A 52,585-nucleotide genomic window follows, 5' to 3' on the forward strand; every position below is an offset into this window, starting at 1 on the left:
ACAGTGTAGGAGTATTCCCTCTTCTTCATACCCTCTCTGGCATATACTATTTGTAGACTTTTTAAATGATAGTCATTCTGAACAGTGGGAAGTGATATCTTATTGTAGTTTTGATTTGCATTTCTCTAATAGTTATCAAAGTTGTGCATCTTTTTATATGCTTATTGGCCATTTGTATGTCTTTTTGGAGAAATGTCTATTTAGATCTTCTGCTCATTTTTTGACTGAGAGCAGTCTTCCCCTAAATATACACATATTCCATTCACTCAACTTCTCAAGTGTTTATTTAAGCATCATTCTTACACAAGGCCACCTGACCACTTTAATCAAAATTTAAGCTCCATCCTGGCTATTTCCTCTTTTTCATTTTCATATTCTCAACAACATCAATCACACCATACAGCTCACTTTTCATTCTGCAAATTTTCTGTGTTTTCTCTAAGCCTCATGAAGTATGAGTCTTGGTTATTAAAAAGCCAATGCATGTTTAATCTCTTGAATGAATCATTTATATAATATTTATCAGCCATTTTTTTTGTACTTTTTACTCTGCTAGCACTACAGAAAAACTGTGAATGTACTATACATTATCTGGTTTATAAAAATAAGTGTTTTAAGGAACAGACACATAACAGGTCACACATGAGAACACACAGGAATGGCAGATGAGGGCCTGAAACTAGGCATGGGTGAATATCTGAGCAGGGATTAGTCATCTGTTAATGATATATTTTGTTTCAGAGTAATGAATATTTTTCTTTATTGCTATGCTTCTCACATATCAATTCTTATTCATCCAATGGAGGTAAATTTACAAGGCTTAAACAACACCAATAGTAGTATACATTCACTAATACATTGCCCATTATTAGCATATCCTAGAGTGAATATTAAATAGTATATTTGCACATATTTTCCAGTTTCTAGACAGGGCATTTTTCACCTTTTTGTTCCTCAAACTGTAGATCATTGGATTCAGCATGGGTATTACTAAAGTATAAAATAAAGATGCTATTTTATCATTATCAAAGGAATCACTAGATTTGGGCTGCACTTACATAAAGAAGACAGTACCATAGAATATGACTATCACTGTCAAATAAGATCCACAGGCGGAGAAAGCCTTGTGTCTGCTTTCTGCCGAGTTCATCCTGAAGATGCCGACAAGGATCAGATATAGGACACGAGAGCTATCAGAAGAGATGAAACCAAATTAAAAATTGAAAAGATCAGAACTATCCATTTAATTTCACATGTGTCTGAACAGAGCAAAGATATCAAGGGCAGACTATCACAATAGAAATGCTTAATGACATCATGACCACAAAACGACGAAATAAAAATTTTTATGATGGTCAGCAGAGACAAAAAAGAGGCTATATAGATAGGAAATGGCCACTAGTGTGTGACATAATATTTGTGACATGATGCTTGTGTAGAGACGAGGGTTACAGATGGCCATGTAGCGGTCATAGGCCATAGCAGACAGAATGAAAATTTCACTGGTGATAAGCCTACTGAAGAAAGAGAGTTGGGTAGCACACCAATGATAAGAGATTGTACGTTGCTCAATGGCAAAATTTACTAGCATTTTGGGTCCTACAGCTGTTGAGTAACCAAGATCAGTAAAAGCCAGGTGTATGAGGAAAAAGTACAGGGGTGTGTGTAGCCTGGAGTCTATCATGGTGAGAATGATCAAGCCCAGGTTACCCCCCACTGAGGCCATTACAATGAGGAAGAGTCCAAACAAAGGCACCTGTAGCTCAGGGAGATTGGTGATTCCTACGAGGATGAATTCATTCAGCATCGTCAGATTGTGTTTGTCCAGCCAGGCCATTCGGGAAACATAAACTGGGAATAAATATAAAAATAATGATTAACCTTCATGAGCTATGATGAGATTATCGTTTGCCGGGGTCCAGCCCCGGCTGATCCAGAGTATTCGAATCGGGGACGGCGTCGGCGAGGATCAGGATACAATAGCTTCAATTAGATATTAATTAGAGATGTAAAGAGTAATAGAATGAGGATAGCTCAGTAGGTAAATTCAGTGGAGAAAAGAGGCTGAGTAGCTTGGTTTACGCGGGAGACCAATAAATCTTCAAGACAAGAAGTTTACACCACTTACGTAGGCCGCAGGCGTCCTTCCGTTCTCCCGAAGGAGAGGAGACACTGAGGCCTCCCCGGTCGGATCTTAGAAGCCCAGGCATAATTAGTAAGCAAGGCGGGTTTCACGCTCCAGATGGAGACTCAGCCAGAGTGAGAGAAAGAGCGACATGGGGAGACCAGTCTTTCGAGGAACTGATCCCAATTCTTTATTTTCCATGGTCTACTTTTATACACAGAGATGTTATGCAAAAGTCATGCAGGGTCAGCAGTCCTGACTTTTATCAAAGTCAGGTGCTTCATACAAATGTATACAGAGGTCTTAGGAGTGTTACATCATCTTCTGGCCAGGGGGCCTGCTGACAGTTTATGACCCTCTCCTTGTGACAGCGGTCAGTCAACCAAAACACTAATTTCTCCAGGGGTGATTATTCTTAAAACAGACACCACCCAAATAAAGTTACATTCCTATAGGGTGAGGGTGTAGTGGGTTTTAGTTAAGAAAAGAATTTACTTAGCCTAAGGTCTAATGTGATTAATATCAAAGGTTAATACTTATTTCTTCTATATATTCATTAATGTGTGTAAGGGCAGGGGATATGGAGACTTAGCAACAAACATTGGCTCAACAAATGAAAAACCCTTCACCAATACAATTTCTAATCAGCCCATTATACTAAGAGTTTTCTAACTTTTCTAAGGAACCTGTTTTTAGAAGGTTTAAAGCATCTCGTGCCTCTCATGGTTGGGAGGCTGTGAGCAATCACATGTGGCCGGACAAGCCTGTCAGGCAGGCTAGAGAACCTTCAGAGGAGTTTGTAGGTTAAAACACTCTTGTCACGCCCAGGAGTTTTTATTAACTGGAGCTCTAGGTTAACTCCTTCTCCGAAAGAGGTGGTGGGGGACAGCCCCCCGTAAAGTCAGAGGTGTAGGTGAGAGCACAAAGTAGTAAAGTAGGCAGGCTCTGGTTATGGGGGTAGATGCTCGAGGATTTCCAGGGGGACTCCTGAGGCTCGATTCCGCCTTTGCATATGTCAAGCCTCCTTCCTCATGACCTTTGCCACGGGTGGAGTGCCTCACTCTGGCCCCCAACAATCATTGTAATAAGTTGTTAAAATCTTAAATCTTCTGTTTATGGTTTGTTAATTTAATTTGCAGCTCAGTTTTCTCTCACCCAAGTCACTTTAGCTCTTGACAGGTTTCTTAGACATGACACATAAACAGTACCAAAAAATAAATAAATAAATAAATAATTTGACTTTATCTAAATGAAAATTAAAACAAAGTTTTGTCTGTCAAAGGACATTCTCAAAGTATTAAAAAACGTGACCCTCACAATGGAAAAAGTTGGGAATCATATGTCTGATGTGTCTAATACATTGAATATACAAAACACTTTTATAATTCAACAATAGAAAAAACACCCAAATTAAAAGCAGACAAAGGATGTGAACAGAAATTTCTCACAGGAGATATACAAATGGCCAATAATCACCTGAAAGATGTACAAAGCACCCTGGACAAGGGTGAATATGGACCTTCACTGTGCACACCAAGGACAGAGGTTAGAGAAGCTGAATCATTTCTAGTCCTTCTCCCCCACCCCCTCCGCTGGTGCCACCAACTATACCTTTCAACAGTAAATGCATGACAGTAAATGTAATCTACAAAGAGAGATCAACAATATACATTTAAATGCATATAGTTAAACATCAAAGTAATTTTTTGAGAGAGAATAAAGTGAGTTTTGGAAAGAGCTACTAAATAAATAAAGAATGGAAAATAACCTTAATTTTAAGCAAACTATACATTCCTGCTTCATAATTTTGAAAGGACTGTCCTGTGCATAAATCTGTATCTGTACAGATTTTCTTTTTCATTCCAATCTCCATTAGATGTGCAGTTAGTCATTTAAGGGATGATTTGACAGCCTCAAAGATTTGTAGGTGGGAGGGAGTGAGAGTCCTCTAACCAGAATTAGATATTATAGGGTGATGATGTCACAATGTAGTGAAATGGATGCTTTAATATTTTATTTTGACTTCACCTTAGCAAAAAATAAAAAATGATGACTTTCAAATGGCATTGATCCTTGCAATATATGGATAAATCTGGGAAACTCATATATTAGAAGCAGATAAATTACAAGGACTATAAACACATTGATATAATGCCTTTAATTCAGATATAGTTGGAAAACACTGTGAGAATCTGTCACTATTTGGTGTTAAAATTTTGAAATAAATTCCATTTATATCAAATCTATATCATATTTATATACCATTTTATATCATATGATATCAAATATCATATTTCATATCTTCATTAAGAGTCCAAGTATAATCATGAAAATCTTAAAAGGTGGAGCTTCTTAATAATATTAACTCCCTTTCTAAGGGTTACATTTTTTTTTCACTATTCAAAGAGGACAAGCCTACAGTGTCAAACTAAATGTGTAGCATTCATCTAAAAACATAGTAAAGATATTTGCTGTTGTTCAGTCACCCATTGTGACAGACTCTTTGCAATCCCATGGACTGCAGCACGCCAGGCCTCCCTGTCCTTCACCATCTCCCAAAGTTTACTCAAGATTATGTCCATTGCATAAGTGATGCCATCCAGCCATCTCTCATCTTCCAATACCCTCTTCTTCTGCCCTCAATCTTTTCCAGCATCAGGGACTTTTCCACTGAGTCATCTGTATGCATCAGATGACTGAAATACTGGAGCTTCAGCTTCAGCATCAGTCCTTACAATGAGTATTCAGTTTATTTGCCTTAAAATTGAGCAGCTTGATCTCCTTTCTGTCCAAGGGACTCTTAGGAGTCTTCTCCAGCACCACAGTTCTAAGGCCTCAATTCTTTGGTGTTTTGTCTTCTTTACGATTCAGCTCTTACAACCATACATGAACACTGGGAAGACCATAGCCTTGAATATATGGACCTTTGTTGGCAGAGTTATGTATCTGCTTTTCAACACAATATCTCAGTTTCTCATAGCTTTCCTGCCAAGAAGCAATCATCTTCTGATTTCATGGCTCCCGTCACCATTCACAGTGATCTTAGAGCCCAAGAAGAGGGAATCTTTCACTACATCCACCTTTTTCCCTTCTATTTGCCATGTACAATATTATGGACCTCCGCCCATAGTTCTTCAGGAACATTGTTTACTAGATCCAATGCCTTGAATCTATTAGTTATCTCCCCTGTGTATTTACAGAGGATTTGATTTAAGTCATACCTTAAAAATGAACATTCAGAAAACTAAGATCATGGCATCTGGTCCCATCACTTCATGGCAAATAGATAGGGAAACAATGGAAACAGTGAGAGACTTAATTTTTAGGGGGCTCCAAAATCAATGCAGATGGTGACTATGGCCATGAAATTAAAAGATGCTTGCTCCTTGGAAGAAAAGTTATGGCCAACCTAGACAGCATGTTAAAAAGCAGAGACATCACTTTGCCAACAAAGGTCCATCTAGTCAAAGCTATGGCTTTTCCAGTAGTCATGTATGGATATGAGAGTTGGACTATAAAGAAAGCTGAGCACGGAAGAATTGATGCTTTTGAACTGTGGTGTTGGAGAAGACACTTGAGAGTCTCTTGGACTGCAAGCAGATTTCCTAAAGGAAATCTGTCCTGAATATTCATTGAAAGGACTGATGCTGAAGTTGAAACTCCAATACTTTGGCCACCTGATGCAAAGAAATGACTGACTGGAGAAGACCCTGATTCTGGGAAAGACTGAAGGCATGCGGAGAAGGGGACGACAGAAGATGAAATGGATGGCATCACCGACTTGATGAACTTGAGCTTGAGCAAGCTCCAGGAGTTGGTAATGGACAAGGATCCCTGGCGTGCTGCAATCCATGGGGTTGCAGAGAGTCAGACATGACTTAGGGACTGAACTGAACTGATACCTGGCTGGCCTAGTGGTTTTCCCCACTTTCTTTAGTTTAAGCCTGAATTTTGCTATGAGAGCTGATGATCTGAGTCACAGTCGGTTCCAGGTCTTATTTTTGCTAACTGTAAACAGCTTCTCCATCCTTGGCTCCAAAGAATGTAATCGATTCTAACACCAAAAAAAAAAAAAAAAAAAAAGATGTTCTACTCATCATTGGGGATTAAATGCAAAAACAGTAAGTCAAAAGAACCTGGAGTAACAGGCAAATTTGGCTTCGAAGAATAAAATGAAGCAGGCTACTCTACAAAAATAGTCTACAAAATAACTAATAATTATTTTTGTATGCTGACATTATGGTCATCAACCTGGAAAATTCACTTCTTATTTCTAATATTTTAGCTTGAAATTTATTTTTTGGATTTTTAATTAACACATATCCATTTGAGAATAACTGCCATTTTATTTCTGTTTCTCCAAGCTTAAAAATGTTTGTTTCATAATTTGACAGAAATTTGAGATGGCAGCAACCATAAAGGTGATATGGCTAATGTTTCATTAAGGCAAATATTTTTGATGTATTGCTCATTGCTGTACTCGCCAGCAAAAGAACACTAACTGCCATCTTCTACTTAGCCAGTATGATGGGCACTAGTATTTAAATGTTATGTAATACACACACACACACACACACAAAGAAAAACATTTTATTAAAAGACACAAGAATGTCTTTAAAAAATATTTAATGATGGATGTAGTAAAAAAAAAAAAAAAAGGCTTCCCTTCAATTAAAACATAAACACTTGGCAAAGTGAGAACAGTGATCTGGACTTGAGTCTCTTGGACTGAAACTTGAGGTTAAACCAAAGTTGACACAGAAGAATGATCACAACTTGAACATCTACAGTTGACACCAGAAAAACCATTTCTAGTTTGCATGATTTTCATATATTACTGCTTTTGAGTAATTTGTCACAGAAAATAAACAGTTGTCCATAATCTAATTTATCATGCATGCCTTCTATATTTACTTTTACATAGGAATTTTGCAGAGATTTTTCCACATCCTATGCAGAGCACCTTTTACTTCCTTGTTCCTCAAGCTGTAGATCATAGGGTTCAGCATGGGTATGACCAAAGTGAAAAATACAGAGGCCATTTTGTCAGTATCAAAAGAGTGGCTGGACTTGGGCTGCATATACATGAAGGCTAGACTGGCATATAGTACAGCCACCACTGTCAGATGAGAGCCACAGGTGGAGAAAGCCTTCTGCCTGCCCTGTGCAGTGTTCATTTTTAGGATGGCCTTAAGGATCAGTATGTAAGATACAAGCACTATCAGAAAAGATGAAACCAAATTAAACATGGAACAGATCAGTATGAACAGCTCGATTTCCCATGTGCTTGAGCACAGCAAAGTTAGCAAGGGGAGACTGTCACAGTAGAAATGACTGATGATGTTATAGCCACAGAAGGATGAAATAAATATCTTGATGGTAGTTATTAGAGAAACAGAGGCACTGTAAACATAGGGGACTGTGACCAGCACCCAGCATACTCTCGGTGACATAACTACTGTGTAGAGCAGAGGGTTGCAGATGGCCACGTAACGGTCATAGGCCATTGCCGACAGGATGAAAAGTTCACTGATGATGAACAAGATGAAGAAAGTCAGCTGCGTAGCACACCAGTGATAGGAGATTGTGTTTTGATCAGCTACGAAATTTACCAGCATTTTGGGTCCCACAGATGTGGAATAGCCAAGATCGATGAAAGCCAGGTTTCTGAGAAAGAAGTACATGGGTGTCTGTAGCTTGGAGTCCACCTTGGTGAGAACGATCATGCCCAAGTTTCCCACCGCCGACACTGCATAGATGGTGAGGAACAGCACAAAGAAGGGAGCCTGCAGCTCAGGCCGGTCTGTGATTCCCGTGAGGATGAATTCACCAGGCATTGTTTGATTTTGTTTGTCCATCCAGGCCATCAAGGGAAATAACTGTGGGGAGAGCAGTATGAATAGACATTGGGGTTCAGAAGATACCATCTGATAAAAGTTTAGTATGCAAATCCATTATGTGTAAGATGAATCTAATTATTTTAAATGGAGTGATTTAAAATAAGACTCACCTCCATCATTGAACCTGGAACCAAATTTAGAAACCATTATAAGGTAAGATGGACTTCGCTGGTGGATCAGTGATACAGAATCTGCCTGCAATGCAGGAGAGGTGGTTTGATCCTGGAAGATCCCCTGGAGAAGGAAATGGCAACCCACTCCACTCTCCTTGCCTGGGAAATCCCATGGACAGAGGAGCCTGGCAGACTACAGTCTATGTAGTTGCAAAGAGTCAGACACAACTAAACCACCACCACCACCACCATCATAACCTAACATATATAATAGTCATTTTACTTTTTGTGTCATGTACTGATTCTCATTACAAAATATACACAGTCCCTTTATGGCTCTGTTAACAAACTATCATTATAAACATTTGGCCAGAGTGGGAAACCTGATTTTTTTTTTCAAAAATATTTTTCAGTTGAAATACATATAATTGGTTAAAAAAAAAAAGGATCAAATTTTAGAAACAATCAAAATACAAAGTAACAGTACTTACTTTCTTTCCCTTGGAATTTCAGTCCCAGTCTCTGAAGAAAACTATTACTAACTTATTTAATAGACTTTGATTTACTTCTCTTTAGTGTAACTCCACATATTCAAACATTATTTTCATTCCAATTTCCTTTTTGTAAAAAATTGTACTAAATTGATTATCTCCATAGAAAATGGTGAAATTAAATCTTTAGCTCATCCATATAAAAATCAGTCACAGACTGATCAAGGACTTGGTATTAAAAAAAAATTTTAATCTCATGGTGTTGAAACTGAAGCTCCAATATTTTGGCCACCTGATGCAAAGAGCCAACTCATCAGGAAAGATCCTGATGCTGGGAAGGACTGAAGGCCAAAAGAGAAGGGGGAGCAAAAGATAAGGTGGTTAGATGGCATCACCTACTCAATGTAGGTGAATCTGAGCAAACTACGGGGAACAGTGAAGGACAGAGGAGCCTTGCTACAGTCCTTGGGGCTGCAAAGACTAGAACATGACTTAGGGACTGAGCAACAGCAAGTTAAAAGCTAGAACTTCTGGATGTCACTAAGCAAATAGAAATTTAAAGAAAATCAGAATATAAATTTGCTTAATTTGGAAGATTAAATCTGCCTCATACAATTCATTCTTTCTAAAACTCTATTCACAATATTAACAAATTATTTACAAAAAAGGTAAAAAACAAACATTCATTAGCAGCAACCAAACAAGAAAGAGGGAAAAGTCTAGGGCCTTTAGCTACAAGAGTTATACTCAAGGAAAAGACTTTTTCCCCAGAAGCTTGTGTATTGTGGCAAACCTTTTCATCCAAATTATGTTGTACTTTACAAATCCTTGGAATTCTGCAACTCAACTGAGTTGATTTTTTTTTTTAATTTTAAAATTACCTTTATTAAAGCAGTTTGAGATAAAGTCCTATGGTATTGAAAACAAGACAAGCTTTCCATTCATGGGCATATTTATGACTTGGAGGAGTTTGGCTTCCTAATTGTGAAACTGACACTCAACCTTATGTGTCTGGGTCTTCATGTGATTGATTAAAGAGCAGGATGGTTTATTCATGGTTAGAGGGCTCCTCATGTATAATCAGAGAAATATTCACTTCTCTACGTAACAACAAGCTCTCATCTTATTATTATTATTATATACTTTCATCTGATTCTCCCCACATCATCCCTACCCAAGTGTCATAGCACCAGCTGGAAAAAGAAACAGGAAAATTGAGCAATAAGACTGACTCTTCTCTGATAGAAGCACAAACTTCAGAGTTTCTCCAGGACTTGGCAAATGAATGTATGTAAAACCCATTAATTATTATCTTATGCAAACTCAAACACCCAGTCTTGGCTATGTATTCTAAAACTTTGCAAACAGTCTCAACTGAGATACATGAGTTGGTCAGATTGAGAATATTCTCTTTCAAAGGGCAGACAAAAAAACTAAGGAGGATAAAAAAGAAGAAGAATCTTGAATGGCTCTTAAAGTAGGTCAAGGTCAGCAGTCTTTAGGTGAGTTAACATAGGCAGAAATATTTACACAAATTAATTTAAAAGTATAAAAGAACAACAATACTTTCTCATTCAATACAGCTAATAAGGACAAAAGTCCTTATCTTCCCTTTCCTTATTTTGTAAAGTACATCATATTTTCTCAATCAGGCAGCACTAACTCTGCAATTATGTAGCATTAGTAAAGGGCATAAAATCAGTCAAAATCTTTTCCAATTACTTATTTGGAATTTGACAAATAGTGCACTTGGAAAATCCTCCTTAGCAAACACCAAAATTTTCTAACTTAAGATGCCCAGTATTATCCTCATCAAATGTGGGATTCAGTGCCAATCACTAGACCACTATTATGTGGCTTTTTATAATCCATGAAGATTATTTAAAACTGAACCACTTTGTTATAATGATATCATATGACGCTAGATTCTCAAACATGCAGAAATTCTTTGAACTGAGTAACACAGTTTTTTTACTTGTGCTATATACCTGGGAGCTGTGGAGAGGTGTAGGGAGGCCTTCTGCCCTCTTCTTCTCATCCTTCAAAAAACAATTCCTCCTATTCAATTCCGATGTGTGCAGTTTGTAACACAAAACACAAGAGATCAAGAAGAAAGCTTCTCTTAAGGCATTTAGATAAATGAGAGTGAAAAGGCAATACCCTAGGCTAGATTATGAAGTGTTTAAGGTGTGGCAAATTCACAAATACTAGAACTATAATGCATGCACTAGATTAAGAAATCTTCCAAGGATTGATATTTCTTGACTCTTACTGGTATTGATTTTAGACTCAGTTTTGCTCCACTATATGTATAATGCTTCCAAGCCTTCAGCCTCATTATCTATATAAAATTAAATTTGATACAAAGGTGGTAGGGTCAAAGACATCCTATCATGGTGGTGTGGAGGACATTGTACCCAGAGTCAAAAAGTCTGTTTGGAAACCAGGGAAGAGCAAAAGGCTCCTTCCTGTTGCATAGGTTTGAAAGGGCCAAGTCAGTGTAGCCCACACACTCATGTTAGCAGAATTTACTGACATCTGTGTAAGGAGAGAATACCTGCAAACAGGAAAGAATAAATTAACAGCTTCATCTCTGTATAGGAGCTGTTTTTTCCTGAATGCCTCTAGAGACAAAGAGCAGAAGAGATTGGCCTTTTTGGGATTCTCAAGGTCCTTCTGCCTATGGGTGTGTTGGGAGCCAGTGAAGGAACTGTGACTTTGAAGGCAAATTCTAAAGATGTCGATGTGATTCCTCAGCATAACATTGACGAAGAATGACCCAGAGAAGGAGTGAAAGAGGAACCAATGGCAGCTTCTCAGAAAATGTTTTTAAAAGTTTATTCTGTATTATTTTGCCTTTTCCATCAACTTACTACTGCAAATATCACTGTAGCAGACACAGCTGTCTTCCATGCTTTGTGTTTGAGGTCACCTCTGAATTGACCTGGGCTTCTCTGTTGGCTCAGACTGTAAAGAATCTGCCTGCAATGTGGAAGACTCTGGGTCGATTCCTGGATGGGGAGATGCCCTGGAGAAGGGAATGGCAGTGCACTCCAGTATTCATACCTGGAGAATTCCATGGAGAGAGGAGCCTGGTGAGTTATAATCCATGGGGTCGCAAAGAGTCAGACATGATTGCTTGACTGACACTGTCTTTTTCTTTCTGACTTGACCTACAAGCCAAGATAGATTGTTTTCTGACATGCTGGTTGCTTTCCATCTCTAGTGTTTGACTTCATTTACTGAGGGCAAAGGGATCTTTCTTGGACCCCACCCACAGCAGTTTGTAAGGGCCTAAGATCTAATGTGTTAAGAGACATATTAAACTAATAAGTGACAGGACTCAATGGATAAAAACTCAAGCTTTTCTAGCCTTCTTTAATGCAGGAAGCTAAACTATCTTAAGTAATTGAAATTTAGTTGCATGCAGCAGTACTTTTTCTTTATTGCATATTTTGTTAGCTGTCTCCCTAATCAGGGGAGTCTCACATTCCTTATCTGTCAGGGAACGTTTAATTTTAAGGAATCCTATATGTTGTTTTCTGTTTCTCAAGGGCCTTTTGTTCCTTATCAGTTCCTGGAAAACAGGAATGAGCAGGCCTGCACGCATCTCTCAGGACTTGAGGTCATGAGATGGAACACATATGTGGATTCCTTTCAGTAACATTTTACTTTTCTGCAAAACTACTTAGTCATGTTCCTATTTCCAACACATGGATTGTCTTCTGCCCTGTGACAATTGTTATTCCCCTAGTTACTGTGGTTATGCATTTGGTTTCGGTGCTTTTGCTTAACTTTGTTTTTCTGCCTAAAGCTTCCTTGTATAACAATATATAAGCTCATGCCACCATGATTAAAGCACCTTTGTTCCAGTAGAGACTTGGGTCCCTTGTGTCCTTCTTTTCTTCATCTTCTTTTCATCGACTCCTGTCCCCAGGTTCCGGTCTGTCAAGAAGACCGTAACACTTATCCCTCATTTTTGCTTCCTAAAATCCTCTAAGTAAACATTAAAAGTCCAACTCCTTACCTCAGAGCCTTCTTTTGAAATTTACACTCTGACCAACACCGTCTCTTATGTGATATTATTATTCGTGCTATATAGCACAAATAAAACTCTATGGAGCCATGATAATGATAATAATGTGTTATTGTATAACTGAAAGTTCTGTCAGCAACTGTTACCATCTGAGGCATAGACGGTCCTTTAGTATCAAAAACGCTGGCCTGCAATCAGTATCTTTGCATTAACAGCATTTAACGTGGAGGTTTCAAGAAATACCTACACTCCCTTCAGAATGTTTATGGTTTTAGAATCCCAGTATAGAGTTAATAACAAATAGAAGAAAAGGTTGTTTACTATTTGCAAAGAATACAATAAAAGAGTAGTAAAATACATAATTTCTCCATAAATCAGTTATGACAAGAGAGTATTAATATTCATGACTAATGTATTGGGTCTGGCACAGTGCCTAAAGTCATCCATAATTTTAAACTGAAGACAGAAATCAAGAATTGTCACTGGAGCTAATCTAGTAATCAGCCATCCACTCACCAAAACAAGGAATGCCTTCTTGTTCTGCCATGTGGTTAGTAGTCTGACTGAGTCAGAAGAATTTATGAATGTTCCTCCCCTTTGAGACAGTCTCTTAGGAATCGGAGTGCAATTTCTTGATTATTCCCAAAGCATCTAAGAACATGAAATGAAGCCACTATAGTCTTGGTTAATTATTTTTGATTTCCCTATTGAGAAAACACTCTTTTAAATGCAATTCACATGCTTTTTTAATTATTAATTTTATTGCATTCACTCAAATATCTGGATTTCCATTTATCATTTGTTGGATAAATCCTTTAATCACCCATAAATTACTTCAATATTCAACATTTTCCACCGTGGCTTCTGCCCAAGTTTTATGTCTGAGGATAAAGAAAAAACTCTTTAAATGTGTCTTCAGTTCAGTTCAGTTCAGTCACTCAGTCGTGTCCGACTCTTTGTGACCCCATGAATCACAGCACGCCAGGCCTCCCTGTCCATCACCATCTCCCGGAGTTCACTCAAACTCACGTCCATCGAGTCAGTGATGCCATCTAGCCACCTCACCCTCTGTCGTCCCCTTTTCTTCCTGCCCCCAATCCATCCCAGCATCAGAGTCTTTTCCAATGAGTCAACTCTTCGCATGAGGTGGCCAAAGAACTGCAGTTTCACTTTTAGCATCATTCCTTCCAAAGAACACCCAGGGCTGATCTCCTTCAGATGGACTGGTTGGAACTCTTTGCAGTCCAAGGGACTCTCAAGAGTCTTCTCCAACACCACAGTTCAAAAGCATCAATTCTTCGGTATTCAGCTTTCTTCACAGTCCAACTCTCGTATCCATACATGACCACTGGAAAAACCATAGCCTTGACTAGACGGACTTTTGCTGGCAAAGTAATGTATCTGCTTTTGAATATGCTATCTAGGTTGGTCATAACTTTTCTTCCAAGGAGTAAGCGTCTTTTAATTTCATAGCTGCAGTCACCATCTGAGTGATTTTGGAGCCCAAAAAAATAAAGTCTGACACTGTTTCCACTGTTTCCCCATCTATTTCCCATGAAGTGATGGGACCGGATGCCATGATCTTCATTTTCTGAATGCTGAGCTTTAATCCAACTTTTTCACTCTCCACTTTCACTCTCATCAAGAGGCTTTTTAGTTCCTCTTCACTTTCTGCCATAAGGGTGGTGTCACCTGCGTATCTGAGGTTATTGATATTTCTCCTGGCAATCTTGATCCCAGCTTGTGTTTTTTCCAGTCCAGGGTTTCTCATGATGTACTCTGCATATAAGTTAAATAAGCAGGGTGACAAAATACAGCCTTGACATACTCCTTTTCCTATTTGGAACCAGTCTGTTGTTCCATGTCCAGTTCTAACTGTTGCTTCCTGACCTGCATACAGGTTTCTCAAGAGGCAGGTCTTTCAGAACTTTCCAGTTTATTGTGATCCACACAGTCAAAGGCTTTGACATAGTCAATAAAGCAGAAATAGATGTTTTTCTGATACTCTCTTGCTTTTTTGATGATCCAGCAGATGTTGGCAATTTGATATCTGGTTCCTCTGCCTTTTCTAAAACCAGCTTGAACATCTGGAAGTTCATGGTTCACGTATTGCTAAAACCTGGCTTGCAGAAATTTGAGCATTACTTTATTAGCGTGTGAGATGAGTGCAACTGTGCAGTAGTTTGAGCATTCTTTGGCATTGCCTTTCTTTGGGATTGGAATGAAAACTGATCTTTTCCAGTCCTGTGGCCACTGCTGAGTTTTCCAAATTTGCTGGCATATTGAGTGCAGCACTTTCACAGCATCATCTTTCAAGATTTGGAATAGCTCAACTGGAATTCCATCACCTCCACTAGCTTTGTTCGTAGTGATGCTTTCTAAGGCCCACTTGACTTTACATTCCAGGATGTCTGGCTCTAGGTCAGTGATCACGCCATTGTGATTATCTTGGTCGTGAAGATCTTTTTTGTACCATTCTTCAGGGTATTCTTTCCACCTCTTCTTTGGTTCTAAAGACTCAGAAGGAATATAAATTATGAATATGTATGTAACTCATTTTTCATTTTTAAGGGACTAAATTGAGTTATTCACACTCTAATTCTGTATCCTATAATCCTCTTCAATCCTCATTTCCCATCCCCACCCCAGTTCTCCTTCCTCATACATGCACCTTCTTTATGAGAGCTGCTATATGCTCTTCAAAAGAAATACAGCCGTATAATGTAAATATAGTATACATTTTAATGTGCACTCATGTTATCATTCAGAGAAGGCGATGGCACCCACTCCAGTACTCTTGCCTGGAAAATCCCACGTACAGAGGAGCCTGGTAGGCTGCAGTTCATGGGGTCGTGAAGAGTTGGACATGACTGAGCGACTTCACTTTCACTTTTCACTTTCATGCATTGGAGAAGGAAATGGCAGCCCACACCAGTGTTCTTGCCTGGAGAATCCCAGGGACGGGGGAGCCTGGTGGGCTGCAGTCTATGGGGTCGCACAGAGTTGGACACGACTGAAGCGAATTAGTAGCAGCAGCAGCATCAGCAGCATGTTGTCATTTAACTTGCTTTGATGCCTAAAGTGTCTCATTCAACTCTACATTTTTGAAGCACATTCATTTTACTGTGTGTGTGGCAGAGGGGGTGGGCTCTGTCATGTCCACTCAGTCGTGTCCAGTTCTTTGCAACTCCATAGACTGTAGCCCACCAGGCTCCTCTGTCTGTGGAATTTTCTAGGCAAGATTACTAGAGTGGGCATCCATTCCCTTCTCCAGGGGATTTTCATAATCCAGGGACCGAACCCGGGTCTCCTGCATTGCAGGCAGATTCTTTATCCTCTGAGTCATCAGAGAAGCCCCGTTTAATGAGTGAGTGAAGTCGCTCAGTCATGTCCAGCTCTTTGCGACCACATGGACTGTAGTCTACCAGGCTCCTCCATCCATGGAATTTTCCAGGCAATAGTACTGGAGTGGGTTGCCATTTCCTTCTCCAGGGACCATTTTAGTACAAACACACTATTATTTCTCTCTATTCTGTTTTGTAGAATTACTATAACCTGGGTCTCCTTTAATTTGAAATGTTTGCTTCCATAGTACTGGGATTCAGCTAGTTACCAACTCTGGAATTTTACCTGTGTCACCACAGTTAATGACTTTATGTGTGTGGTCCCCACAGACCCATGAATGAACTTTTCTATGCTATATTGGGTTAGTCAAAAAGTTTGTTTGCTTTTTTCCCATAAAATGACTCTAATAGCATTTATTTATCTTTAATTTCATTTGAAACAATTTAGATAGATTGTATCAAAACAGCTGTCATATCAACATGCATTTAAAAATTATCAAAACTGGTGAATGTTTGTATAGCCATTTTAATATCAAAGATGAAAGCAAAAAGCAACATTTTGGCATATTATGCTTTATTAAGAAAGATAAAAGCACAACTGAAACCCTCAAAAAAGATTTTTGCAGTGTATGGAGAAGGTGCTGTGACTGATCAAATGTGTCAAAAATGATTTGCCAAGTTTTGTGCTAGAGATTTCTTGCTGGACAATGCTCCACCGTTGGGTGGACCAGTTGAAGTTGATAGCGATCAACTCAAGACATTGAGAACAATCAACATTATACCACGTGGGAGATAGCTGACATACTCAAAATATCCAAATCAAGCACTGAACATCTTTTGCACCATCCCAGTTATATTAATCACTTTGATGTTTGGTTTCCACATAAGTTAAGTGAAAAAAGCCTTCATGATCATATTTCCGCAAGCTATTTTCTACTTAAACATAATAAAGACATTTAAAAAAAAATTGTGGTGGGTGATGAAAAATGTATACTGTACACTATTGAGGAATGGAAGAAATCACAGTGCAAGTGAAATGAACCACCATCAACCACACCAAAGGCTGCTCTTCATTCAAAGATGATGTTATGTATATGGTGGGATTAGAAGGGAGTCCTCTATTATGAGTTCTTTCTGGAAAACCAGATGATTAATTCCAACACGTACTGCTCTCAATTATATCATCTAAAAGCAAGACCCAATGAGAACCATCCAGAATTAGTTACAGAAAACATTTAATCTTCCATCAGGATAATGTAAAGCCCCATATTTCTTTGATGACTAGGCAAAAACTGTTACAGCTTGGCTGGGAAATTCTGATTCAACCACTGTATTCACCAGCTATTGTACCTTCAGATTTACATTTATTCTGCTCTTTATAAAATTCTTATAATGGAAAACATTTTCAATTCCATGGCAGACTATAAAAGGCACCTAGAACAGGTCTTTGCTCAAAAAAAAAAAAAAAAAAAAGACAAAAGTTGTTGGGAAGGTGGAAATATGAAGCTACCTAAAAAATGGCAGAAGGTAGTATTGTTCTTGGACAAAATTAAAAGTATTTCTTGTATTTGCATTTAAAAACTGAAGAAACTTTGACCAACTCAATATCTCCTGGAGTTAGTCCCTGATAAGAGAAATACAAGCAAAATTAACTTATTTAAATTAATATGAATTTATGCCAAGATTTATCAGTATACATTCTATCATCACTACACAAAATGTTATACTTTGGACATCCAACATATGAATATATACAATTTGTTCACATGATAAGGGACTGTAAAAAATAATTAAACCAGATTCAAATTTTTAGAGCCAAAATTGCTTTCTTAATACATTATTTTTTTTAAAATAATCATGCAAATGATTTGGAATAGAATGATATACTAAGCACTATCCATGCCAACTGATACAGATAACACATATTTTTTAATAGTTTTAATATTCAAATGTCTATAATAGTGATAAGACTGACAATTTTGAATAATGCTGAAGAAATAATCATTGAAGTGACACAAAATCTGCCACATACATCCTGTAGCAGAAATTGACTGATCATCAAATCGTTTTTGTTTTCATTTTGACCACTTCTACCTATATATCCAATTTTCAGTTCAGCCTACTTATATTTTGAATGATATCTTTGAATGGACTTTTTCATTTCCATAGAAGTGGCTTGTGGAAACAGCCCTTTGGAAAGTAGAGATGCAGGTATGACAATGTAGACAAATGGAATCAATGTTTGTGGACTTCCAGGGTGGGAACAATAGCTGCTCAAACTAAACTTATCCACAATAGCTCATAAAGTATTATTTTTTCAATCATTAGTAACCTCTTCTGACCAAGAGACAAGGAAATCTTCACTGAAAACCTTAAAACTCAAGTTTGCTTTTAAATGGAAAAGAAAAGAAAAAAAAAAGATAAGTGGGACCAGTTTCTATTATCTTTTTGGTTATTGAACTAGAAACATCTTTTAAACTTGAGTGTTTTGAGACATATGTAAAATAATGGAGATACCTGATCACAGTCCTTCAAAACAAAAGGCATTACGAGAAAATGGCAGGGCCTTTTAGTAGGTTTTTGGTTTTAAATTTGTAAAATGGCATTTGCTATTCTGAATTTGGGAAATTTGAATGTCTTTTCTTATTTTCATGATCTTGAAAGGATTTATTTATGACCTCCACCTCCAAGATTAACACACTTGCAGTGTTTTCTGCCTAGGGCATCCTTATATTACAGAGCTGGGCTCAAGTTTTCATACTTACTGTCTCTATTGCAGCTACAGAATGAGAGGTCCTTCTGGTTGCTGTTTCAAGTCTTTCCTAACTTCCAACAGTATTCCCAAACCTTGGGAGATGGAAGGGAGGTTCAGGAGTGAGGGGCCATATGTTCACCTGTGGTCGATTCTGTGACATATGACAGGAACCAACACAATATTTTAAAGCAATTATCCTCCAATGGAAATGTTAAAGCAAAAAAGAGATTTGCCAATGTGATTAAGTAAAGGGCCTTATGTGAGTGAGTCAAAAGTAGTCACAGGGAGAGAAAGATGCAAAAGTAGGAAGCAGAGGAGATGTGTCAGTGAAAGCAGAGGTTAGAATTATGGCTTTATTGGATGGAAGGTGAACGCCAGGCAAAGTATATGGAACCTGCAGGAGCTGGGAGAGGCAAGGAGACAGACTGAACCCTATTTGGGTCCTGAAAGGAATGCAATCTTCTGATACCTTGATTTTAGGTCTGGATGACTCATTGTGAACTTCTGACCTCCAAAATTGTGGGACAAGAAGTTCACATTGTTTCAAGCTTCCAAATTGGAGATGATTTGTTATAGCACTGTTAAGAAGCTAATGCTAGTGACAACATAATTATTTTAGAAAATACATATATGTCGACTAAATTAAGAAGTAGGAAACACAGTTTTCATTCTTAACTTCATTTCAGTTCAGTTGCTCAGTCATGTCCAACACCCTGTGACCCCATGCACTGCAGCACGCCAGGCCTCTCTGTCACCAGCTCCTAGACCTTGCTCAAACTCATATCCATTGAATCAGTGATGTCATCCAACCATCTCATCCTCTGCCATTCCCTTCTCTTCCTGCCTTCAATCTTTCCCAACATCCCTTTTCAGTGAGTCAACTCTGCATTAGGTGGCCAAAGTATTGGAGCTGCAGCTTCAGCCTCAGTTCTTCCAAGAAATATTCAGGACTGATTTCCTTAACTTAAATTCCTAACTTAAATTAATTAAATAGGTTGCAGATAATTGGTAGAAATACAAGTGTGAGTTTAATCCTGTCGCTCTATTTCTGTTGACCTAACCAGACTCAAAGAGAATTGTTTTCTGCTATAAAGTAAACTTCTCTGATTGCAAGTACCTAGGTGGATGAAGATAAATAAAACTGTAATAAAAGAAAACAAACATTCCCTATGGACTTTTATATAATTATAAATAATAAAATATAAAATTCTAAAGGCTAATTGTACCAAGTTATTACTGGCTTTGTCTCTGAAGACCAGAAATATATATTATATACTACAACTTTTCTGTCTTCAAATAATTTACTTATTTGTGAGTAAAGTTGAAAATTAACTCATGAACTTGACTCTCACTAAAAGAAGTATTTGCTGTTATGATTTTATAACAAAAACTTTTTAATATGAGTCTATGTTAGGAAAATAGATGGGGAAACAGTGTCAGACTTTATTTTTCTGGGCTCCAAAATCACTACAGATGGTGACTGCAGCCATGAAATTAAAAGACACTTACTGCTTGGAAGGAAAGTTATGACCAATCTAGATAGCATATTCAAAAGCAGAGACATTACTTTGCCAACAAAGGTTCGTCTAGTCAAGGATATGGTTTTTCCTGTGGTCATGTATGGATGTGAGAGTTGGACTGTGAAGAAGGCTGAGTGCCAAAGAATGGATGCTTTTGAACTGTGGTGTTGGAGAAGACTCTTGAGAGTCCCTTGGACTGCAAGGAGATCCAACCAGTCCATTCTGAAGGAGATCAGCCCTCAGATTTCTTTGGAAGGAATGATGCTAAATCTGAAACTCCAGTACTTTGGCCACCTCATGCGAAGAGTTGACTCAGTGGAAAAGACTCTGATGATGGGAGGGATTGGGGGCAAGAGGAGAAGGGGACGACAGAGGATGAGATGGGTGGATGGCATCACTGACTTGATGGACGTGAGTTTGAGTGAACTCTGGGAGTTGGTGATGGACTGGGAGGCCTGGAGTGCTCTGATTCATGGGGTAGCAAAGAGTCGGACACGACTGAACGACTGATCTGATCTGATGTTAGGAAAAACAATTATATACTTTATATCTGAATGAACATTGATATTTTGCTTTATATATGAAACATAAAGGATGAAAAAATAGAATAAAGTTTCATATGTATTTTAGTCAGTTTTGGCAAATGTCATATTTTCATGTATAAGCATTCTGTATCCAACATTTATTTTTCTGTACAAGCTTACTTTTTTCAAATTTATTTTAAATGCAAATTAACAATTGGTTGAAAAGCTTGATAAGCTGATCGGTAAATACTAGAAAAAATTATGAAACTTTTAGTAGTTGAAGAAATGATATTTGTAACAAGGAAAGTGATCCAACTCATAGTAAACATCCAAAAAAAATTTCCTACAGGCATTCATTTTTATCTTCAATATTTAGAAATTCCGAAAACCTTGTATATACTTATATTTTATTTTTTATTTTTTTTTACTAAAATTTTATTTTTTTTTAATTTAATTTTATTTTTAAACTTTACAATATTGTATTGGTTTTGCCAAATATCTAAATGAATCCGCCACAGGTATACATGTGTTCCCCATCCTGAACCCTCCTCCGTCCTCCCTCCCCATACCATCCCTCTGGGTCATCCCAGTCCTCAGGCTGTAAACGAGGGGGTTCAGCATTGGGATCACCAGGGTATAGAAGACCAAGGCCATCTTATCAGTATCTAATGAGTGGTTGGTCCTTGGCTGCAAATACATGAAGAGAAGAGTACCATAGAACACAGTGACAGCCATCATGTGAGAAGCACAGGTGGAAAACACTTTTTGTCGCCCTTCCGAAGAACGTATCCTCAAAATGGCAAGGATGATGTTGAAGTATGATGTTAGAACAATAATCATAGAGAAAAACAAATTGGTCCCTGAAAAGGTAAACACTGCTGTTTCTGGAATGTAGGTATCAGAACAGGACAATGCTAACAAAGGGACATTATCACAATAAAAATGGTTGATCACATTGGATGAACAGTATGACACAGAAAACACACAGGAAGAGACCGTCAGTGCTGTGGTCAGACTGTAGATGTAAATAAGGGCCACCAGGAGAAGGCAGATCCGTGGAGAAACCACCACCCGGTAGAGCAGGGGGCTGCAAATAGCCACACAGCGGTCACAGGCCATGGCAGCCAGGACGAAAATCTCAGCCACAACAAAAACTATGAATCCACCTAGTTGGGCTGCACATGCATAGTAAGATATGGTTTTCTTTGTAACCAAGAAGTTAACCAACATTTTGGGGGCAATGACAGAAGAATTGCCCAAATTGATGATAGCCAAGTGCTTGAGGAAAAAGTACATGAGGGTTTGAAGCTGAGAGTCCATGCTGGTGAGGATGACGATTCCCAGGTTCCCTGCCAGGGTCAATCTATAGACGATCAGTAACACACAAAAAAAGGGAATCTGGAGTTCTGGAGGATCTGAGACTCCCATTAGAGTGAATTCAGTCACATGAGTGTGATTCCCTGCAGCCATATATTTTGCTGATTTCCTCTTTTAATGGGGAAAATGGAAAGAGAATAACAGAGGATAAAATCATGTTTTTTTCTGTTAGATGTCAGATTGTTAAATGTTTAATTGAAAATCAGTTTACTTCTGTTCAAAAATAGTCAAAAGTCTCAGATCTTCCTTGTTTTCCTCTCTATCTTTTCACAAAATTCAGGTATACTAACTCTGAAGAGAACTGTTTCAGGATGTTATAACTATTTAACCAAAATATTAATGTATTATTCACTGCAGGATATGGTTTATATTGAATATATGCACATTATTGTATTATTCCATTACATATATTAATATTAATATATTAATTATATTACACATATTTAATGAATATTTAATTAATACATACTTAATGCACATACACTTGCCTCTGTGTAGGTATTTCCAGTGATTAACAAAAGGTACCTATAAGATGTTCATAAGCTAGAGAAATATCCAGTTATTTTTCCTTAGCGGCTACAGGTCATCACCTCAGACCAGGCCTTGCCATCATTTATGGGAATTTCCATTTTTCTATGGGGAACACTTTCAGTAACGCAGTTTTATCTTTAATAATCATTACCACTTCTGCTTCAGCTGCCCACAGGCAGTCTTAGATTTCAATATTGTTCCTTAGCATCAGAGAGAAATTCCTCTGAATCTTCTTTCCTTTATGTCATTTCCTTTCTTCTGCCAAATAAAACAAACCAGTCCTTTCTTATGATTCTGACTTCTAATTGCTCACTCTTCCTTATTGTTTTATTCTGATAGCCTTTTTTTTTTTTTTTCCTTTCCAACATATACCCCTTTATCCTTAAATGGTTTAGAGTCCATTTTTATTTTTAAAAAGTGTACTGTGGGCAGTTTTGATTTTGTGAAAATTCGATCCATTTACTTATACAGATAAATGAGTAGAAAGCTTAACATTACTTAGTATGTAGTATACACTTCCCTGGTCTCTCAGATGGTAAAGAGTCTGCCTGCACTGCAGGAGACCCATGTTCAATTCCCTCTGGAGAAGGAAATGGCAATCCAATCCAGTATCCTTGCCTGGAAAATCCCATGGATGGAGAAGCCTGGCAGACAATGGCCCATGGGGTCGCAAATAGTTGGACATAACTGAGTGACTTCACTCTGTTTTCTTTCTTTCTTTCTATATACTGTGCCCAGAACTATGTGAAGTATTTTGAAATAATCATTTCATTAGTTTGCAGGAGCATCCTGGAAGATGGTTATAATTTTTTTTTTTCTTTTGGTCTGATGAGACAATTTAGGCTCATTGAAATTAAGTTACTCAGTGTCTGTATAGGATATCAGTTAATAACATGGTTTTATAATTTTTTATGTATTTTTGTTTGCTTATTTGGTCTATTAGTCTTTTGGTTATTTGTTAGCCCACCAATTATTAGTTGCGTGATTTTTACCAGGTAATTGTGTCTTCATGTTTTATAAATTAAAGGAAGTATTGTACACGTAAACTTAGTTCTCACAAAGTGGAAATAATGAACCTAACATAACTAGTCATGCGGCCTCAGTACTTGTAACATGTGGGCTCAGTGGTTGGAGCTTGCAGGCTCTAGCGCACAGGATCAGTAGTTGTGGTTCATGGGCTTAGTTGCAGCACGGCATGTGGGATCCTCCCAGACCAACAACTGAACCCATGTTCCCAGTATTGAGAAGCAGATTTTTAACCACTGAAACCACCAGGAAAGTCCCTTGAATAACTTTTAAAAATATGATTAATTATTTCAGTCCCAGGAACTCATTTTCCCTTACTGGAAATTTTATAGTTGAGATAAAAATATTAAGTGAATTATAATTGTGTATATTCAAAACACAGGGACAGATGGTATCTAGCTGTACAGTTAAACAAATCCAGATATGCTCTCCTACAACCTGACTCTCTTACATCTGCATTTTTCGTTTCTATTAAGTAAAGATACTCTGCTCCACACATCAAATATACGTCTAATGAGTTGATCTGATGTTGTTGCACAATCTTTGCCTTATTTCTTGCCTTCTACCACTGCATTTAAAATAAATGCATAAGTAAGCAGGCTTCAGCAATATGTGAACCGTGAACTTCCTGATGTTCAAGCTGGTTTTAGAAAAGGCAGAGGAACCAGAGATCAAATTGCCAACATTCGCTGGATCATGGAAAAAGCAAGAGAGTTCCAGAAAAACCTTTGACTGTGTGGATCACAATAAACTGTGGAAAATTCTTCAAGAGATGGGAATACCAGAACACCTGATCTGCCTCTTGAGAAATTTGTGTGCAGGTCAGGAAGCAACAGTTAGAACTGGACATGGAACAACAGACTGGTTCCAAATAGGAAAAGGAGTTCATCAAGGCTGTATATTGTCACCTGTTTATTTAATTTCTATGTAGAGTACATCATGAGAAATGCTGGACATGGAACAACAGACTGGTTCCAAATAGGAAAAGGAGTTCATCAAGGCTGTATATTGTCACCTGTTTATTTAATTTCTATGCAGAGTACATCATGAGAAATGCTGAGAAAAGAAACACAAGCTGGAATCAAGATTGCCAGGAGAAATATCAATAACCTCAGCTATGCATATGACACCACCCTTATGGCAGAAAGTGAAGAGGAACTTAAAATCCTCTTGATGAAAGTGAAAGTGGAGATTGAAAAAGTTGGCTTAAAGCTCAACATTCAGAAAACAAAGATCATGGCATCCGATCCCATCACTTCATGGGAAATAGATGGGGAAACAGTGGAAACACTGTCAGACTTTAGTTTTCTGGGCTCCAAAATCACTACAGATGGTGACTGCAGCCATGAAATTAAAAGACACTTACTCCTTGGAAGGAAAGTTATGACCAACCTAGATAGCATATTCAAAAGCAGAGACATTACTTTGCCAGCAAAAGTCCGTCTAGTCAAGGCTATGGTTTTTTCAGTGGCATGTATGGATACGAGAGTTGGACTGTGAAGAAAGCTGAACACCGAAGAATTGATGGTCTTGAACTTTGGTGTTGGAGAAGACTCTTGAGAGTCCCTTGGACTGCAAGGAGATCAAACCAGTCCATTCTGAAGGAGATCAGCCCTGGGATTTCTTTGGAAGGAATGATGCTAAAGCTGAAACTGCAGTTCTTTGGCCACCTCATGCGAAAAGTTGACTCATTGGAAAAGACTCTGATGCTGGGAGGGATTGGGGGCAAGAGGAGAAGGGGATGACAGAGGATGAGATGGCTGGATGGCATCACTGACTTGATGGACGTGAGTCTGAGTGAACTCCGGGAGTTGGTGATGGACAGGGAGGCCTGGTGTGCTGCGATTCATGGGGTCGCAATGAGTCGGACACGACTGAGGGACTGATCTGGTCTGATCTGAAGCTTTTGATGAGAAACATAGTGGCAACACTCAAAGCAAAATATTCGTTTGCTCCACTTAAAGCAAGTCAGTGCAAGCTTCACTATGAGATAATATATTCAATAAACTCATTCTTAATTTAAGAAGGATAAAAAGAGTGTCAATAACAGAAAATATTGTCTAGTCTCAATTTGTGTGGTTAACTTTTAAAATGGAGGCCATGATATGCATCATGGTCTATTACTGGTTACCACTTATCATAAAATATAAAGGATGCAATGCTTTTTCATTAGGTAAGTACTCGTCACTGAAATAAAGTTTCTGTAAAAGAGCCCCAGTTTTCACCTATGTATTTATAATCTTGTTTGACTTAGAATTTGCTACTGATGGTAACTATTTTAATTCTTGAAAAATAGTTTTCTCAAATTTATTTTCAAAATAAACTATTTTGTAGATTTTCTAAAAACAGATTCTCAGTGAACAAAATTAAAAAAAAATACAAATGTTAATCATTTATCTCAAAATGTGAATGAAAAATAATATTGCAAGTTATTTTTTAAATAGATGCTGATGTGAGTTCAAGAGTATGTTGCATTGGTCTTCTACTATGGAATTTATCCTAAATGGGTTGTGTTAGAAACAAACACTGCATCTCAACATGAGCTCTCAGTGTCCACTAGCAATAGAGAATGACTGCTGACACCAAAAGTCTTTCCATCTGAAGGTTTATCGCACTGGGCAACACAAAAAACAGGAAGGGAAGAAAAACTTGTTTTTATTGGCATTAAGTAAGAATAGATCTTACTTGGAGACATAGAATCTTGAATAGACACAGAGTTTCCTATGTGGTGTAGTGTGTCCTCTAAAACATCCATCAATTCTGCAGAAAACATTTCTTTATAAATTAAGGTAAAATATAATTCCTTAGTCACACTTTGTTATACTGTGCAAAAGGTCAGTCTACTGGTGGAAATGCTAGAAAATACTGTTTATGCTGTATCACCAGCACTTCCACTTTGCAATCAATCAGCAGGTAGAAAAGTGAATGATTTGAAAAGAGAACAAAGTGCATATAACTTCAATTCTGATTGCAGTTCACTACTTTTGGTCTTTTTTTTTTTCCCCCTTGGCCATGTTCTGAAAAGCATGCAGGATAGATATTACTCCCCCAGTCAGTAATTGAACCCATGCCTTCAGCATTACGGTGCAGAATCTTAACCACTGGACAAGTGCCAGTTGTGATTTGAATTGATTAAGTTTTCAATATGCTTGCTTGTCTCTTTAGAATTTGTAATAAACAAGATTTTTAAATTTACCTACCCGAAAATAGAGATCTGCTGAGACCTGCTCCTGAGGCCTTAGTATGAAGTGTACTAACTGGTTTATGTGCTGTGCTCAGTAGCTTCAGTCATGTCTCATTCTTTGTGAGTCTTTGAAGACTGTACCTGCCAGGCTGCTCTGTTGCTGGCATTTTCCAGGCAAGAAAAATGGAGTGGGTTGCAATGCCTTCCTCCGGGGAATCTTCCCAACCCAAAGATAGAACCTGCATTTTCTGTGTCTCCTCCCTGGCAGGAGAAATTTTTACTGTTGAGCCACAGGTGACTGAATTATACAAGATTCTGAAATCCCTGAAGACCTTCATAATGAAATCTCTTCACAGCCCAGTTCCTGAACAGGAGAACCAGAATCCCCTGGCTCAGGCCAGATTCCACAGGGAAAGAATGACAAACTGAATATTCATTAGTCAAGTCTCTGTGCAAAACTGCCCCCCAGAGTGAAAATGTGGAGACAGCTAGGGGGCATGCTTGGATAATCACATTCAGTAACTATTGCATACAGTGATTTCATCTTGTACCTCTACATCTTCTGACATTTTCTGAGAGTGTTGCCTCTGGCCCTGGGTTGGAGAAAATCCAGTGGCTAGAAAGCACAGAATTCTGATCCCAATGTTCAACTTAATGTGAATGTTGGAAGTAGAGCCAACTGCAAAGCCTCCAATTTTGTGTCAAGAATAAACCCTGCTGTATTTGCTGCATATTAAAATAAAATCACGGGGGTGGTCCTAAGATGGCAGAGGAATAGTACAGGAAGACCACTTTCTCCCCCACAAATTCATCAAAAGAACATTTGAACACTGAGTAAATTCCACAAAACAACTTCTGAATGCCGGCAGAGGACATCAGGCACCCAGAAGAGCAGCCCATTGTCTTCGAAAGGAGGTAGGAAAAAATATAAAGGATAAAAAGAGAGGCAAAAGAGGTAGGGATGGAGCTCCATCCGGGAAGGGAGTCTTAAAAAAGAGAGAAGTTTCCAAACACCAGGAAACACTCTCACTGCCAAGTCTGTGGTGAGCCTTGGAAACACAGAGGGCAACATAACTGGGAGGAAAAATAAATAAATAATTAAAACTTACAAATTACATGCCCAACAGTAACTCTCCCAGTGGAGAAGCAGTGCAGACGCCTGCATCCACCGCTAGCAAGCGGGGGCTGGGCAGGGAGACGTGGGCTGCATTGCTTAGAGTAAGGCCCGGGCCTGAATGCCCCAAGGTCAACCTGAAGGAACTAACTTGGGCTAGCAAAACAGACTGTGGGACAGCTACCACGCGAAAAGCCCTAACCTAAGACACTGCCAGGCCTACACACAAAACAAAGGTCTGACTAGAGCTACGCAAAAAGCCGTAACCTAAGACACCCTCAGGCCCACTCACACAACAAAGGACTGAACAGAACTAGCAGGCGGCAGACCATCCCCCTCTGGTGACAGGCAGCCAGAGCCAGAAGGGGGCAATCGCGGCCCCAGAGAGGCATTATCTACCAAACTGAAAGAAGGCTTCATAGCTAACCAAGACTTCTTCGCATTCTGGACAGTCAACCTTCGCCTGAGAAGGTGCGCCGGTTGTACACCCAGAAAACCAAGCAGCAGGGATGGGGGAAGCAATAACTCACAGTGACCGAACTCGCCAACACCTGGTCACGTGAGCTTCTTGGACCTGGGAAGGTCAAAAAACGCAGGCCCAACCAAGTCTGTGCCTCTGAGGACTGAGCAGCTTAGACCTCGGAGGTGCATGCAGCCCAGGGCTGGCTCGGACGGTTCCCTGCGGAGCAACCTAGAGCCTGAGCAGTGTGGGCAGAGAGGGCACATGCGTCTTGAGTGGGGTCAGGCCCAGCGTGGCTGAGACACTATGAGCACACACCAGTGTTATTTGTTTGCAGCATCCCTCCCTCCCCACAGCACGACTGAACAAGTGAGCCTAAAAAAGTGCCACCAGCACCCCTTGTGTCAGGGCGGAAATCAGACACTGAAAAGACCAGCAAACAGAAGAAGCTAAAACCAAGGGAACCATCTTGGAAGTGAAAGGTGCAATAGATTAAAACCCTGTAGTTAGTACCGACTACACAGGAAGGGGCCTGTAGATCTTGAGAAATATAAGCTGGACCAAGGAACTATCCAAAAATGAACTGACCCCACACTGCCCACAAGAACACCAGAGAAAGTCGTAGATATATTAATACTATTTTTATGATCATTCTTTTCTCTTTTTTTTTAAACTTTTTAAAAATTTTAAGTCCTCTATTACTCCTTTAATTTTCATTTTTATAGCCTACTATTACTTTGTAAAAAAAAAAACAAAAAAAAACAGAGAGAGAGAGACACCCTATTTTTTTAAGCAAACTTCATACATATATATTTTATAATTTTTGTGACTTTTTTTTTCTTTAATATTGAATTTTTGAAAATCCAACCTCTACTCTAGATTTTTAATCTTTGCTTTTGGCTATTTGGTATCAATTTTGTACCTTTAAGAACCCAGTCTTCAGTATCCATTTTTACTTGGGAGTGAGATTACTGGCTTGATTGCTCTCTCCCCCTTTGGACTCTACTTTTTCTCCACCAAGTCTCCTCTATCTCCTCCCTCCCCCTTCTCTTCTCTACCCAACTCTCTGAATCTCTTTGTGTGTTCCAGACAGTGGAGAACACTTAGGGAACTGATTACTGACTGGAGCTGTCTCTCTCCTTTTGATTCCCCCCTTTATACTCCTGGCCACCTCTGTCTCCTTCCTCTCTTTTCTCTTCTCTGTATAACTCCATGAACATCTCTGAGGGGTCCAGACTTTGGAGCACACATAAGGAAGTGATTAATGGGTAGCTTTCTCTCTTCTCTTTTGATTCCACCTCATCTCATCTGGGTCACCCCTATCTCCCTCCTCCCTCTTCTCATCTCCATGTAACTCTGTGAACCTCTCTGAGTGTCCTTCACTGTGGAGAAACTTTTCATCTTTAACCTAGATGTTTTATCAATGGTGCTCTATAGATGGAGAAGTCTTGAGGCTACTGTAAAAATAAGACTGAAAACCAGAAGCAGGAGGCTTAAGTCCAAATCCTGAGAACACCAGATAACTCTTGACTCCAGGGAACATTAATCGACAGGAGCTCATCAAATGCCTCCATATATAAACTGAAACCAGGCACCAACCAAAGGTCAACAAGTTCCAGAGCAAAACATACCACACAAATTCTCCAGCAACACAGGAACATAGCCCTGAGCTTCAATATACAGGCTGCCCAAAGTCACTCCAAACCCACTGACATCTTATAACTCATTACTGGACACTTCATTGCACTCCAGAGAGAAGAAATCCATCCCCACCCATCAGAACACCGACACAAGCTTCCCTTACCAGGAAACCTTGACAAGCCACCCGTACAACCCACAGCGAGGAAACTGTACAATAAAGAGAACTCCACAAACTGCCAGAATACAGAAAGGCCACCCCAAACACAGCAATATAAACAAGATGAAGAGACAGAGGATTACCAAGCAGGCAAATGAACAGGATAAATGTCCACCAAACCAAACAAAAGAGGAAGAGATAAGGAATCTATCTGATAAAGAATTCCAAATAATGATAGTGAAAATGATCCAAAATCTTGAAAACAAAATGGAATCATAGATAAATAGCCTGGAGACAAGGATTGAGAAGATGCAAGAAAGGTTTAACAAGGACCTAGAAAAAATAAAAAAAAGAGTCAATATATAATGAATAATGCAATAAATGAGATCAAAAACACTCTGGAAGGAACAAATAGTAGAATAATGGAGGCAGAAGATAGGATAAGTGAGGTAGAGGATAGAATGGTGGAAATAAATGAAACAGAGAGGAAAAAAGAAAAACAAATTAAAAGAAATGAGGACAACCTCAGAGACCTCTGGGACAATGTTAAATGCCCCAACATTCGAATCATAGGAGTCCCAGAAGAAGAAGACAAAAAGAAAGACCATGAGAAAATACTTGAGGAGATAATCGTTGAAAACTTCCCTAAAATGGGGAAGGAAATAATAACCCAAGTCCAAGAAACCCAGAGAGTCCCAAATAGGATAAACCCAAGGTGAAACACCCCAAGACACATATTAATCAAATTAACAAAGATCAAACACAAAGAACAAATATTAAAATCAGCAAGGGGAAAACAACAAATAACACGCAAGGGGATTCCCATAAGGATAACAGCTGATCTTTCAATAGACACTCTTCAGGCCAGAAGGGAATGGCAGGACATACTTAAAGTGATGAAAGAAAATAATCTACAGCCCGAATTATTGTACCCAGCAAGGATCTCATTCAAATATGAAGGAGAAATCAACAGCTTTACAGACAAGCAAAAGCCGAGAGAATTCAGCACCACCAAACCAGCTCTCCAACAAATGCTAAAGGATATTCTCTAGACAGGAGACACAAAAAGGGAGTATAAATTTGAACCCAAAACAATCAAGTAAATGGCAACAGGATCATACTTATCAATAATTACCTTAAACGTAAATGGGTTGAATGCCCTAACCAAAAGACAAAGACTGGCTGAATGGATACAAAAACAAGACCCCTATATATGTAGTCTACAAGAAACCCACCTCAAAACATGGGACACATACAGACTGAAAGTGAGGGGCTGGAAAAAGGTATTCCACACAAGCAGAGACCAAAAGAAAGCAGGAGTAGCAATGCTCATATCAGATAAAATAGACATTAAAACAAAGCTTAGAAAGGAGACAAATAAGGACACTATATAATGATCAAAGAATCAATCCAAGAAGAAAAGATAACAATTATATATATATATATATATATATATATATATATATATATATATACCCAACATAGGAGCACCACAATATGTAAGACAAATGCTAACAAGTATGAAAGGGGAAATTAACAATAACACAATAATAGTGGGAGACTTTAATACCCTACTCACACCTATGGATAGATCAACTAAACAATAAATTAAAAAGGAAACACAAACTTTAAATGATACAATAGATCAGTTAGACCTAATTGATATCTATAGGACATTTCATCCCAAAACAATGAATTTCACCTTTTTCTCAAGGGCACACGGAATCTTACCCAGGATAGATCACATCCTGGGCCATGAATCTAGCTTTGGTAAATTCAAAAAAATTGAAATCATTCCAAGCATCTTTTCCGACCACAATGCAGTAAGATTAGATCTCAATTACAGGAGAAAAACTATTAAAAATTCCAACATGTGGAGGCTGAACAACACACTGCTGAATAATCAACAAATCACAGAAGGAACCAAAAATAAATCAAAATATGCATAGAAATGAATGAAAATGAAAACACAACAACCCAAAACCTGTGGGACACTGTAAAAGCAGTGCTAAGGGGAAAGTTCATAGCAATACAGGCATACCTCAAGAAGCAAGATAAAGACAAATAAATAACCTAACTCTACACCTAAAGCAACTAGAAAAGGAAGAAATGAAGAACCCCAGGGTTAGTAGAAAGAAAGAAATCTTAAAAATTAGGACAGAAATACATGCAAAAGAAACAAAAGAGACCATAGCAAAAATCAACAAAGCCAAAAGCTGATTCTTTGACAGGGTAAATAAAATTGACAAACCATTAGCCAGACTCATCAAGAAACAAAGGAAGAAAAACCAAATCAATGAAATTAGAAATGAAAATGGAGAGATCACAATAGACAACACAGAAATACAAAGGATCATAAGGGACTACTATCAGCAATTATATGCCAATAAAATGGACAACTTGGAAGAAATGGAAAAATTCTTAGAAAAGCACAACTTTCCAAAACTGAACCAGGAATAAATAGAACATCTTAACAGACCCATCACAAGCAAGGAAATTGAAACTGTAATGAGAAATCTTCCAGCAAACAAAAGCCCAGGTCCAGATGGCTTCACAGCTGAATTCTACCAAAAATTTAGAGAAGAGCTAACACCTATCCTGCTCAAACTCTTCCAGAAAATTGCAGAGGATGGTAAACTTCCAAACTCATTCTATGAGGCCACCATCACCCTAATACCAAAACCTGACAAAGATGCCACAAAAAAAGAAAACTACACGCCAATATCACTGATGAACATAGATGCAAAAATCCTTAACAAAATTATAGCAAACAGAATCCAACAACACATTAAAAAGATCATATACTATGATCAAGTGGGCTTTATCCCAGGGATGCAAGCATTCTTCAATATCTACAAATCAATCAATGTACTACACCATTAACAAATTGAAAAATAAAAGACATATGATTATCTAAGTAGATGCAGAGAAAACCTTTGACAAAATTCAACATCCATTTAGGATAAAAACTCTCCAGAAAGCAGGAATAGAAGGAACATACCTCAACATAATAAAAACTATATATGACAAACCCTCAGCAAACATTATCCTCAATGGTGAAAAATTGAAAGCATTTCCCCTAAAGTCAGGAACAAGACAAGGGTGCCCACTCTCACCACTGCTATTCAACATAGTTTTGGAAGTTTTGGCCACAGCAATCAGAGCAGAAAAAGAAATAAAAGGAATCCAAATTGGAAAAGAAGAAGTAAAACTCTCACTGTTTGCAGATAACATGATCCTCTACATAGAAAACCCTAAAGACTCCACCAGAAAATTACTAGAACTAATCAATGAATATAGTAAAGTTGCAGGATATAAAATCAATACACAGAAACCCCTTGCATTCCTATACACTAATAATGAGAAAATAGAGAAATTAAGAAACAATTCCATTCACCATTGCAACAAAAAGAATAAAATACTTAGGAATATATCTACATAAACAAACAAAAGACCTATATATAGAAAACTATAAAACACTGGTGAAAGAAATCAAAGAGGACACTAATAGATGGAGAAATATACCATGTTCATGGATTGGAAGAGTAAAATAGTGAAAATGAGTATACTACCCAAAGCAATCTATAGATTCAATGCAATCCCTATCAAGCCACCAACCGTATTTTTCACAGAGCTAGAACAAATAATTTCACAATTTGTGTGGAAATACAAAAAAACCTCGAATAGCCAAAGCACTCTTGAGAAAGAAGAATGGAACTGGAGGAATCAACCTGTCTGACTTCAGGCTCTACTACAAAGCCACAGTCATCAAGACAGTATGGTACTGGCACAAAGACAGAAATATAGATCAATGGAACAAAATAGAAAGCCCAGAGATAAACCCATACACCTATGGACACCTTATCTTTGACAAAGGAGGCAAGAATATACACTGAATTAAAGACAATCTTTTTAACAAGTGGTGCTGGGAAAACTGGGCAACCACTTGTAAAAGAATGAAACTAGAACACTTTCTAACACCATACACAAAAATAAACTCAAAATGGATTAAAGATCTAAACATAAGACCAGAAACTATAAAACTCCTAGAGGAGAACGTAGGGAAAACACTCCATGACATAAATCACAGCAGGATCCTCTATGACCCACCTCCCAGAATATTGGAAATAAAAGCAAAAATAAACAAATGGGACCTAATTAAACTTAAAAGCTTCTGCACAACAAAGGAAACTATAAGCAAGGTGAAAAGGCAGACTTCAGAATGGGAGAAACTAATAGCAAATGAAGCAACTGACAAAGAATTAATCTCAAAAATATACAAGCAACTCCTGCAGCTCAATTTCATAAAAATAAACGACCCATTCAAAAACTGGGCCAAAGAACTGGGCCAATGGAGACATTTATCCAAAGAAGACATACAGATGGCTAGCAAAGACATGAAAAGATGCTCAACATCACTTCTTATCAGAGAAATGCAAATCAAAACCACAGTGAGGTACCATTTTATGCCAGTCAGAATGGCTGCTACCCAAAAGTCTACAAGCAATAAATGCTGGAGAGGGTGTGCAGAAAAAGGAACCCTCTTACACTGTTGGTGGGAATGCAAATTAGTACAGCCACTATGGAAAACAGTGTGGAGATTCCTTTAAAAACTGGAAATAGAACTGCCTTATGATCCAGCAATCCCACTGCTGGGCATACACACTAAGGAAACCAGAATTCAAAGAGACACGTGTCCCCCAGTGTTCATCACAGCACTGTTTATAATAGCAGGGACATGGAAACAACCTAGATGTCCATCAGCAGATGAATGGATAAGAAAGTTGTGGTACATACGCACAATGGAGTATTACTCAGGCATTAAAAAGAATACATTTGAATCAGTTCTAATGAGGTGGATGAAACTGGAGCCTATTATACAGAGTGAAGTAAGCCAGAAAGAAAAACACCAATACAGTATACTAACACATATATATGGAATTTAGAAAGATGGTAATGATAACCCTGTATGCGAGACAGCAAAAGAGACACAGATGTATAGAACAGTCTTTTGGACTCTGTGGGAGAGGGCGAGGGTGGGATGATTTGGGAGAATGGCATTGAAACATGTATAATATCATATGTGAAACGAATCACCAGTCCAGGTTCGATGCATGATACAGGAAGCTTGGGGCCCGTGCACTGGGATGACCCAGAGGGATCATATGGGGTGGGAGGTGGGACGGGGTCAGGATGGGGAACACGCGTACACCCATGGCGGATTCATGTTGATGTATGACAAAACCAATACACTATTGTAAAGTAATTAGCCTCCAATTATATAAACTTACATTAAAAATAATAATAATAATATCCCTCTGGGTCAATTAAAAAAATAAAAAAAATCAGAGAATTTCAACATAAAGTCAAAATGGGAATGGTTTTGAAGACAATGAATATCAAGTTTTTTAATTGAAGTTCTTAGAGTAGCTCTCATACATGTTATTGCTGTTGTTTAGTTAACTACTTCTTTTACAACTCTTAACTTTCATTGATGCTTTATTTGACAACTTGATCTCTCATTTTAGCCTACTATTTATTGTTATAAGAGGTATTTTCTATCACAGAATCACAAAATTTCACTTTCAAACTATTTATAAGAAGCACACACATATAAATAAGCAGAATAATGACTTTATGGACACTATAATTTGATCACTCACATTAAACCATAGTTTTGTCTTGCTGGATTCATTATTTTAAAGTAACACATACTTACATGTAAGCCTAATTTCCATCAGTCCAACCTCTCTGAATCCCATTCAGCCACCTCATCTAAAGAAAATTAGAATTGACTAATACAACATGTCCAACTCTTTTGCAACCCTATGCACTGTAGCCTACCAGGCTCCTCTGTTCATGGGATTTCCCAGTCAGTAATACTGGCGTGGGTTGCCATTTCCATCTCCAGTAGATCTTCCTAATCCAGGGATCAAACCCATTGTATTGAGGAGGATTCTTTACCACTAAGCCACCAGGGAAGCACTGTATACATACGTGAAAAGTGAAGTTGCTCAGTCGGGTCTGACTCTTTGCAACACCATGGACTGTAACCTACCAGGCTCCTCCATCCATGGGATTTTCCAGGTAAGTGTACTGGAGTGGGCTGCCATTCCCTTCTGCAGGGGGTCTTTCTGACCTAGGGACCGAACCCAGGTCTCCCGTGTTGCAGGCAGAGGCTTTACCGTCTGAGTCAACAGGGAAGCTCCATATACATATTACATATGTACATATGTATAATCGTTAGTTATGTGGTTTTAAAATTGATATGAGTGAATTTAAGATACTTATATATTTTTGTGATTGGTTATATATATTCGTAATTGTATATGTCTATATATATGTAATTTGTGATCGGTGTTACATATATGTATGTATATGTAAGCTTTTTTCTTGCTCAACCTTAAAAGTTTGAGATTAACTATCTTGATTGTTATGGATTTGATTCACACGTTAGATCTACATAGACATTGTAGTTACTTTTGAGTATTCTTTATTATGGATAATGATGCAGGTCACATATTTTTATTCCTCATGTTACCCATACACAATAATGTGTCTAGTCTATGTACTTGGATAATACTTGAAAATTATTAGGTCATAGTGTATAAATACTTTTACATCTAATAGATACATCATAGATATTTCATAATGATTCTATCAGTTTATATATTGAGAAAATTTGGGGATTATTTATTTACTAACACCTGTAGCCCTGGTAAAGGTAAACTCTGAGAGTTGGTGATGGACAGGGAGGCCTGGTGTGCTGCAGTCCATGGGGTCACAAAAAGTTGGACAAGACTGAGTGACTGAACTGAACTGAACTGAACTGTATCCCTGTGGCTCAGAAGTAAAGAATCCACCAACCAATGCAGGAGACTTGGGTTCAGTCCCTGGGTTGGAAATATCCCCTGGAGAAGGAAAATGGCAATGCACTCCAGTATTTTTGCCTGGAAAATCCCATGGGCAGAAGAGACTGGGAGACTACAGTCTGTGGGATCACAATAAAGTCAGATATGACTTTGCTACTAAACAGTAACACCTCTAACAGCTTTTCATGATGTCATGTAAGTTAAACTTTGCTAGCTGAAAGGAGGCTATGGTATATGATTGTAGTTTTATTATGAACACTAAAAATGAATTTACAGTACCAAGATATTGGATATCTGCATGCAAATTTATGAAGCTCTTAATAATTAGTTTTGTTGCAGCTACACAGTGAGAAACCCTGTAGTTGTTCTTTCCTCGTTCTTAACTTTTCACATTCAGAAAACTAAGATTATGGCATCTGGTCCCATCACTTCATGGGAAATAGATGGCAAAACAGTGGAAACAGAGTCAGACTTTACTTTTTTGGGCTCCAAAATCACTGCAGATGGTGACTGCAGCCATGAAATTAAAAGACACTTACTCCTTGGAAGGAAAGTTATGACCAACCTAGATAGCATATTCAAAAGCAGAGACATTACTTTGCCAACAAAGGTCCATCTAGTCAAGGCTATGGTTTTCCAGTGGTCATGTATGGATGTGAGAGTTGGACTGTGAAGAAAGCTGAGAGCCAAAGAATTGATGCTTTTGAACTATGGTGTTGGAGAAGACTCTTGAGAGTCCCTTGGACTGCAAGGAGATCCAATGAGTCCGTTCTAAAGGAGATCAGCACTGGGTGTTCATTGGAAGGACTGATGCCGAAGCTGAAACTCCAATACTTTGGCCACCTCATGTGAAGGGTTGACTCATTGGAAAAGGCCCTGATGCTTGGAGGGATTGGGAGCAGGAGGAGAAGGGGACGACAGAGGATGAGATGGCTCGATGGCATCACTGACTCGACGGACATGAATTTTAGTAAACTCCGGGAGTTGGTGATGGACAGGGAGGCCTGGCACACTGTGATTCATGGGGTCGCAAAGAGTCGGACACAACTGAGTGACTGAACTGACTGAACTGAACTTCACAGGTATTCTCAGGCCTTGCTTCGTGACTATGTCCTGTGTTTCCTGTCTCCCCTAACCACCAACAAGGTTTTGCTCTAATGGTTTGTATATGAATGTTTTGGAACCACTTGAGCACTCAAGTAAGCATAATTTGGAATTACAGGTGACAATGTCCCACTGGGTAAGCTTTGACTAATAAAAATGAGAGCTTGCAGACAAATTCCTTTTTCTATCTTACTTCCTTGAAAACTAATGCTTGGTTGATGTGCTTGCCTATTTGCTTCAACACATTTTTTTTTTTTAAGTATATTCTTTATTAGGTTTCATTATTCCTAAAAGCTTTATTTTTTGTGATATAAATTTGGTTAGATGCAAGATATCAATGAGCTCAGAAAGGTTGATAACTTAATAGGTAAAATGCTGCAAAAAAGAATAAAACTTTTAGTAATCAAACAAAATGTCAACATGTCTGTGGCAAGGAAGATGATTTGACTCTTAACAACTATCCAAGAATCGATTCCAACATAAATCCACCTTAACTATCAGGATTTTACTTTCTTGTTAAAAAATTATAAAAATATTTTTCTAACATATATTTTATTTTAGATTGTATTTATTTTCAAATTATTGTGTGTTACTTAGTATGTTTTCTTTGAACAATTAATGGCTTTTAAAATAGGGAAAATTGGGTAGTTGAAGTTGGAATGAAAATGATTAAGCTTTCTCTATTGATATTAATGGAATTTTAACAATTTACTACCTATTCACTTGGCAGGATTTATTTCTTAAATGAAGATAGCTGTAGTTTTAAGTTTGCATTAATCTGAATGACTGACATGTGTTATCCAGGAATCTCTTTAATGCATCCTTCACGTCCTTGTTCCTCAGGCTGTAAATGAGGAGGTTCAGCATTGGGATCACCAGGGTATAGAAGACCGAGGCCATCTTATCAGTATCTAATGAGTGGTTGGTCCTTGGCTGCAAATACATGAAGAGAAGCGTCCCATAGAACACAGTGACAGCCATCATGTGAGAAGCACAGGTGGAAAACGCTTTTTGTCGCCCTTCTGAAGAACGTACCCTCAAAATGGCAAGGATGATGTTGAAGTACGATGTTAGAACAATAATCATAGAGAAAAACAAATTGGTCCCTGAAAAGGTAAACACTGCTGTTTCTGGAATGTAGGTATCAGAACAGGACAATGCTAACAAAGGGACATTATCACAATAAAAATGGTTGATCACATTGGATGAACAGTATGACACAGAAAACACACAGGAAGAGACCGTCAGTGCTGTGGTCAGACTGTAGATGTAAATAAGGGCCGCCAGGAGAAGGCAGATCCGTGGAGAAACCACCACCCGGTAGAGCAGGGGGCTGCAAATAGCCACATAGCGGTCATAGGCTATGGCAGCCAGCATGAAAATCTCAGCCACAATAAAAACTAAGAATCCACCTAGTTGAACTGCACATCCATAATAAGATATGGTTTTCTTTGTAACCAAGAAGTTAACCAACATTTTGGGGGCAATGACAGAAGAAAAGCCCAAACTGATGATAGCCAAGTGCTTGAGGAAAAAGTACATGGGGGTCTGAAGCTGAGAGTCCACGCTGGTGAGGATGACGATTCCCAGGTTCCCTGTTATGACCTGTCCATAGATGACCAGGAACACACAGAAAAGAGGAATCTGGAGTTCTGCAAGATCTGAGATTCCCGTTAGAATGAATTCAGTCACTTGAGTGCGATTCCCTGGAGCCATGTATTTTGCTGATTTCAGCTTGGTGGGGAAAATGGAACGTGATTAATAGACTGTAAAGTGGTCTCTATTTTTATTGCATGCCATATTGTTAAGTATTTCACTTAAAATCAGTTCATTTCTGTTGACAAACACTTAAAAGTTTCAGAACTTTCTTTTTTTTAATTTTATTTCATTTTTAAACTTTACAATATTGTATTAGTTTTGCCAAACATCGAAATGAATCCGCCACAGGTATACCCGTGCTCGCCATCCTGAACCCTCCTCCCTCCTCCCTCCCCATACCCTCCCTCTGGGTCGTCCCAGTGGACCAGCCCCAAGCATCCAGTATCGTGCATCGAACCTGGACTGGCAACTCGTTTCATACATGATATTTTACATGTTTCAATGCCATTCTCCCAAATCTTCCCACCCTCTCCCTCTCCCAGAGTCCATAAGACTGAAGTATACATCAGTGTCTATTTTGCTGTCTTGTACACAGGGTTATTGTTACCATCTTTCTAAATTCCATATATATGTGTTAGTATACTGTATTGGTGTTTTTCTTTCTGGCTTACTTCACTCTGTATAATAGGCTCCAGTTTCATCCACCTCATTAGAACTGATTCAAATGTATTCTTTTTAATGGCTGAGTAACACTCCATTGTGTATATGTACCACAGCTTTCTTATCCATTCATCTGCTGATGGGCATCTAGGTTGCTTCCTTGTCCTGGCTATTATTAACAGTGCTGCGATGAACATTGGGGTACACGTGTCTCTTTCCCTTCTGGTTTCCTCAGTGTGTATGCCCAGCAGTGGGATTGCTGGATCATAAGGCAGTTCTATTTCCAGTTTTTTAAGGAATCTCCACACTGTTCTCCATATTGGCTGTACTAGTTTGCATTCCCACCAACAGTGTAAAAGGGTTCCCTTTTCTCCACACCCTCTCCAGCATTTATTGCTTGTAGACTTTTGGATCGCAGCCATTCTGACTGGTGTGAAATGGTACCTCATAGTGGTTTTGATTTGCATTTCTCTGATAATGAGTGATGTTGAGCATCTTTTCATGTGTTTGTTAGCCATCTGTATGTCTTCTTTGGAGAAATGTCTATTTAGTTCTTTTGCCCATTTTTTGATTGGGTCATTTATTTTTCTGGAGTTGAGCTGTAGGAGTTGCTTGTATATTCTTGAGATTAGTTGTTTGTCGGTTGCTTCATTTGCTATTATTTTCTCCCATTCTGAAGGCTGCCTTTTCACCTTGCTAATAGTTTCCTTTGTTGTGCAGAAGCTTTTAAGGTTAATTAGGTCCCATTTGTTTATTTTTTCTTTTATTTCCAATATTCTGGGAGGTGGGTCATAGAGGATCCTGCTGTGATGTATGCCGGAGAGTGTTTTGCCTATGTTCTCCTCTAGGAGTTTTATAGCTTCTGGTCTTACATTTAGTTCTTTAATCCATTTTGAGTTTATTTTTGTGTATGGTGTTAGAAAGTGTTCTAGTTTCATTCTTTTACAAGTGGTTGAACAGTTTTCCCAGCACCACTTGTTACAGAGATGGTCTTTTCTCCATTGTATATTCTTGCCTCCTTTGTCAAAGATAAGGTGTCCATATGTGCATGGATTTATCTCTGGGCTTTCTATTTTGTTCCATTGGTCAATATTTCTGTCTTTGTGCCAGTACCATACTGTCTTGATAACTGTGGCTTTGTAATAGAGCCTGAAGTCAGGTAGGTTGATTCCTCCAGTTCCCTTCTTCTTTCTCAAGATAGCTTTGGCTATTTGAGGTTTTTTGTATTTCTTAATTGTCTTTTCTCTTCATCTTTTCATCAAATTCAGAAAAACAAACTCTCCAGAGTTCTATTTCAGGATCTTAGAACTGTTTGACCAAGCAATTGATGTATGTACTATAGGATATGGTTTTTATTGGATAAACATACATAAATTGTATGATGAGATGTATTTATATTTATATGCATATGTAAATTATATTAATGTATCATGCAAATATGCTTCATGTATATGTATGTTGAAGAAGGAAATGGCACCCCAGTAACCTCACCTTTGGAATCCGTGGACAGAGGAGCCTGGCAGTTTACAGTCCATAGTGTCACAAAGAGTCAGACATGACTGAAGTGACTTAGCACACATAAAAATATACGGCATCTATATATGTGTAGGTGTTTATTTATATACACATATATGCTTCTCTATGTGCTTGTGTTTCTTGAGATAAAAGAGAGGTACCTATAAGAAGTTGATGAGCTCGAGTGACATCTACTTATTTTTCTCTTTGCTGCTACGGGTCTTCTTGCCCTTCATACATTGTCTTCATACTGGTTATTTTAGTATTTCTGTGGAAAACTTATTCAATAGCCTGTTTTTTCCTTAACAATAATTACAATACTCCTCGGATTTAGCTGCCCACAAGTAAATTTACACTTTGCTACTGTTCATTCTTAGTATCATTCAGACATTCTGAATCAGCTTTTTGAAAATCATCTTTCCTTTCTTTTGTAAAATAAATTGCTCTTATCTAATCTCTTTTAGCAGCTCAAACTTTTTATTTTGTTCTGGCAACCCTTTCTTTCTTTTCCTATTCAAAGAAAAGCTGTATGTTTTGCCTTTAAATAACTTAAATTCCATTTTTATTTTTTTAAATACATAATGCATAATTTTGATTTGTTAAAGGTTGATCAGTTTGTTTGCTTCTATACAGAAATCATAGAGTCTAACATTATTTAATAGTACTGTAGTCCATGCCCAGCACACACAGAGGCACTTTGGATAATGATTTCTTTGTTCTTCAGGAGTGTCCCAGAATGTGTGTATAATTAATTATTTATATGTCTGATGAGATAATTTAGGCTCAGTGAGATTCAGTTACTCAAAGAGCCTCTTATGTGTGCATGTGTGTGTGCGTGCGTGTGTGCATGTGTGTTCAGTTACTCAGCCGTGTCCAGATCTTCGTGACTCTATGGACTGCAACCCACCAGGCTTCTCTGTCAATGGGACTTCCCTGGTGTGAACACTGGAGTAGGTTGCCATTTCCTCCTCCAGGGGATCTTCCCAACCCAGGAAACAGAACCTGTGTATCCTGAGTCTCCTGCACTGCAGGCAGAGTCTTTACCAGTGAGCCACCAGGGAAGACCAAGAGCCTTTATAGGATATTTATCAGTAGTATGTTTCTATGATGTTTTGGGGGTGCTTTTTTGTTTGTTTAGTTGGTGGTTAGTAGTTAGTACACTTACTAATGAAAAAGTAAAAGTCACTCAGTCATGACCAACTCTTTGCAATCCCATAGATGGTAGCCTGTCAAGATCATCTCTCCAAGTAATTCTCCAGGCAAGAATACTGGAGTGAGTAGACTTTTCCTTCTCCACTTGGGAAGTGCCTAAGGATATCTATTCCATACACCCTAAACCCAGGTCTCCCTCATTGCAGGTGGATTCTTTACCATCTGAGCTAGCAGAGAAGCACTTTACTAATAGCCATGTGATTTTTCCAAATATTTATAGTCTTGTGTGGTATGGATTAAATGAGATAGTGTACATATATATGTTATTTAGCACAGAGCCTTGTGACAATGAAAACAAAATAATTTGTACCAGAAGTTACTGATATTAACATGTTTTGAATGATTTTTTAAATGTGCTTTCTTATTTCAGTTCCAGTAACTCATTCTATCTTACTGAGAGTTTTCATATTTGAGATAGAAATAGCAAGTGAATTATAATTTTGCATATACAAAACACTTGGACGCATGGTATCTAACTAAATATTTAGCAACAACAAAAACCCAGTGTACTCTCCCTCAACCTGATTCTCTCTTAAATCTGTGGTGTTTTTATTGTTGTTGATTGTTTCTCTTATTAATATCTATCCTGCATCTGCTGTGTTGGCAGGCAGATTCATTACCACTGCACCACTTGGGAAGTGCCTAAGGATATCTATTCCATACATCAACTCTATGTTTGATGAGCTGATCCAATGGCATTGCAACAACTGTCCCTTATTTATTGCCTTCTAACACTGTATCTAAAATAGATGCATAAGTAAGCTCTTGATGGAAAACATAGTGGCAACCCTCACTCTAATTAAAGTATTTGTTTGCTACACATATAGCAACTCAGTGTATGTTTCACTCAGAGATAACATATATAATAAGTCTATTCTTAATTTATCAAGAAAAAAAGCATTAACAACAATTATTGTCTACTCTGAATGTGTGTAATCAGCTTTTTAAAAGGAGAGCATTTTTATGTAGGAGAGAACTGTATAAGGAGAGAATCTTATATTTCAAAAACACTTAAGTTTCTCATCTAATGTAATGTGTCCCCTAAAATATCCATCGATTTCACCAGTTCCATGGCAGAAAACATTCCCCTATAGTTCAAAGTAAAATATACTTCAAGGATTATTCATTATTCTGTACAAATGCTCAGAGTTTAATATATCAATAGGAGTTAGTTGTTCAGTCATGTCCAACTCTCTGATCCCAGGGACTGTAGACCGCCAGGCTTCTCTGTCCATGGAGTTCTCCAGACAAGAATATTGGAGGAGGTTGCCATTTCCTTCTCCATAATCTATCAATAGGGTTTTAAAAATCATTGTATTTGTATGTATCGTCAGCACTTCTACTTAGCAATCAGTGGGCAGAGACGTGAGTGACTTGGCAAGAGAATGGACCAGATAGCATCAGTTCTGAGTTTAATTTGAACTGATAAAGTTTCCAGTATCCTTGCTCTCCTCTTCTGAAATTTGAAATAAATAAGGTATTTGGTTTTACTTACCTGAGCAGAGTGATCTGCCCAGATCTGCTCCAGAGGCCTTTGCATGAAGTGTGCTAACTGGTTTATACAAGTGCTTGAAGTCTCTGAAGAACTTTACACTGAAATGTGTGTCATGACCCTAGTCCCTAAACAGGAGAGTCAAAATTCCCAGTACAGATCAGGTCCCCCAGGGACGTAAAGAAAACTGAATGTTTATTAGTCAAGCCTCTATGCAAAAATGTCACGCAAGGTGCAAATCTCTAGAGAGCCAGGAAGTATTCTTGAAAACCATTGATTAACTATTGCATCCATTGATTCCACCCTTTTTTGTTTTGAATTTTACCCCTACAGGGTTTGGAAGTGTTGACTCTAGCTCTTGAATGGAGAAAAGCACAGGACTCTGGCTCCAATGTTGAATTTTAACATACATATTGGAAACAGAACCAAATGTAAAGCCTTCATTCTTGTGTCAAGATAAACCCTGGTGTATTTACCACAAGAACCAGACGATATACAACATAAAAGCAAAAATCTTGCTATGTGTGCTTGCTTACTTCCATTTTTACAATTATGAATGTAAAAAGGCACTTCAAGCACCTCTTAGCAAAGCTAGTATGTAGTTGTATACTTTCCACAATAACATTTCAATATTGAAAGAGCTACATTTATTCATATCTGTGGGTTTTAAAATATGAAAACATGATAAAGAATGTAACAAAAAATAAACTGTGAAATAAACCACTTTAGTTAACATGGTATTTTAACATGATTAATTTAGCCAACAACTGAATGTAATAACTTGTAATGTAATCCCATTTTAGGGAAAAAATTTTAGCTTAGACTCTGTATTTAAGGAGGTAGCCCTATTAAAACGAAATCAGGTGGCCAAAGTATTGGAGCTTCAGCTTCAGAATCAGTCCTTCCAATGAATATTCAGGGATGCTTTCCTTTAGGATTGACTGGTTTAAACTCCTTGCTGTCCAAGGGACTCTCAAGAGTCTTCTACAACTTACTTAAATGCATATAAACATTTAATTCTCACACAGTAAACTGCTAGGTTTCAGTGTCACAGCTCATGTTAATACCTTCCTTTTCACGTGACTCTTGTGCTTGGAGAAAAAGTGTTGATTCCAATAATAGGCCAATGTTTTAAAGTGTCCTAACATTTCAGAGATACTTATTGTGGGGTTAATAGAGGAATTTTGTGATATTGTTTTTGTCAAATTATCATCTATTCGTCTTTCACTGCTTTCTTTATTTAAGCTTGTTTATTGCTGTTTCTATGCTTTATTTCAGGAAGTATTTTGGAGAATATTCTGGCTTATTAATGAGAATTTTCTTCTGCCTGATGTATAATTTCCATTCAATTTTTAAATTACTTTATAAAGAGAAGTAATAGTTTCACAGCAAAATTAAGAGGGAGGTACAGATATTTTACATGCATGCCCCTTATTAATATTCTTCATCAAAGTGGTGTTTTTTTACATTTGATAAGCCCACATTGACACATCATAATCACTCAAAGTCCATTATTTACATTAGACTTCACTACTGGGGCTGTATGTCCTATGAGTTTCAAAAATACATATAACGACATGAATCCACCATAATATTCTTATATAGAATTATTTTCAATGCCCTAAAAGTCCTCTGTGCTCTGTCTCTTTATCCTCCTGCTCCTAAACCTCTGGCAACCACTGATCATTGTGTTCTCTGATTGTCATGTTTGTAGGTTTTTTCTTCTTTAGTAATAACCCAACAGGTGTGAGGTGATATGCAATTGCACTTTTGATTTGCATTTGATAAAATTTCTGTACTACCCAAGGCAATAAAAAATATAATGCAATGCTTATCAAATAACATTGGTATTTTTTTTAAATAGGAAAAAAATCATTCTAAATTTATGTGATGCCAAAGAAGATTTCAAATATCCAAAGATATCTTGTGCAAAAGTACAAAGCTGGTGTCATCACGCATCTTTGTTTCAAAAATGTATTACAAAGCTACAGTACTTGAACCATACACTATTGGTATAAAAACAGACATGTAGGCCAATGGAGCAGAATAAGGAGCCCACAAATCAACTCACATATATTTAGTCAATTGATCTTCAACAAGGGTGTTGACAAAAGACAGTAGGAAAAGGATAATCACTTCAACAAGCTGTGCTGGCAAAACTGGATATCCACATGCAAAATAACAAAATTCAACCCTCCTGTTAAACCATGAACAAAAGTAAACTTAAAGACTTAAACATAATACATGACACTATAAAACTCTCAGAAGAAATATAAAGGAAAAGCCTCATGACATTAGATTAGTGATAATCTAATAGATATTACATCACAAGCATAGGCACAAAAGAAAACTTAGATAAGTGTGAATACATCACACTAAAAGTATATTCAGCAAAGAAAACAATCCACAGAGTAAAGAGGCCTCCTACGGTGTGGGAGAAAATGTTCAAACCACTTGAACAGAATCTTCTCCAAAGAAGACACAAAAATGGACAACAGGTTAGTATGAAAAAGTACATAAAACCACTAGTTATTAGGGAAATACAAATATAAAGCATTATTATAAATCAGAGGCTGAATGACTTTATTTATTCAACAAATATTATTAGGTCATGAATTATTTCAATATATTTTCTTTTTTATTGAGTGAATCATCATGTTGCTATTTTGAACCAGATCATAATTGGAGTGTATTCCCCTTGGAGACTCTCCTGTGGTTTGATCAGCAGTTGAGTAAGTAGATATAAGCAGTTTGAGTTAATTACATTCAGAGTATATCAAAACCTGCTTTTGCCAATCCACAGGTAAGAGACAGTTTCAGGCATTTGCTGAGTACTTTAGGAGTTTGGACCTAACAATATCAGATATGTTGCGTAATCCTTTCATCAATAGCTGTTGTCTCTCATATAGATGAATATATGCATCAAATAAAATAAAGTATTAAATTTTTGTTGGTTAATTATTGTTGTCATAGTTTGCTGCTGCCAAGTCCAAGTCGCTTCAGTCATGTCTGACTCTGTGCAATCCCATAGATGGCAGCCCATCAGGCTCCACCGTCCCTGGGATCCTCCAGGCAAGAACATTGGAGTGGGTTGCCATTTCCTTCTCCAATGCATGAAAGTGAAAAGTGAAAGTGAAGTCGCTCAGTCGTGTTCGACTCTTAGCGACCCCGTGGACTGCAGACTACCAGGCACCTCCGTCCACGGGATTTTCCAGGCAAGAGTACTGGAGTGGGGTGCCATTGCCTTCTCCGATCATAGTTTAGTTACAATTTTTTACAAGTGACTTTAACTATGACTCAGCTTGTCTAGTTGATAATTCACTAGATCCACAGTAAACAATATCTAAACAAGAATAATAATTTGGAAAAAAAAATGTTTTGTTTTGTTTTTCAGAAAAATCTTTACATTTTCACCACAGGTCCTGAGACAGTTGAAAAGCAAAGACTTTATATATCCAAATGTAATACATATGAGTGATTATTTAGTAAAAGAAAAAACACAATGTAATGCAAAAAAAATGGAGAAATACATTTGAATGAAATATGTTGTCATATAATAATTTAATCATGGCCCATCATTTAAAAAAAATCTTCATTATTCTTTTGGCTACACCTAAGAAGAGCTAAAAAGTTAGAAAGAATTTGGGAAAAGCTCATAAAATATTACAATCTGAGAGGCTGCTACTCTGTAGGACCAGCCTAATTTAACATTATCTAAACATGATAGGTGTTGCAAGAGGGCATCAGAGGGCAGACACACTGAAACCATACTCACAGAAAACTAGTCAATCTAATCACACTAGGACCACAGCCTTGTCTGACTCAATGAAACTAAGCCATGCCCGTGGGGCCACCCAAGATGGGTGGGTCATGGTGGAGAGGTCTGACAGAATGTGGTCCACTGGAGAAGGGAATGGCAAACCACTTCAGTATTCTTGCCTTGAGAACCCCATGAAGAGTATGAAAAGGCAAAATGATAGGATACTGAAAAAGGAACTCCCCAGGTCAGTAGGTGCCCAATATGCTACTGGAGATCAGGGGAGAAATAACTCCAGAAAGAATGAAGGGATGGAGCCAAAGCAAAAACAATACCCAGCTGTGGATGTGACTGATGATAGGAGCAAGGTCCGATGCTGTAAAGAGCAATATTGCATAGGAACCTGGAATGTCAGGTCCATGAATCAAGGCAAATTGGAAGTGGTCAAACAAGAGATGGCAACAGTGAATGTCGACATTCTAGGAATCAGCGAACTGAAATGGACTGGAATGGGTGAATTTAACTCAGATGACCATTATATCTACTACTGTGGCAGGAATCCCTCAGAAGAAATGGAGTAGCCATCATGGTCAACAAAAGAGTCCGAAATGCAGTACTTGGATGCAATCTCAAAAATGACAGAATGATCTCTGTTCGTTTCCAAGGCAAACCATTCAATATCACAGTAATCCAAGTCTATGCCTCAACCAGTACCGCTGAAGAAGCTGAAGTTGAATGGTTCTATGAAGACCTACAAGATCTTTTAGAACTAACACCCAAAAGAGATGTCCTTTTCATTAAAGGGGACTGGAATGCAAAAGTAGGAAGTCAAGAAACACCTGGAGTAACAGGAAAATTTGGCCTTGGAATACGGAATGAAGCAGGGCAAAGACTAATAGAGTTTTGCCAAGAAAATGCACTGGTCATAACAAACACCCTCTTCCAACAACACAAAAGAAGACTCTATACATGGACATCACCAGATGGTCAACACTGAAATCAGATTGATTATATTCTTTGCAGCCAAAGATGGAGAAGTTCTATACAGTCAGCAAAAACAAGACCAGGAGCTGACTGTGGCTCAGACCATGAATTCCTTATTGCCAAATTCAGACTTAAATTGAAGAAAGTAGGGAAAACCACTAGACCATTCAGGTATGACCTAAACCAAATCCCTTATGATTATACACTGGAAGTGAGAAATAGATTTAAGGGCCTAGATCTGATAGATAGAGTGCCTGATGAACTATGGAATGAGGTTCATGACATTGTACAGGAGATAGGGATCAAGACCATCCCCATGGAACAGAAATGCAAAAAAGCAAAATGGCTGTCTGGGGAGGTCTTACAAATAGTTGTGAAAAGAAGAGAAGTGAAAAGCAAAGGAGAAAAGGAAACATATAAACATCTGAATGCAGAGTTCCAAAGTATAGCAAGAAGAGATAAGAAAGCCTTCTTCAGCAATCAATGCAAAGAAATAGAGGAAAACAACAGAATGGGAAAGACTAGAGATCTCTTCAAGAAAATCAGAGATACCAAAGGAACATTTCATGCAAAGATGGGCTTGATAAAGGACAGAAATGGTATGGACCTAACAGAAGCAGAAGATATTAAGAAGAGGTGGCAAGAATACACAGAAGAACTGTACAAAAAAGATCTTCACGACCCAGATAATCATGATGGTGTGATCACTGACCTAGAACCAGACATCCTGGAAGGTGAAGTCAAGTGGGCCTTAGAAAGCATCACTATGAACAAAGCTAGTGGAGGTGATGGAATTCCAGTTGAGCTATTACAAATCCTGAAAGATGATGTTTTGAAAGTTCTGCACTCAATATGCCAGCAAATTTGGAAAACTCAGCAGTGGCCACAGGACTGGAAAAGGTCAGATTTCATTCCAATCCCAAAGAAAGGCAATGCCAAAGAATGCTCAAACTACCACATAATTGCACTCATCTCACATGCTAGTAAAGTAATGCTTAAAATTCTTCAAGCCAGGCTTCAGCAATATGTGAACTGTGAACTTCCTAATGTTCAAGCTGGTTTTAGAAAAGGCAGAGGAACCAGATATCAAATTGCCAACATCCGCTGGGTCCTGAAAAAGCAAGAGAGTTCCAGAAAAAACATCTATTTCTGCTTTATTGACTATGCCAAAGCCTTTGACTGTGTGGATCAAAATAAACTGTGGAAAATTCTGAAAGAGATGGGAATACCAGACCACCTGATCTGCCTCTTGAGAAATTTGTATGCAGGTCAGGAAGCAACAGTTAGAACTGGACATGGAGCAACAGACTGGTTCCAAATAGGAAAAGGAGTTCGTCAAGGCTGTATATTGTCACCCTGTTTATTTAACTTCTGTGCAGAGTACATCATGAGAAATGCTGGACTGGAAGAAACACAAACTGGAATCAAGATTGCTGGGAGAAATATCAATAACCTTAGTTTTGCAGATGACACCACCCTTATGGCAGAAAATGAAGAGAAACTAAAAAACCTCTTGATGAAGGTGAATGTGGAGAGTGAAAAATTTGGTTTAAAGCTCAACATTCAGAAAACAAAGATCATGGCATCCAGTCCCATCACTTCATGGGAAATAGATGGGGAAACAGTGGAAACAGTGCCAGACTTTATTTTTCTGGGCTCCAAAATCACTACAGATGGTGACTGCAGCCATGAAATTAAAAGATGCTTGCTCACTGAAAGGAAAGTTATGACCAACCTAGAGAGCATATTCAAAAGCAGAGACATTACTTTGCCAACAAAGGTTCGTCTAGTCAAGGCTATGGTTTTTCCTGTGGTCATGTATGGATGTGAGAGTTGGACTGTGAAGAAGGCAGAGTGCCGAAGAATTGATGCTTTTGAACTGTGGTGTTGGAGAAGACCTTTGAGAGTCCCTTGGACTGCAAGGAGAGCCAACCAGTCCATTCTAAAGGAGATCAGCCCTGGGATTTCTTTGGAAGTAATGATGCTAAAGCTGAAACTCCAGTACTTTGGCCACCTCATGCGAAGAGTTGACTTATTGGAAAAGACTCTGATGCTGGGAGGGATTGGGGGCAAGAGGAGAAGGGGACGACAGAAGATGAGATGGCTGGATGGCATCACTGACTCGATGGACGTTGATTCTGGGTGAACTCCAGGAGTTGGTGATGGACAGGGAGGCCTGGTGCGCTGCGATTCATGGGGTTGCAAGGAGTCGGACATGACTGACCAACTGATCTGATCTGATTTGATCTGATTTACCATCATTTTGAATATTCAGTTTTATTAGTGTATTTTATGTTACAATATTTGTCAATCAAGTTTGATGTACTCCACTTTGTTAAATCAATATTAATGATTTCATTCTATAGATAAACAAATTATAACAAATAATTTTACATAGTTATTGAAAGTAACTAGATTGCTGATATCCTATTCCAGGTATCTGCACACTGATACACTAGGTCATGTTATTGTATGTAAGAAGGAAATTGATTTTAACCAATGATTTGGTGTTTTAAGCTAATTTAATATGGAAACAACTAATAGAATTCAGTGGTAAATTAACTGATGTATCTAATGGATTTAGATGGCATGAATTCAGCCCGTGAGTGAATGAATACACATATTTTCCCATTTGAGTCTTCAGTGCGTGGCATGAATGCTTGACCTACTGTCTTGTCACCATGTTCTGATCTACAACTGGGAAATTATACTGTGGCAAAAAAATAAATATGAGGACACAAATCACATTCTATTGAATCACAATGTTATTCATTCTTTTGGTAGGAAATAAATTGCAATTTTTTGAAAATCTTCCTCAATTTGTTCCATGAAGTATGAAGATGAAGAATGTCACCGAAGTAACATCCTTTTTACTGAAAAGCTTCACAGACAATCTTGAACTGCAAATCATCATATTCTTCTTGTTTCTAACAGTTTACCTCTTCACACTGATTGGAAATTTAGGACTGGTTGGGGATCGCCGGCTCCACAGCCCCATGTACTATTTTCTGAGTGTGCTTTCATCTGTGGATGCCTGCTATTCCTCAGTTATTACCCCCAAAACGTTAGCAGACTTTATGTCAAAGAACAAA

At 38.1% G+C, this 52,585-nt stretch overlaps 4 protein-coding genes and 1 pseudogene across 4 annotated transcripts in view; 1 reads left to right on the forward strand and 4 right to left on the reverse strand.

Annotated features, from left to right (window-relative positions):
* Positions 1-868: 868 nt before the first annotated feature.
* Positions 869-1,837, reverse strand: LOC129627907 (olfactory receptor 8K3-like; annotated as a pseudogene).
* A 5,204-nt stretch (positions 1,838-7,041) lies between these two features.
* LOC129628473 (olfactory receptor 8K3-like) lies at positions 7,042-10,760 on the reverse strand. The gene is made up of 4 exons (XM_055547910.1): positions 10,618-10,760; positions 8,630-8,660; positions 8,136-8,259; positions 7,042-8,004 (listed from the first exon to the last, which is right to left on the reverse strand). The coding sequence occupies exons 3-4, from the start codon at positions 8,142-8,144 to the stop codon at positions 7,042-7,044; spliced, it is 972 nt and encodes a 323-aa protein (XP_055403885.1). The 5' UTR covers positions 8,145-8,259; positions 8,630-8,660; positions 10,618-10,760.
* Positions 10,761-16,695: 5,935 nt separating this feature from the next.
* LOC129627908 (olfactory receptor 8J2-like) lies at positions 16,696-22,278 on the reverse strand. Its single transcript, XM_055547354.1, has 2 exons — positions 21,378-22,278; positions 16,696-16,760 (listed from the first exon to the last, which is right to left on the reverse strand). Exons 1-2 carry the CDS (start codon positions 22,276-22,278, stop codon positions 16,696-16,698), a joined length of 966 nt encoding a protein of 321 aa, XP_055403329.1.
* A 16,758-nt stretch (positions 22,279-39,036) lies between these two features.
* Positions 39,037-40,851, reverse strand: LOC129627909 (olfactory receptor 8J2-like). Its single transcript, XM_055547355.1, has 2 exons — positions 40,842-40,851; positions 39,037-39,980 (listed from the first exon to the last, which is right to left on the reverse strand). The coding sequence occupies exons 1-2, from the start codon at positions 40,849-40,851 to the stop codon at positions 39,037-39,039; spliced, it is 954 nt and encodes a 317-aa protein (XP_055403330.1).
* Positions 40,852-52,227: 11,376 nt separating this feature from the next.
* Positions 52,228-52,585, forward strand: part of LOC129627910 (olfactory receptor 5T2-like) — a 1,054-nt gene continuing 696 nt past the window's right edge. The window contains exon 1 of the mRNA XM_055547356.1: positions 52,228-52,585. This exon is cut by the window's right edge and continues 696 nt beyond it. Coding sequence (XP_055403331.1) covers positions 52,328-52,585 — 258 coding nt within the window. The 5' untranslated portion in view covers positions 52,228-52,327.

The sequence above is a fragment of the Bubalus kerabau genome, chromosome 15 (assembly GCF_029407905.1).
Source record: "Bubalus kerabau isolate K-KA32 ecotype Philippines breed swamp buffalo chromosome 15, PCC_UOA_SB_1v2, whole genome shotgun sequence".
NCBI lineage: Eukaryota > Metazoa > Chordata > Mammalia > Artiodactyla > Bovidae > Bubalus > Bubalus kerabau.

What these genes read in the sequence shown, in the direction of transcription:
- LOC129627908 (XM_055547354.1), bottom strand. Translation starts at nt 22,278, where the DNA reads ATGGCTGCAGGGAATCACACTCATGTGACTGAATTCACTCTAATGGGA. An exon ending in TGGGATGACCCAGAGGGATG is followed by an intron (nt 16,761 to 21,377) that starts GTATGGGGAGGG and finishes CAATGTCTTGAG; the next exon opens with TTGATCGCTATCAACTTCAA.